This window comes from Lacerta agilis, chromosome 1 (genome assembly GCF_009819535.1).
Source record: "Lacerta agilis isolate rLacAgi1 chromosome 1, rLacAgi1.pri, whole genome shotgun sequence".
NCBI classification, from domain to species: domain Eukaryota; kingdom Metazoa; phylum Chordata; class Lepidosauria; order Squamata; family Lacertidae; genus Lacerta; species Lacerta agilis.
In genome coordinates, this window is record NC_046312.1 from 13849681 (window position 1) to 13921577 (window position 71897).

The window sequence follows — 71897 nt, forward strand, 5'->3', positions numbered from 1 at the left end:
CACAGCTTCAGGATCTGTCCTTCCAGTGAGCACTCAGGGCTGATTTCCTTCAGAATGGATAGGTTTGATCCTCTTGCAGTCCATGGGACTCTCAAGAGTCTCCTCCAGCACCATAATTCAAAAGCATCAATTCTTTGGCGATCAGCCTTCTTTATGGTCCAGCTCTCACTTCCATACATCACTACTGGGAAAACCATAGCTTTAACTATACAGACCTTTGTTGGCAAGGTTATGTCTCTGCTTTTAAAGATGCTGTCTAGTTGTGTCATTGCTTTTCTCCCAAGAAGCAGGCGTCTTCTGATTTCGTGACTGCTGTCACCATCTGCAGTGATCATGGAACCCAAGAAAGTGAAATGTCTCACTGCCTCCATTTCTTCCCCTTCTATTTGACAGGAGGTGATGGGACCAGTGGCCATGATCTTAGTTTTTTTTGATGTTGAGCTTCAGACCATATTTTGCGCTCTCCTCTTTCACCCTCATTAAAAGGTTCTTTAATTCCTCCTCACTTTCTGCCATCAAGGTTGTATCATCAGCATATCTGAGGTTGTTGATATTTCTTCCGGCAATCTTAATTCCGGTTTGGGATTCATCCAGTCCAGCCTTTCGCATGATGAATTCTGCATATAAGTTAAATAAGCAGGGCGACAATATACAGCCTTGTCATACTCCTTTCCCAATTTTGAACCAATCAGTTGTTCCATATCCAGTTCTAACTTTAGCTTCTTGTCCCACATAGAGATTTCTCAGGAGGCAAATGAGGTGATCCGGAATCTGTAGTCACTGGATATTATTGATGGTCTCTCATACACATAAATGTCCCTAAGGAGAAATTCTGTGTCTGATGAGTTTAGGGGCGTAGTCTGCATGCGTGCTGCATGCCCTCTAACATTTCTTTGATGAAAATAGAGGTGCCCTAAGGAAAAGCGGGACATTCTGGGATCAAACCAGGCTTTTTGTAAATCTGGGACTGTCCCCAGAAAATAAGGACACTTGGAGGGTCTGGTACTGCATGTGTGCATACGCATGGGGGGAAATGTTGGCATGCGATCCTTGGAGGGGTGGCTGCCTGCCAACGTAGCCCTCATAACCTCCCCCCCCCCCCCCGTATACAGAAAGTTGTGTCACTGTGATTCAATAATCTAGAACCAAGTGCTGCTGTGCAAGCATGCCCATTTTTGCCTAGGGGAACACACAACGCCTAGGATTAATGGCGTTGGCTGTCTCGGCAGGGCCCCCGGCAAACACCCGCACAAAGAATTGCTTTCAGTGCTGGAAATGTCACCTTCCATCTGACAATAAGCTTCTTGGCTGCAGTGGAGCCGACTGGCGCTTGAGTAACTTGGGTGTGTAGATATATCTGCTAACAAAGGAAAGGATTTATGCTTTTTCTCCTCCCCCTAGGGAGGGCCTGATAATGATCTGGGACGCAGATGCCGGTTGGTTTCATCCGGAAGGGAGCAAAGGCCCATCACAGGAAAATCATGGGTAGACATTTCTCAGCCCCCCTTGTCCCTTAAATAAGGAAAATTCCAAAATGCGTATTATGGCAATAATGCTTTTATTAGACCGAACGAAACGTCACCAAATAGTGTGCAAGGTTTCCAGTACAAAACAAGGAAGTCCTTACAATAGGAGGCACACGGTATTTATGGTAGTCTACTTTGAACTTTGTTGCTCGAAGACAATTTTCTTTGGTTATTGTGTTAGGTGGTTGTAGCAACCGAGGCCACATACTGCTTTTTAGTTTTTTTTGGGGGGGGGGAAGGCAAGTTAAGGGTGACTGCAGGGAGGTGAATGAAATTATGAGCACGAAGAAGGACTCTTCCTTTCTTATAATCCTAGAACCTGGCATCACTCAATGAAGGTGAATATTGGAGGATATAGGACAGACAAAAGAAAGCACTTCTTCATGACAGGCAACTCCCATTTTAGGCGCAACCAATATGCGCACGATTGCGCACACGAGCACAGTGCCGGACACTGAAGTGACTCATAGAGACATCACTGAAGCATCACTAAAAGGGCAGGACAGGGTGTTTGCAGGCTTTTTCAACGGGTTTCCGATTTCATGTAATTTCATGCAAGTGCGCAGTGACCCGGAATGCAAGCCCTGCACAAATGGGGGGTTGCCTGTACCATCATTGCTAAGTGATGCCCCTTGAGCTGGTGGGGCAGAAGGCAGGGAGCCCAACTGCAGTTGGAACAAGATCCTATGACAGGTAGAACCAACCGAATTCAAGTTTTGTCCCCATTCTCAAATTGGTAGAGTTCTACAAGGGCAACACTGAGACAAAAGTGGAGGAAGTTGACAGGCAATGCCGCCCCTTTGATGAGTGTGTGTGGTGTGTGTGTGTGTGTGTGTGTGTGTGTGTAGACAGAGCTAACTGGGCAAACTGAGGTCGGTGGAGCAGAGCCCCATTTGCCCCCCTTTGGGCAGGCCTCCGCTGCATAGTTAAATGATAGTACAGTCATACCTCGTGCTGCGTACGCTCCGTGTTGCGTACATTCGAGTTACGCACCTCCGTGACTCGGAAGTCCTCCACGGAGCGTGCATGGCGCATGGGTGCGCAGAAGCGTTCTGTACACTTTGCGCATGCTCAGGAGTGCAAAAACCCGCAAACTTCCGGGTTTTTTCCTTTTTCTTTTGTTCGTTCGCATTACGTACGCCCGGGTTACGTGGTGCGACCCGGAACAGATCGCGTACGTAACACAGGGTACCACTGCACTTGCTTCCACAAGATGACCACCAGCTTACACCGTTTCAAGAGGTGGTTGTGGGATATGTCAGTCAAATCCAACCTTCTAAGAGAGGACTAACTGACTCTATGTGACAGTCAGTTTGGTCTGCTGGTCGGTTAGGTGGCTGCTGATAGAAGTGTTAAGTAGTAAATGCTCTGATGGAGTCTTTTTAGGACTCACTAATATCTAATATTATAAGGGACCCAGGTGGCGCTGTGGGTTAAACCACAGAACCTAGGGCTAGCTGATCAGAAGGTCGGCGGTTCGAATCCCTGCCACGGGGTGAGCTCCCGTTGCTCGGTCCCAGCTCCTGCCCACCTAGCAGTTCGAAAGCACATCAAAGTGTAAGTAGATAAATAGGGACCGCTCCGGCGGGAAGGTAAACGGCGTTTCCGTGCGCTGCTCTGGTTTGCCAGAAGCGGCTTTGTCATGCTGGCCACATGACCTGGAAGCTATCTGTGGACAAACGCCGGCTCCCTAGAGCGAGATGAGCGCCGCAACCCCAGAGTCGGACACGACTGGACCTGATGGTCAGGGGTCCCTTTACCTTAATATCTAATATATAGTTTATATCTTTTGTAATCTAAGTATGTACTCAATGAATCTGACAGTAAACTAGTTCATTTTGTTATCATTCAGATTCATGTGTATTTTTCTTTTAAGAGGGATAAAAGGGATTAACAACCAAGGTGGCAGGAAGGTAGAAGACATGATTATTAAAAAGGACTCAAACGAGTCAGCAATCCGCTTGCTGCTGTGTAAATTTAAATGAGGAAACGTTTAACCCTGCTATATTACTGTATATATAAACGTTCCCACAGTGGTGAGACAACTCCATTTGGGATAAAGCTGCCAATGGCTTATATTTTTGTTGTTGTTCAGTCGTTCAGTCGTGTCCGACTCTTCGTGACCCCATGGACCAGAGCACGCCAGGCACGCTTATCCTTCACTGCTTCTCGTAGTTTGGCCAAACTCGTGTTAGTAGCTTCGAGAACACTGTCCAACCATCTCATCCTCTGTCGTCCCCTTCTCCTTGTGCCCTCCATCTTTCCCAACATCAGGGTCTTTTCTAGGGATTCTTCTCTTCTCATGAGGTGGCCAAAGTATTGGAACCTCAGCATCAGGATCTGTCCTTCCAGTGAGCACTCCGGGCTGATTTCTTTGAGAATGGATAGGTTTGATCTTCTTGCAGTCCATGGAACTCTCAAGAGTCTCCTCCAGCACCATAATTCAAAGAGGGATAAAAGGGATTACCGGTAACAACCAAGGCGGCAGGAAGGTAGAAGACATATGGCTTATATTGAGGATGGCTAAATGCTACTTCCAAGACTGCAGGCAGCCTGACTCTGAGAGAATGTCAGGGGTTGGAAGTGTGCCATTGCCAGCTGCAAGTTCTACTTCAGGGCTTCCCACAGGCATTTATTTGTTTGGTCATTGTAGAAATCAGGATGCTGTGCTAAATAAGGCCTTTAGCCTGGTCCTCTTCCCATCCTCTCACTGTTCTGTGATCTTAATCACCCTTCGGGCATTTGTACATGCCTGGAGCGTTTTGTGGAAACATTTCAAGCTGCACCCCCCCCCCACAGATACAACCACTTGCTTCTGCCCAACCCGATGGGGAATGTGGTGTCGAATGTATTGGCAACGGTTGGTTAGTCACTGTGACATCTCTGAGGAGGAGAGGCGGTGGACTCTTGCCCCTGTGATAACACCACTCCGTAAGTGTCTTCCACTCGCTAGGAAGTAGGCGTCTTGTTAGGCTTTTGAGTGCCCTTTAAGCCTGGGATTCGCGCTGGAAACAAATCCAATCGAAAACTAAGTGGGCAATGAACACAAGTGGAACAAGTAACCCCCTCCCCTCATTTTTAAAATTTATTTCTTTGTATAGAAATGCGAGATATAGAACAAACAAAGGCACAGCATAAAAAGTCATCTCGTAGCGGGAAAGCCTAACAAAGTGCAAGCATGAATAAATAAATATAGACTTAAGTGTAACTATATCAGATACTGCTCTTTCGTAGTACGGTTGAACATTTTCTTGAGTCTTATTACATCACTAAGCTGCTCCGCTTATCAATAAACAAGCCACCCAGCTGTCGCTTTTCTGAGAAATATAATGTTTGTTAGCTGTCCTAGCTACTGTATATTCTGGCGCATAAGACTACTTTTTAATCCAAGAAAATCTTCTCAAAAGTCGGGGGGTCGTCTTATACGCCGGGCGGAGAATCTGCGGTCGAGTATATCTCAAACTCTATATTTTAACAGGAAAAGTTGGGGGTCGTCTTATACGCCCAGTCGTCTTATACACCGGAAAATACGGTAGTTAGAAAGCCAGAAATCTATCTATCTGTAGAAGCTGAACACTCCTTGGCCATATCACTCAAGAGCATGGATGCTGATATGCATAAAATAAAAACACCAGCCCTGGTATTTTGGGGTGCGCGCAGGGGGTAGTTATGTTAATTTTAATGTAGGTTTTACAGAAGGGCCATATAATACTGCACTACCTTGCAGGGCTGTTGTAATGGTTACTGATCATTATGCAGTTCGACTGTTCTAAAGCACTTTCAAAATGTTAAGTAGAATTATGCTCTCCGGCTGCCGTTTAGAAAACATGTACCCTCCCAACTGAGGACACTATGTTACCTGAAACCCTGCTGAAAATAGTTATGCAGCAAAGTCCATTTCACTTTCAACTTTCCTAAGTCACCTGCCCCTGTGCTGGAGACAAAATTTGAATGTTAAATACTGAATGCTAATTTTAATCTTGTGACATAGTTCACTCTGTAACTTCCCCTGCTATCTTTGAACATTCAAAACACACGTACACCGAAATGCTGCTGTTTATATAACTATCGAAGCCCGGCCTGCATTCTGAGGGTGGTGGGGGTAAGGGAAACCTAAATTTAGAGCTGAGAGAAACCAAGTGCTGATTCAAAAAGGTCACAGAATCCTGTTTGGGCTACACAGCTTTGGTTGGGGAATCCCGCCAGATGCACGAGAGAAAGTATTCCTGGCAGAAAGGTGTTGGGCCTTCAGAGAATTTAGAATCACAATGGAAAAGGGAAGGAGGAGGGGGGGGGGAGACAACAAGGGAGTGATGAAAGATGGTTGGCAAAGATGAGAGAGTCACTTAGCAATGAGCAGGAGGCGGAGGGTTCCTTCATAACATACGGTTTGCGGAGTCCTGTGTAAATGTCCTAGAGTTGGAAGAGATCAGAAGGGCCATCCAGTCCAACCCCCTGCCAAGCAGGAAACATCATCAAAGCATTCCTGACAGATGGCTGTCAAGCCTCCACTTAAAGACCTCCAAAGAAGGAGACTCCACCACACTCCTTGGCAGCAAATTCCACTGTCAAACAGCTCTTACTGTCAGGAAGTTCTTCCTAATGTTTAGGTGAAATCTTCTTTCTTGTAGTTTGAATCCATTGCGTCGTGTCCGCTTCTCTGGAGCAGCAGAAAACAACCTTTCTCCCTCCTCTATATGACATCCTTTTATATATTTGAACATGGCTATGCTCTGGTCCATGGGGTCATGAAGAGTCAGACACGACTGAACGACTGAACAACAACAACAACAATCATATCACCCCTCAACCTTCTCTTCTCCAGGCTAAACATACCCAGCTCCCTAAGCCGTTCCTCATAAGGCATCGTTTCCAGGCCTTTGACCATTTTGGTTGCCCTCCTCTGGACACGTTCCAGCTTGTCAGTATCCTTCTTGAACTGTGGTGCCCAGAACTAGACACCATACTCCAGGTGAGGTCTGACCAGAGCGGAATACAGTGGTACTATTACTTCCCTTGATCTAGATGCTATACTCCTATTGATGCAGCCCAGAATTGCATTGGCTTTTTTAGCTGCTGCATCACACTGTTGACTCATGTCAAGTTTGTGGTCTACCAAGACTCCTAGATCCTTTTCACATGTACTGCTCTCAAGCCAGGTGTCACCCATCCTGTATTTGTGCCTTTCAATTCCCCCCCCCAAGTGTAGTACTTTACATTTCTCCCTGTTAAAATTCATCTTGTTTGCTTTGGCCCAGTTCTCTAATCAGTTAAGGTCATTTTGAAGTGTGATCCTGTCCTCTGGGGTATTAGCCACCCCTCCCAATTTGGTGTCATCTGCAAACTTGATCAGGATGCCCTCAAGCCCATCATCCAAGTCATTGATAAAGATGTTGAATAAGACTGGGCCCAAGACAGAACCCTGTGGCACCCCAATTAAATTAAATTAAATTAAAACACACCTGGCCATGGTCCTGAAACAGCAGACCACCTAAAGGAGTTGAAGCGCCAGTCATATTGGACCAGGTCTGGATCTGTATATAACACTGGAGGAAGGACTCAGTGTCGGGTGAAGTGGCCTTTCACAAAGAAGCCCCTGTCATTAGAATTCTACTCAATATTGATCCAGAGCAGAACTCTAATGTATAGTTAGCAAAGTAACAACTTAAACAAGTTGCAGGATTCCCGCCCCCCCCCCATAGACAAGAGGCAATTGTATTTCATCCAGCAGAGCTTTACTGCTACTGAAGGCAAATGAGCATAATGGTCACAAATCAAATACATTCAGGATTGGCACTGTCCAAAAGAAGTCCAGCTGCTGCAGACTTAACTTAAATTTACAATAACTTATAATAAGACTAAACCTTAACACTACATACAGAACACCATGCCAGACAGAAAACAGATAGAAACAGAAAATGTGAAACTCAGGCTCCTTCTGGCCTATTATCACAGACAGCATGACAGAAGATCTAACAGAACCAGTTTAAGCCAGCTGTACTCAGCTTTTCTGAAGGAATAACCCAAACATCATGAACCTTCTGCTTGTTTCATAGAATCATAGAATCCTAGAGTTGGAAGAGACCACAAGGGTCATCAAGTCCAACCCCCTGCCAAGCAGGAAACACCATCAAAGCATTCCTGACAGATGGCTGTCAAGCCTCCACTTAAAGACCTCCAAAGAAGGAGACTCCACCACACTCCTTGGCAGCAAATTCCACTGTCCAACAGCTCTTACTGTCAGGAAGTTCTTCCTAATGTTTAGGTGGAAACTTCTTTCTTGTAGTTTGAATCCATTGCCCCGTGTCCGCTTCTCTGGAGCAGCAGTGTTTCTTTCACACAGAGAAGCTTCCAGAACCCTCTTGAATTAAGTAGAATAGGAAAGATCTCTACACATCAGATCAATACTTTCTGTACTAAGAAATGCAAACTGACAGGCCCTGGGTTAAATCCTGGCATCTCTAGGTAGGGTTGGGAGTGTTCCTGCTCTGAATCCCTGGAGAGCCTCTACTAGTGATTGCAGATATTCATTACTGAGCTAGATGGGCCAGGATAAGGCAGCTTCCTCTCGCCCTACGTCAACAGGAAGGCCACTCTGGAGACAGAGTCCACTGCAGTGCTGGGCCAAAGACATTAACATGATGGTGGCATTGACATGATGGAGAGCAGGGTGGAGAAATCAGAGCAACAGAAAGCTAGAGGCCAGCTAGCAGAAGCCCTTGAAACAAGACAAGGGAGTCACTTGTGGAGCCCTTGAAGCCTACCTCATGGGCAGACTCAGAAAGTTGGGAGGCTTTAACGGAAGATTGGACAAATTCATAGAGGATAAGGCTCCCAATGGCTGCTAGCCCTGATGGCTCTGTCATCCTTCCACGGTCAGAGGTAGTAATGCTTCTAAAAACCAGTTGCTGGAAGCCACAGGAGGGGGGAGTGCTTGCCAGTTTCCCAAGGACATCTGTTTGACCACAGGATGCTGGACTAGATGGACCATATAAATATTATTTCTTTAGCCAACACCATCACAAAAAAAACATGCAATATCTTCTTAGGTTCTGACACTTGACATGGAGTTTAATACTTATCACAAATGAAGTTTATTACACAAAATGCCATTTCCCCCAAGCATAGGCAATAAGGAGCACCACCATATTTATGCAAGGTATTTCACGGAGTTAAACTCATTCTTAAAGCCGACATTTACAGCACTGGAAATCCTTCGAATATAATTTACAACCGGAGTCCAGTTGTTTTGTATTTTTGTTCCCTCACAGCCCGCCAAGAAGGAGAATTCCATTCCATCCCCTTTGTCAATGGGCTGGCTTCCCCTGTAGCTGCCAGGGTTAATCTAATTTTCCTGAGGAGTCAGTAATACCCATTTCCTGTCCAGTCCTCCTGAGTTTGTGTCAGCTGCTCAGAGTGTTCAGAGAGAAGAAGGGTTACAGGTGCAAATATACAACCCTCATCCTTGCTCCCTCCAACAGCGAACTTAACTGGTGAGGGCTGAGAGGACCACAACCTAGGCGGTGCCAATGATAAACAAGTTGGGATCAGCATATTCCACAGTTTACAGAATTAAGACACATATTGGGAAGGAAAACCTAACAAACCAAAGCAAAAGTGGATGGGGAAAGAACCTATGCAACGTTTGGCTTGCTGCAACAGCTGGTTTCCTTTTTTCGTTCCTGTTCGGAGTTTTTTGAATCCCTTCCATCTCGCTGAGTCCAGCAGAAGGGAAACAATTGTAATGGCTGCAGGGCTAGCGTAGTTTGTCTCCCATTTTGGAAGCATTTTGAAGGAAGAGGATGGCTTTGAATTCAGCAAGCCCACATCCTCTCCCAGGGGGTCCCCTCCCCACCCCACCTTCCTTTCACCCTCTGAGGGAATCTTTGAGATTGGCTCTCCCTCTCCCAAGGGTGGGCCTTTCAGAGTGTGACTACAGTCAGAGTTCAACAAAGGAGAGGGATTTCTAAAAGCAGCTTGCTGAGTGGAGTGCAACTGCTACACAAGTTTGCACGGCAATGACCTCCCTGTTGCGTTGCTCTTCCCTCTCTTCCGGTCAGCGACAGTGATTCATCTTCTGGGAAGGCAGTGCTGGGTTATAACCATGTTAAAAGTGGATAATTATTAAAGAAATAATCAAACAAAGAAGACTTGCCTGGTGCCCACTCAATGATCTTTTCGGCCTTCATTTTAAGACATACTTTATTCCCTCGAGCATCTTAATGATTTCTATGTAAAGCAGTGATGAGTGGGACAGAAACTGCCTTGGTCACGCTGCTCGATGATCTCTTGCAAAGGTGAGAGCTGTTTCCTAGTTCTGCTGGATCTCTCAGCGGCTTTTGACACCATCGACCATAACATCCTTCTGGACCGTCTACAGGGGTTGGGAGCTGGGGGCACTGTTATACAGTGATTCCACTCCTTCCTCCTGGGCCGTGTCCGGAAAGTGGTGGTGGGGGATGAGTGTTCAGACCCCTGGGCTCTCACTTGTGGGGTGCCTCAGGGTTCTGTCCTCTCCCCCATGCTTTTTAATATCTATATGAAGCCGCTGGGAGAGATCATCAGGGGGTTTGGGCTGGGTGTTCATCAGTATGCGGATGACACCCAGCTCTACCTCTTTTAAATCAGAACCAGTGAAGGCGGTGAATGTCCTGTGTGAGTGCCTGGAGGCGGTTGGAGGATGGATGGTGGCTAACAGATTGAGGTTGAATCCTGACAAGACAGAAGTACTGTTTTTTGGGGACAGGGGGCGGGCGGGTGTGGGGGACTCCCTGGTCCTGAATGGGGTAACTGTGCCCCTGAAGGACCAGGTGTGCAGCCTGGGAGTCATTTTGGGCTCACAGCTGTCCATGGAGGCGCAGGTTAATTCTGTGTCCAGGGCGGCTGTCTACCAGCTTCATCTGGTACGCAGGCTGAGACCCTACCTGCCCACAGACTGTCTTGCCAGAGTGGTACATGCTCTAGTTATCTCCCGCTTGGACTACTGCAATGCGCTCTACATGGAGCTACCTTTGAAGGTGACCCAGAAACTGCAGTTAATCCAGAATGCGGCAGCTAGACTGGTGACTGGGAGTGGCTGCCGGGACCACATAACACCGGTCCTGAAAGATCTACATTGGCTCCCAGTACGTTTCCGAGCACAATTCAAAGTGTTAGTGCTGACCTTTAAAGCCCCAAACGGCCTCGGTCCTGTATACCTGAAGGAGCGTCTCCACCCCCATCGTTCAGCCCGGACACTGAGGTCCACTTCCGAGGGCCTTCTGCTGGTTCCCTCACTGCGAGAAGTGAGGTTACAGGGAACCAGACAGAGGGCCTTCTCGGCAGTGGCGCCCACGCTGTGGAACACCCTTCCATCAGATGTCAAGGAAATAAGCAGCTACCCTATTTTTAAAAGACATCTGAAGGCAGCCCTGTTTAGGGAAGTTTTTTAATATTTAATGCTGTATTGTTTTAACATTCGTTTGGGAGCCGCCCAGAGTGGCTGGTGAAAGTCAGCCAGATGGGTGGGGTACAAATAATAAATTATTATTATTTTTATTATGAACCACCAATCTGGGCTTCTCTCAGTTTCTCATTCTTCCAATCATTAATTTAGTTCTTCAATTTGCAATATTTTTAAAGGCCTCGTGACGATTCTCCTAATATACACATTTTGTTTGCAGTTTTGCCTAATATAAATGTCCTTTGCAAAGCAATTTTTCGTAATATAATGCATTGTTAGATGTTGCTTTCACTTGTATATGCATTTTTGTAGGTTATTGTCACTAATATATGCATCTTAAAGCACACTTTACCTCAGTAATAGGCATTTTTGTACTCATTACCTGACTGGAGAGCTCTTATTGCAAAAGTCCGAGAAGTGCAAATTTTGGAAGACAGTTATGAATTGGTTCTCATTGTTTTAGAAGGCGTAAAATAGACTCACTCTATTTTTGGTGACTATTTTTTAACTGCAAGCTTTTTAAACTGTTTTAAACTGTATTTATTGGTTTTTAATTGGCTCACAATCCAATTTTATCCACATGTACACTGAAGCATATCCCATTGTTTCCAAAGGAGCTCTTTCACAGTCAGGTCACTTTATGTTTAGGATTTATTATATCTCTTGTTGTTTTGTTTTAATCTGCATTGCACTTTTTAATTTGCTTTGTAAATTGCCCTCGGACATATACACTATGATATGCACAGTATGGTTTTTCCTTTTTTTAAAAAAAAAAAACCATTAAAATTAAAATGTCGACCCTTGCTTGTGTAGAGTTTGGAGTCAGTTTCCCAATGATTAATCACCGGAGATATGAATTAAAGTAATGTCAAAAGCAGGAAAACACTTTCATCACGAAGGAGCCCTGCTCACGGCAGGGTATGTAAACAAAAGCATTGACTTCTCAGAAGTGTCTACACATTTTTTTTTAATGGAATCTGTTTCCTTAATGAAAGTTCCAGGAATTTTACCAAAGCCAGCCAGGAAATTCTGTAAATGTACCTGACTCCTGGTCTTGCTCCCATGCTGATTATGGTTTGGATTATTGGCGTTTTGGGATGTCAGAGAATTCTGGTTGACGCAGAAATAAGTGTGGATATTGCTGCTGTTTGCATATTCGGTCATTGCCAGCACTGGATCAGCTTCAGTAAAAGGCCAGCGGCAACTATCACAGCTACAAATATCTATCATTAATTAACTTAACTTGCATCCACGTTGAGTTTCCCGGATGCAAGCTCCAGTGAACCCAGTTAAACGTACTTCTGGGCAAGCATGCATAGGATTACATCTGTAATAGTAACCTCTAGAAAGAAACATAGTGGGTGGGGTTCCATGATCACTGCAGATGGTGACAGCAGTCACGAAATTAGAAGACACCTGCTTCTTGGGAGAAAAGCAATGACAAACCTAGACAGCATCTTTAAAAGCAGAGACATCACCTTGCCAACAAAGGTCTGTATAGTTAAAGCTATGGTTTTCCCAGTAGTGATGTATGGAAGTGAGAGCTGGACCATCAAGAAGGCTGATTGCCGAAGAATTTATGCTTTTGAATTATGGTGCTGGAGGAGACTCTTGAGAGTCCCATGGACTGCAAGTAGATCAAACCTATCCATTCTGAAGGAAATCAGCCCTGAGTGCTCACTGGAAGGACAGATCCTGAAGCTGTGGCTCCAGTACTTTGGCCACCTCATGAGAAGAGAAGACTCCCTGGAAAAGACCCTGATGCTGGGAAAGATTGAGGGTACAAGGAGAAGGGGATGACAGAGGATGAGATGGTTGGACAGTGTTCTCGAAGCGACTAGCATGAGTTTGGCCAAACTGTGGGAGGCAGTGGAAGAAAGGAGTGCCTGGCGTGCTCTGGTCCATGGGGTCACAAAGAGTCGGACACGACCGAACGACTGAACAACAACAACAACAACAACAACAACAACTGGTGGGGAATCTAATAAAAAGAAAAGAGAAGGGGTTGTTTGCTTATCTAACAACGACCAAACTTGCAGAGCAATAAACAGAGCTCCTTCCAGAAACAGAGCAGGTGAGGGAGTGTGTGACCCCCAAAACAGAGGTGCCTTCTTTACTCAGTGATCAAGAATTACACCATAGGGATACATAAATAAAAAATAAAAAAATTGTCCAGTAGCACCTTAGAGACCAACTAAGTTTGTTCTGGATATAAGCTTTTGTGTGCATGCACACTTCTTCAGATACGAAAGCTTATACCCAGAGCAAACTTAGTTGGTCTCTAAGGTGCTACTGGACCATTTTTAATATTTATTTATTTCAACTGCGTCAGACCAACTTGGCTACCTACCTGAATCTAGAACCATAGGGATGTTGTGCTCTGCTTTCTAAAGGGAGAAAGTTCTCCCTAGACACAGCAGGACATACTTTTAATTAATAGTAGAAGTAATAATAAATAATAATAATAATTAATAATAATCTTACATAGTCTGAGGCTGCAAGCTTAAACCCATTTACCTGGGTGAAGGCCCCATTAATTCAATAGTAGTTACTTTTGGGTAAGATTGTAGTGTTTGCTACATTGCAGGGACGTTGTGCTGACCAATAATAGTAATGGTAGTAGTAGTAGTAGTAATAATAATAATAATAATTTTTTATTTATACCCCACCCATCTGGCTGGGTTTCCCCAGCCACTTTGGGCAGTCCCCAACAGAATATTATTATTATTATTATTATTATTATTATTATTAAGCAAGCAATAAAACATCAAACATTAAAAACTTCCCTAAACAGCGTTGCCTTCAGATGTCTTCTAAAAGTCAGATAGTTGCTTATTTCCTTGACATCTGATGGGAGGGTGTTCCACAGGGCAGGCACCACTACCGAGAAGGCCCTCTGCCTGCTTCCCTGTAACCTCACTTCTCGCAGTGAGGGAGCTGCCAGAAGGCCCCCGGAGCTGGACCTCAGTGTCTGGGCTGAACGATGGGGGTGGGATTTACTTTTGAATAAGCATACATAAACAAAGGCTGCAATCCTAAACCCACTTAGGCCACATTCACATTCATTTAAAACATTGTGATACTGCTCCAAACAGTCATGGTTTCCCTCCCCAAAGAATTCTGGAAGCTGTAGTTTGTTACAGATGGGGGGGGGAGTTCTTAGAAGACCTCTACCCCCTCCCCCCCAGAAGTGGTTTAACAATCAATCCCCGGGAAACCCTGGAAATTGTAGTTCTGGGACGTGACTAAGGGTCTCGTAACAATAATTAGACAACAGTTATTCACTGTGTCTAACGGTGGGACTGTATCTGCAAAGTCTTACCTAGGAGTAATCCCCACTGAATTCAATGGGACATCTTTGAGTAGACACAGTTAGGATTCAGGCAGATGGCGGCTTTGCCCCACCTCTATGGAGTGCACATTTTGCGTGGTCACACGCAGCCCCCTTTGATCCCAGAGCAGCACCTGGTATTTTGGACTGGCACCACCTTCCCTGGCTGGATACCTGAGGTCTCCGCCCACCCAGTCAGCCGCCCAATCCTGCCTGGGAAGGTGTCGCCAGGGGAATCGGCCAGGTAAGGGGAGGGACTACCTATCCCACACAATAGAGGGTGTAGCTTACCTGGGAAACAGCAGTTGGCTCCAGAGCTTCTCCCACCCTCCACTCCCTCAACTAACGCTTACTTTACAGGTTAATCTTTTTTCCACAGGCACACAGGCGCTGCTATGCCAAGGCCGCTGTTGAAGGGCCGGAAAGGAATTTCCCTGCATTGGCAGGTTTTGCCTTTCCCGTAGCAATTTGTTACAACTTTGGCGGTTGCAGGCCTTGGGCGGAATCCTTTAGTCATCTTCCTAAATGGGGGGTGGGGGTGGGGTGGTGACCCCACACCCCCATTGTAGCGTTGATACCAGGGTTCCCATTAAAGGGTCTTGGGGGGAGGCATTGGCCATATGCCCAGAGGTTGCCATTGCCCTCCCCCTCCAGCGGCGGGAAACAGGGGGGTGGGCTATCTGCTTGAACATATGTTCTCCAGAGCTAGCCCAACCCCCTCACATGCTGGATAACCCTGAAGATACCCAGATCCCCAGCTGGGGGCTGGGAAAGATAAACGCCCAATGCCTGAGCCAAGGTCTCCCTACATCTGAATCTTAATAAAGTGGCAGCCAATTTTAATCCCATAGCACGTTGTCTTGTGTCATTATTCCGCTCAGGGGCTGCCTGGGGTTTGGGGGACTCCGCCTGACCACGCAAAAGGGGGAAAAAACTATGGGATTATTTATGTAAAAACCCGCTGTTGGGGCAAAAAAAAAAATGGATAAAATTGTGTGTTGCCAATGCAAGAACAGCTGGGTATGTTTAGCCTGGAGAAGAGAAGGTTAAGGGGTGATATGATAGCCATGTTCAAATATATCAAAGGATGTCATATAGAGGAGGGTGAAAGGTTGTTTTCTGCTGCTCCAGAGAAGCGGACACAGGGCAATGGATTCAAACTACAAGAAAGAAGATTCCACCTAAACAGGAAAAACTTCCTGACAGTGAGAGCTGTTGGACAGTGGAATTTGCTGCCAAGGAGTGTGGTGGAGTCTCCTTCTTTGGAGGTCTTTAAGCAGAGGCTTGACAGCCATCTGTCAGGAATGCTTTGATGGTGTTTCCTGCTTGGAAGGGGGTTGGACTGGATGGCCCTTGTGGTCTCTTCCAACTCTGTGATTCTATGATTCTATGAAATGGGAGAATGGCTACTCTTGAAGAATACCCATCGGGTCGGAAGCAGGCAATATTCCCCCTCATTTCCAGGACTTCTGTAGTTGCGTGGGTCTGGTGGAGATGAACATTCTCATGCACACAGTTAAGATAACCGACCTAGCTGAGGGCCAGAAACATCTGCAGCCCTTTGTAGCTGTGTGTGAGTAATTCTGGAGAATGGCAACATGTTGCATAGTTTTGGCTCTGAATCATCAGGCAGCTGCTCTGCTAGTTTACAGATTAGTGTGAAAGCAGGTGCCTAATTGAGCGAAAAGCATGCGGTTTGGATTAAGCGTTAAGGGCAAGCAAAGCAGCTCAGCGTTTATTGTTCGCTTGCAAAGTTCCTGTATTTGTGACTGGGTGGGATGGATGCAGAGGGCTTCCATGTAGCTGGGATGGTGGCCCCGTCTGTGCTATACACCTAAAGCAGTATCATGCCTTCCCGCAGAGAATCCTGGGAACTGTAGTTTGTTAAGGGTGCAGAGAGTTGTAAGGAGACTCCTATTCTCCTTAGAGCTACAGTTGGTAGAGTGGTTTAACAGTGGATCATTTACTGACACCTGACCTCCCCATAGGGCCTTTATGGGCCACAGAATTGCTTTAGCTTTCTGCTTAACGACTGCTTTCTGCTTAACGATTAACAGCACGCATTGAGGTTGGGCTGAGCTATAGAGAGAAAGAAAAGCATGTTGTAATACCAGGTTTTCTGCAGCTCATAAATTTCCTAAAGTCAAATGGTGAGGCTTGTTAGTGAATTCTTGCATAATAATAAACAGAAAGACTCAGCTCCTAGGCCACAGATCTGGAAAACTTCTGCAGTCTTTATGATGTAAGCCATTTCTCATAAACTCTGCTGGATTTTGTATGCATTACTAAGCACCAATGTGTGTTGCAGGCAATGTATTGAATGAAGTAAGAGGGCACATGGACACTCATCCAGTTATCTGAGTCTCATTTGTTTTCAGGGGGAGAAATGGACAGGGAACACCATTTTATACACGTCTGTTCAGAGAAAAGCTTCTTTGAGTTCAATTTTGACTCCCTTCCCCCTCTATGGTTCCTTACATCTATTTTTGTCCTTTCCTGCATGCTCCAAATTGCCTTTACTTATTCTTTTATTTGTCTATTCTCATATATATATCATACATATTTTTAAAACTGCAGGTTTTTTACAATAATCCTGCCAACATCTTGATCTGTTTAGACTTGGTTTGTAAATACTCAATACAGTGGTACCTCGGTTTAAGAACAGCCCTGTTTATGAACTATTCGGTTTACGAACTCTGCAAAACCGGAAGTAGTGTTCCGGTTAGTGAACTTTACCTCGGTCTATGAATGGAAGCCAAATGGTGGAAGGGCACCGCCGGCGGGAGGCCTCATTAGGAAAAGCACGCCTCAGGTTTAAGAACGGTTTCGGTTTAAGAACAGCCTTCCGGAACAGATTAAGTTCGTAAACCGAGGTACCACTGTAAACCACTTCCATTCCTTTCTAAAAAGTTTGTTGTCTTGATTTCTTATTCTTATGGGAAGTTTCGCCATTTCTGCATACTTCATTAGTTTCTGTATCCAATCTTCATCCTTCCACTTTGGGGCAAATAACATTTTGTTAGAAAACCAGCAAATTGGTTTAATTTTTTTTTTAAAAAAATTGAGCCTCAGAGGAGACTACAAATTTGAGTGACAGAGTATGTGGCGATGAGAGGGACTCCTTCATCCCCCCCTCCCCCAGTTCATTTTCTGTATGTAAATAATTTTTCATTTGCAAGACAGGAAACAGGTGCTCATATGACTTCTGCAAAATGCTTGCGAGTTAAAACAGAAGTGAGTATTTCCTACTGATGAGAAACAAGGCACGCCCTAAGAACACGGCTTGGCCCAGGTCGAGATCCTGACATTATGAGAATTAATTGTGAGGCACCTCTGAGCCTCATAGGTAACTAAAATATTGACAATTTCAGAGAGAGGAAATCAAGAATTTAAGAATTCTTGAATTTTCAGAGCAAGCAGCTCTTTCTCCCTGCCCAGCTCTGCTTCCTTCTCTAGGAACAAGGCACCTGTAGATATCAATTGATTTCCATTCTTTGCAGGTTAGCTCATGCTTGTGCCAAAGTGGAAATTACAACACAGTGGGGTTTTTTTGTCAGTTGCTTCACAGAGCAACACAGCAATTCTGAGTTGTCAGTTTAGCAGAGGCCTAGAAATGATTGCACCATTTGCAGTTGCTCTCTTAAGGGCTCGCTGGAAATACCCCTTGTCTAATGTTCAGTCCTGAATCCACATTCTGCTGAGCAACGTAGGCAATTAATCACTTGTTAAGGACGGTGTTATGTACTGAGTTGAATAGGATCCAAACTGCAGCAGTCTGGTTGGTCCTAGAACAATAGGATTGAGATTGCAGCAGTCTGACTGGTCCCAGAACAATAGGATTGAGATTGCAGCAGTCTGATAGGTCCCAGAACAATAGGATTGAGATTGCAGCAGTCTGATTGGTCCGCAGGAGCCACCCAATCCAGCTCCAGGTGGAAGTTAATCCGCACTCCGATTGGCATACAGGAGTATCCCGGAATTAGCCAATCACGTGGGGCCCATTGTGTAAATAGTGTATATAAAGCAACCGTTTTGGGGGAACTGCATTCCTCACTACTATGAGCTGAATAAAGAGCATGAAATTCACACTTGACTCCGAGTATATTTCAGACGGCTATTAAAATCCCTGGCGGTTATTGTTTATAAAGCTTGTTGCTGCAAAGGATAGTGATCGTTTAACAATATGATCATTTATATACCTCATTTCAAAGTTAATGTATATTAACTCGGTAGTCTTTACAGCAATCCAGGACCCCAATACTTACAAGGAACACCTTTCCCCACATGAACTGTCCAGGCCCTTCTCTGCATGCACCTCTGAGGGAAGTCTGGAGGGTGTCAACGAGAAAACAGGCCTTTTTTATGGAAGCTCCTTGTCTGTGGAACGCTGTCCCCAGGGGAGCCCACCTGGTGCCAACCTTATCATCATTTCAGCACCAGGCAACGACTTCCTTGTTTTCTGGGCATTTTGGAAGAATCAGTGGTGTGATATTGTACTGTTCAATCTGTTTTTAATAATAAAACGTCATGTCATTTTTAGGGTTGCCAGGTGTCCACTGTTTGAGTGGACAGTCCACTTTTTCACATTATGTTCACTATTTTTTTCCACAAGATAGGGGACATTTTTTTTATTCAAAAGCTTTATGATGAAATGGTATTTAATACGTGTTAAAATGTTTGTAAGAAAATAATAATTTAATTTAATTTTACCCCCCCCCCCCCGCTTGTCCGCTATTTTTTTGGAAGCAGACCTGGCAACCCTAGTCATTTTTATTGGGTGTTTCTTCATTATTTGGTTGTAAATTTTAAATTTGTTTGTAAACCCAACCTAATCAATGACTGTAAGCATAATAATAATAATAATAATAATAATAATAATAATAATAATAATAATTTATACCCCACCCATCTGGCCAGGCCTCCCCAGCCACTCTGGGCAGCTCCCAACACAATATTAAAAACACAATAAAACATTAAACATTAAAGCTTCCCTAAACAGGGCTGCCTTCAGGTGTCTTCTAATAGTCAGATAGTTGTTTATTTCCTTGATATCTAATGTGAGGGCATTAGAAAAGACCCTGATGTTGGGAAAGATGGAGGGCACAAGGAGAAGGGGACGACAGAGGATGAGGTGGTTGGACAGTGTTCTCGAAGCGACTGGCATGAGTTTGGCCAAACTGTGAGAGGCAGTGAAGGATAGGCGTGCCTGGCGTGCTCTGGTCCATGGGGTCACGAAGAGTCGGACACGACTGAACGACTGAACAACAAAAAATTGGCCTTAAGGTGTCAGCAATGTGCTCTTCAAATTCTTTTTTTTAGCAACCCTTGCCACCTGCTTGCACTTTTTGTAGTTGCCGAAGTTTATTTCCCTTTTCGTTCTCTTCATTTGGCAGGAAGCCTTCTTGCCTCTAATAGTTTCTTTGCTTGTTAATCACATTGGCATCCTCTTGGCTCTCACGGCACCTTTCCTTCTTTCCAGTTGAACTTCTGTTATTGTGTTTTGGACTTTGCCTTTCAACTTCCTTTTTTTTTACCAATACCCTCATTTGGGGGAAGTTCCCTCTTTTGAAATCAAATGTGATCATGCGGGATTTTCTTAGCACTTGGCCGTTTAGTCTGGTTTAGTTCAATACCACTCCGGTCACCAGGAAGCCCCACAAACAAGATCTGAGTTCAATGGTGATCTCACGTGAACAACCATGTGCCTATGAAATGCTGGAGAGCCACTTCCGCTCAATGTAGACAATGCTAGATGGACAAATGGTCTCACTCAGTATAAGGCAACTTCCTACGTTCCTAAGCGAAAAGGAGGAATAATTCTGCCTGGTATCTTGCTTCTCTAGCAACTGTCTTGAATGCAAAAAAACATACAAGTGCTGCTGTTTTGCAATGGTTAGTTTGCAACATTAGCAATGGTTAGGGGGGGAAAGGCATACCCCCCTCCATTTTGGAGATTTAGTTATTAAATAAAAAGTACTTTATTCCCCTTCCGCTCCAATTCCTCCTTATGAAATAACACCTGAAATATTGGAGAGGATGACATTCTTTAATCAGATTGTGATCAAAACCGCCAAAACAAACATTAACAACAATGGAGGGGAAATTGGACTTAAGAGCATGAGCAAGGATGGGGGCCTGTTCTCCTTGCTCTAATGTAAATGTATCACTCTGCTAAACTTTTATTACATCCATCGGAAGGACAAGGCCACTTGCCTCTGAGAACACACTGTCCATTAGAAACCATTTGCATTTATGTTCTTAGTGCACTCAATCAAGTTCCAAAAGAATTATCCCCCAAGTGCAAATTAGAGGACCTTTAAAAGAGATTGTTTAAAAAATCTGAACATTTTCTTGCACAGCTCCAGAAAACTAAAAGACTTGTTTGTTGTTTGCCTTGCGATAAATTTAATTAAGTCACACTCAGAGTTAATCAACGGCCTTTACTAACTTAAGTCCATTGGTTTCAGTGGGTCTACTCTTGTGCATGGCTTTGTCAGATAGCTACAATCCATTATGGTTTAAGAGTGTGGGGTTACTGCAAAAAAGCTCAGTGGTGTGGTGGGAAATTATAAAATGCAGCTGCTTTTCATGGCAACCCTTCTAAAACTCTAAAACACAAATAAAATGTTGACCAGTGCAGACATCAATACCAAGCAAACTTTCCCCCCTCACCACAAGCCCTTTTCTTTAACATCCAGTCTGCAAAAGACTCCCGTTGCTCACTTATTTTGTCACTTTTTGGCTGGCAAGATTTCCAAAATGAAATCTGTTATGTACTGAGTTGAATAGGATCCAAAATGCAGCAGTCTGATTGGTCTGCAGGAGTCACCCAATCCAGCTCCAGGTGGAAGTGAATCCGCAACCCGATTGGCATACAGGAGTATCCCGGAATTAGCCAATCACGTGGGGCCCATTGTGTAAATAGTGTATATAAAGCAAACGTTTTGGGGGAACTGAATTCCTCACTACTATGAGCTGAATAAAGAGCATGAAATCACACTTGACTCAGAGTATATTTCACCTTAGCCATTCATGCTCACGTCACCTACTTCATCCTCTCCCTTGTTCATTTGACGGGTTTCTCTCCGAGGAAAAAAAAGCTTGTTTATTCAGCACCCAGAAGATTGGCACATAGCTTCCCTGGAGGTGACATCATTGTGTCTCTGCTGTGAAATAAATGGCAGTGCTTCATCCTGGCCTGTACCTGCTTCACATCATCACGGGGGAAAACCCATGAATTTGGCTTTCCCAGGGATCAGTCAAACTGGAAGCTCTTCAGTCAAAATGGGTTATTTTATTGAGCAGCCTTTCTCAACCTGGTGCCCTCCAAACATTGTTGAACTCCTATCAGCCTATTTTTGTATCTGATTTTTGTTGAAAGCCGCCCAGAGTGTCTGGGGAAATCCAGCCAGATGGGTGGGGTACAAATAATAAAAATAATAAATATTATTATTATTATTATTATTAGCCCCAGCCAGCATGACCAGAGATGATGGGAATTGAATTCCGGCAACTATTAGAGCATCATAGCCCACCCCCCAATTCCTTGTGTGGCTTGATTCACTCTTCACGGGGTAACCAGTTATAACAGATGACAGGGCTCCTGTTATCTTCAATAACTGTGCTGAGGGAGACATTTGGCTAGTTTCACTTTCCCATGTGAAGGGTGAGGAAAGCCTAGCTACTTCCCTATCAATATACATTTCCAGCATTGCATGAATTTTCTGTATTTATTATGAAAGACCAAAGGAACTCCCTTAACTTGTTTTTCTCACCCTGCTGGTATGTTTTGTTCTGGGTTTTTGTTTCTTTTAATGTCTGTGGTCCCGTGGCTTGAAAAGTAGAATTCGTATTGGACTGGTTTTAATATTATCAAATTAATGAGTATTTTTTTAAAAAAGGATCTATTAAAAGGTTTTATAGATTGAAGTTCTGACTTGGAAAAGATTCCTCTCTAAGGAACAGAAAAACTGGTTTCAAAAACGTATAAATTGTTATTAGAATGGGAGATGAAAGATGAAATGGTTAAATCAGTGATGGATAAAGGTAAAGGTAAAGGGACCACTGACCATTAGGTCCAGTCGTGTCCGACTCTGGGGTTGCGGCGCTCATCTCACTCTATAGGCCGAGGGAGCCGGCGTACAGCTTCCGGGTCATGTGGCCAGCATGACAAAGCCGCTTCTGGCGAACCAGAGCAGCGCACGGAAACGCCTTTTACCTTCCCGCTGGAGTGGTACCTATTTATCTACTTGCACTCTGACATGCTTACGCGAACTGCTAGGTGGGCAGGAGCTGGGACCGAGCAACGGGAGCTCACCCCGTGGCAGGGATTCAAACCGCCGACCTTCTGATCAGCAAGCCCTAGACTCTGTGGTTTAACCCACAGCGCCACCTGGGTCCCTCAGTGATGGATACAATGGGCTAAAAGATCTTGGACATAATATAGAAATGAACTCTTAGGGAAAGCTGTGGAAAGCTGATATGAAATTTACTGGAGAACTGCATTGCACAATTCGTAGAAGTGCGAATTTCGAAGCATGGCTGTGTTTCGGTTTTTGCATTGTTTCAGAAAGCACAAATGAGGTATTTAAATAGGACCTGAATCACCAAACCAGTGATGTTTGGTGATTCCCCTCTGCCCTTTCTGACTTACTTAGTGGCAGCCCCAGTAGCTTCCATTTTAAACAGAAACCAGCCTCCAAGGCATTGTGGGATATTAAAATGGAAGCTCCTTGAGGCAGACATGTTTTCTAAGGCAAAGGCTCAGCAGTGGGGCTGGGCTGGGGCAGAAGATGTGAATGCTGATGTTATTAGACCTGCTGTACATCCACTCTGAGGTGAGAGGTGAGATTCGTATCACTTGACTGAACTATCCAAAAAAAACTGACTGAACTTCCTCTTCTGAAAAGTATGGTATCAGGAGGAAAATCAAGTGATGAGAAGGTCTGTTGTGGTGTTTGACATGTGACAGCTGGTCGCCAACAGAACTTCTTTGTTTTCTTTTGGAGAACGTTAGTGTCATATTAATTCTATTCACGTGTTGGGTGCGGCCATGATTTCTTGGGAGTGGGGCTATGCTTTTAGTCAAGTTCCCCATATCATGTCTCCTCCTTTAATTAATTAATCTCAGGGTGGTTCACAGCATTAAAAAAATACAAGATAAAAGCACAAACTACAGAATAAAAACAAGAACAAGACCAAAACAAACCAATAACCCCTCCTCCCTCAAACACATTAAAAAAGATATAGGAAGATAGTTTTCACCAGACTCTGAAAGGTGTGTAATGAAGATGCCAGGCAAACTTCCCTGGGGAGAGTATTCCATGGATCAAATGTGATAGAGGTGAGGTCACCCATCTTTCAGTCACCTGACATGATTGATGGGCATATTTGAAGGCACTCGCGCTTTTCTAAAAACCCTTCTAAAATTAAGAATTATCTGTTGGGCGATGGGAATATGCTTTCCTCTAGCAAAGGAGTAATAGGAAGCTCATTTTAATCTCCCAATTGTGCCTTTGAAACCACACCCACCTGCCCCACACCTGACTCACACAGGGCATCAGGTGTAGGGTAGGCACCTGTGGTTTGCAGGGAATGATCCGGTGTAGTAAACTGGGACCCCTGCGGGGAAGAAGTTGACTTGTGGGCTGGAGGTTTCCCACACCAGAAAGAGGACAGGCAAACACACCTATAAATACAGTACAGTAAGGAGAGAAGACCTTCTCATTATTAAATTGGAGAGAGACTATAGCTCAGAGGTAGTCTTCTTCTTCTTTGGAGATCACTCATAGCTGAGTAAGATTGTCTTCCATGAACATGGTCTTAACAGTGAGTCTGTTACTGTGGAGGCCAATTCTGGATCCACACGTCCTTCCACAGTGGGGACATAGGTTTCTGGGCAGGAGTTGATCATGGTGAGGGCTTGCCAAATGTCCTTTCCTCTTAGCACGTTTCTCCCTTTCATCCTGAGTTTGAGCATCTTCAAAGTCCATGACACCTTTGGTAAAGGCTGTTCTCCAATTGGCGCACTCACAGGCCAGTGTTTTCCAATTGTCAGTGTTTCTACTACATTTTTTTAGATTTGCCTTGAGCGATTTTTTAAACCTCTTTTGCTGACCACCAGCATTACGCTTTCCATTTCTAAGTAGTGTCCATTTTTAGCAAGTATATAATCTTCTGAGATTCATCCTAGGCATCTCCTGCTAAAAGGATCACTAAGGAGCAAGATGTGGAGAGCTACAGATAGATTGACAAATGGCCTGACTCTGTTCAAGTGTTTGTATGTTCATAAATACATGGAAACAAGCATAGCTCAACATTTCATTTCTGCAGATTTTAAAAAAAGCACGTGGTGGTTCTTGGGACTTCTATTTCAGCAAAGAGCACCCTGCATCCTGACTCTTCTGATGGCTGCTTCATCTGGTCAGCTATCGCTCGCCTCTTATTTCGACTCAATCCCCGGAGAGCAAGAACAGCAACAATGTGCTCCTTTCTGCAAAATGCAATGAAGGTGAATTCTCCAATAACCAAATGGGGGAAATATACATGTAAAACAAAAGCAAAACGAGGTAATAAAAAGATCAGCTCCCAACATTCTTTGGCAAACATTGACACTCAAATGATAGTAGAGGCCTGGAGTTTGTAAAATGCTGTTGTCATCCAATAAACTGTAATCCAGTCAATTGTAGGTAAAAGACCATAGGGCTTCAATTACAAAGTCATTTCCCCACGTCTGGGGTGGTGGGGTTTGAGGGGAGGGAATTCTGTAGAAAGTGGCTAAGTTGAGGAGTTTCCACTTTCACACCCCCACAATGCACTTAGAGAAATGTTATATGGAGGGAGGCATTGTGGGAAATCAAAATGGCAGCTTCTAGCTGCCCAGTGCTGATTCAGAGTGCTATTGCCTGTCTTTGCCACCTGGCCCACTGACATAGGGGGGTCTTGTGGGGGGCATTTAGCCAAGGTGGAGAGTGACTCTGAATGTCCTAACCTACCTAGGATTGCCATATCTTATAAGTAAAGGTAAAGGGACCCCTGACCATTAGGTCCAGTCGCAGACGACTCTGGGGTTGTGGTGCTCATCTCGCTTTACTGGCCGAGGGAGCCAGCGTACAGCTTCTGGGTCATGTGGCCAGCATGACTAAGCCACTTCTGGCGAACCAGAGCAGCTCACAGAAACGCCGTTTACCTTCCCACCGGAGCGGTACCTATTTATCTACTTGCACTCTGACGTGCTTTTGAACTGCTAGGTTGGCAGGAGCTGGGACCGAGCAACAGGAGCTCACCCCATCGCAGGGATTCGAACCTCCAACCTTCTGATTGGCAAGCCCTAGGCTCTGTGGTTTAACCCACAGCGCCACCCACATCTTAGAAAGCAGCTATATCTGTGTGATATTATATTATCAGTTAGTGGTTGTGCTGCCTGTTTTAGGAATCTAATTGCTCCCATTATGTTCGGCTTGTATATTTGCAAAGAAGCAGATATTATGAAGACACCGTATGCCAGCCTTCACCAACCTGGTGCTCTCCAAGTGTTTTGGATAGCAACTCCCACCACTCCCAGCCAACATGGCCATTTTGGATTACAAGAACCACCAGCTGTGCTGACTAGGGCTGATTTTAGCTTTAGCTCCTGGCAAAGAAAGGAATGGGGGAGCATCTATAAGACCCAAGGATGGGCGAGTCTGCCAGTTTAGAGGTCTCTCTGTTTCTCATAATTCCAATTTGAGAGAACCCAAAATCGGCAGGTTCGCCCATCCCCAATTGCAATACAACTGAAAAAGCGGGAGTCACTTTGCACCCTACTTTGCACCCACAAGCAGCACAGGAAACCTCCACCTAGAGAACGAGAGAGATTGTAATAATCAGACCCGCGAGTTACAGCTATTCAGAATGGGCTGGCATACCTGATGTCTGGATAATCCTGGTATAAACTTTTAACGTGGTCGTTGATTTGGGGTTTTTCTTCCTCGCCAATTATTTTAGCAATGTATTCTATGGCAGGAGTGAGCCAGTCAAAAGTTGAACCCTGGAAATGTGTTAGAATACCTGGTTATTCTCCCCCACCAAATCACCCAGATTAAGATGGAAGCATTCAGGTTTCGAAAATGCAGTGTATCTCTGATTACATTTTGTCACCCAAAGGTTCGATCACACTCCTAGCTGGTCTCCTACTACTCATGTATTTAAATACTTTTGTTGTTGTTGGTCTTTATCTTTTTAGCAGCGTACTCTTCAATTTGGGTTTTTCCAGCATCTTTTATAGTCTCCTTGCATTTATTTTGCCAAAGTTTGTGTCCCTTTTTGTTCTCCACATTTCAGCAAGACTTACATTTTCTAAAGGAGGGTTTCCCAAACTTTGGTCTCCACCTGTTTTTGGACTACAACTCCCATCATCCCTAGCTATTTGTTCTAAAGGAAGATATCTTTCCTCGTAAGACTCGTAGACTCGTAATCTGGGGAACCAGGTTCGTGTCTCCGCTCCTCCACATGCAGCTGCTGGGTGACCTTGGGCTAGTCACACTTCTTTGAAGTCTCTCAGCCCCACTCAAATCACAGAGGGTTTGTTGTGGGGGAGGAAGGGAAAGGAGAATGTTAGCCGCTTTGAGACTCCTTCGGGTAGTGAAAAGCGGGATATCAAATCCAAACTCCTCCTCTTCTTCTTCTTCTTCTTCTTCTTCTTCTTCTTCTTCTTCTTCTTCTTCTTCTTCTAATAACCTTTTTTTGACTCCTACCACGCAGACATCTTCTTGGCCTTGATGGTACTTTTCTTGATCTGCAAGAGCTTCTAATATTGTGGTTCCAAACAATTCCAGATGTTTTGGACCGTAAATCCCAACAGTCCTGTATTCCAAAACACCTGGTTGGAAAGGGCTTATGTAGTCAATACTAATGGAACTCCACTTAAGACAGCTTCTTATGTTCTGCCTTTAACCCTACCACCCTTAAAATGAATTTTGGTTAACACATTTAAGGAAAGAAACAACTTTAAAAGTTACAAATCTTGAAGTTTTGTTGGCTGACTTGCATTTAAATAACCTCAGGAACTTTCACATCAGTCCACTGCTACAATATAGATCAGGGGTCAGCAAACTTTTTCAGTAGGGAGCTGGTCCACTGTCCCTCAGACCTTGTGGGGGACTGGGCTATATTTTGAGAAAAAAATATGAACGAACTCCTATGCCCCACAAATAACCCAGAGATGCATTTTAAATAAAAGGACACATTCTACTCATGTAAAAGCATGCTGATTCCCGGACCGTCTGCAGGCCGGATTGAGAAGGCGATTGGGCCGGATCTGGCCCCCGGGCCTTAGTTTGCCTACCCATGAAATTCCTTACCATATGCTGCATCGTATTGTTTATAGCTGTAGCATCTTGAGTCATTATTTTGCTGACCTCGTCCCGTTTCATTTTCCACATTCTGCGTCTTGGCTTGAGTGTTTGCGTGATGTACTCTTTGACCACATCCTTGTGAATCTCATTGAGAAAATCCTGCATACATCAAGAACAACAAGAAAGTGGGTTGGCCAGAGCACAAGGGCACAGCCAGGTGATTACTGCCATGCCAATCCACAAGGACTGTGGAAAATTCAGTTGCAGGTACGTAGCCTTGTTGGTCTGCCACAGTCGAAACAAAATAAAAAAATTCCTTCCAGTAGCACCTTAGAGACCAACTAAGTTTGTTCTTGGTATGAGCTTTCGTGTGCATGCACACTTCTTCAGATACCAAACTTAGTTGGTCTCTAAGGTGCTACTGGAAGGAATTTTTTTATTTTATTTTGTTTCGACTGTGAAAGATTCAAAGCACCCAAATGGATCACAAGAAACCCGTTGGATGAGTTTTTCAGTGCACTGCCACGTGTAAGATCAAGTTTTATTCGTGTCACTGCAAAGTATTGCAGTGGTTAACTTTAGGCTTATTAATTCTGTCCGTTGCACCCCACTAAGAATATCCCTAATCAATTTACAACCAAAGCAAAACAAAAATATTAAACAATACAAAGCAAAACAACAATACTAAAATCACAAAATAATAATAATAATATTTTTCCTTAACATCCCTATTGAAAGTTTTAAAAGTACATAATTAGATGTGCACTAAACATGGTGAGAGGCAAATAAAAGAGAGAAAAAGAAGAAGAGAAACATCACCATCATTATCTACTCTCTCTCCACCCTCAGGTCCTAGGTTTGCAACAATTAAATTCAAGGTTAAAAACAGTTTGAAACAACTTACTATCACTGAAATAAGCTGGGTCCTAAAATATATATATTTGTTGTTGCTGTTGTTGCTTATTAAATTTTTGAAATATGTTGCTATCCTATGGACATAAGAAATAGAGTTTGTCAGGCTTCAGCCCAGTCCTCAGAGTCTCTATAAATGAACTCTAACTGGATGCCCCTCCAAATGCATTGGACTACAACTCCCATCATCCTTGATCACTGGCTATGCTGACTGGGGCTGATGGGAGTTGTAGTCCAGAAACATCTGGAGGGGCGCAGGATGTGCACCCCTGGACTACAACATCCATGAGGCCCAGCCAGTATGAGAGCTGACAATAGTTCAAAACATCTCTATATACGCTATGCCATGTGTACATTGTGTGAAAGACAGGTTAGGAATGCTTTTGTTTTAATTTCTTAGTTGTGCTTTTATCTTGTATTTTATTCTGTGAACTGCCCTGAGATCTTTTGATGAATATAAATTTAATAAACAAACTTTTTTAAAAAAAATCATTACTGAATTATTAATTATTACTCTTACTGTTACCTTGCAGACGGGTTCCTTCAGATGCTTTAGATGTTCCGAAGACTCCTCAATAACAGACAATATTTTCATGATAAACGAATCGAAAGTTCCGCCACTTACGACCCACGCTTGGCTTAGAATTTTATTGAATAATGGCTGGTAACACACACACACACACACACAGAGAGAGAGAGAGAGAGAGAGAGAGAGAGAGAAACACACGTCAGTCATGATATTACTAAAGCATCTCTTTTGATTCTAAGGTGTGGCCTACTCAAATCCTTATGCCCAGGGCCTACCCAGGGGTTTGGGGTATACTCAGAAGAGTTTTGGGACATCCCCCCCTTTGAGTGGCGCATACTCCTCTCACCCCAGGTCCCCTCACAAACTGCATGGGAAGGCCTCCTTCATTTCAAAAGCATTTTGCCATTTGCCACGAGGGGAGTGCAGTTTGAGAAACGTGAAATGAATATGGCAATCCTCGGCCTGCCTAACCCAGAAGAAACTCTTGCATAGGTGGGGAACCTATGGCCCTCCAGATGTTGTTGGACACCAACTTCCATCAGCGCCATTTGGTATGGCCAAATTCCTCCAGTGGCAGACATTGGGCTCTCAAATTTCAGTGGAGCCCTGCGCAATGCTAAAATTCAGCGCCCCCGCCACTCAGGCTCTGTTCTACAGCATTGCTGTGCTGCCCCCTGCAGCATGGTGCCCAAGGTGGCCACACCAATCATGCCACCCTAAAAGCACCCCTGGTTCCTTACAGCTGGCGTTAAAGGATTGGAGCCTAAGGTTGTTCTGTGGCTCCTTGGGTTCTCATTCTTTAAAATCTTGATCATGGTCCTTTTGTCTTTTTCCAGAGCTTTTAAATCAGCTTTAAGTTCTTTGCACATGCTTCCACGAATATTTCAGACAAGGCCTCCTGTTTCTGTGTCGATGTTTTGCTGATATACAAGTGCATTTACGAATAACCTGGTTAAAACACCATTGATCTACCTGCTAACACTTCTTTCATAGGTGGACATCGTTCTGTCCAGCAATGCAGCTAGAAAACGAATCTACTGGGAAACATTTTAATCCTTGCCAGGAATTATGCATGCAAAGTTTGGGAAATAAATACAGCCCCTCACAATGGAAGTCTGGGCATGGAGACTTTAACATACAATATTGAGGACCATGTTCACACACTATAAAAGCTCAGGATGCCCAAGAAATGTGGGAACATCACTTGCGGGACAGGTTCTTGCAACTCTCTATTGCAGGGGTGGGGAACCAGTGACCTTCCACAAGCTGTTTGATTCCCATCATCCCATACTCCGACCATTGGTCTTGCTGGCTGGTGCTGATGGGAGCTGGAGCGTAGCATCCTCTGGAGGACCACAACTGCCCCATCCCTGCTGAAATATACTTGGAGTCCAGTGTGAATTTCATGCTCTTTATTCAGCTCATAGTATTGAGGAAGGCAGTTCCCCCAAAACGTTTGCTTTATATACACTATTTACACAATGGGCCCCACGTGATTGGCTAATTCCGGGATACTCCTGTATGCCAATCGGAGTGCGGATTCACTTCCACCTGGAGCTGGATTGGGTGGCTCCTGCGGACCAATCAGACTGCTGCAATCTCAATCCTATTGTTCTGGGACCAATCAGACTGCTGCAATCTCAATCCTATTGTTCTGGGACCAGTCAGACTGCTGCAGTTTGGATCCTATTCAACTCAGTACATAACACCTGCCCTGCTAGAATAGAACTGAACCTGAAGATAACGCAGTATGTATTGGCTATTAAGTTTTACAGTAGGAAGATATTTTATTTTCTATGTCAATGTAAAAATCTATCATTCCTACTTTAAAAAGAGATCGTTGACAGCCAAGTAAACAGTTTCCCAGGTTTTTGATACCTGGAACTTCCCCCCACCCTCGAATCAAAGTGCAGGACCACGTTACTCTTAAGACGCAAATGATGCATATGTTAAAATCAGCTCCCAGGAAAAAACGTGAGTCGATATCCAGGGGAAGGGCTCCAGCTCAGTGGTGAAGCTGAATAACTAGGATTTATGAATCCCTTGAACGCTGTGCATGAACACATGTAACAGAAGCACAACAATTTTAAAGGAAAGGCACATTTGGGGAGGAATTGTTTGGAGCCAACGGCGGGGGGGGGGGTTGCTTCACCCTTTCCCTACCGTTGCCCTCAGAATTCTCTCGCTTGAAACTGCGCTGGGGGGAGGACAGTTTCAAGTGGAGATGTGGTGGGGGAAGGGTTAAGCACATTCCTCCTCGCTACCTTTCTCCTCTGCATGGTTATCCCCCAAAGGTGTTTCCAATAAACCCCTGTGTGTGTCCATATGTAGTTAGGTCCCGGGTCTGGTCCCTCCCTATGCCTTGGCTGAGTGGCAACGCAGTGCTTCTGTGATGGCCTGGGAGTCAGACTCTGATGCTGAACCTGAGGGATCCCAGCCTGCACAGGATTCCCCGCCTCCAGAACCAGCTGAGCCGGGGCCAGGGCTTGAGCCTGAAGGATCCCCACCTGTGCTGGATCCCCAGGTGCAGGCATCAGCAGAGTCTGCTCTGGCTCCTGATGGGAGGGAGGACCCATTGCCTGCAGGTGCTCCACTCCCAGCCTCTTCAGAGGAAGCTGAGGCATCCCCTGGGTCCAGTAACCCACCAGCCTCTCCTGAGCTACAGAGGCTCAGGGCAGAGAGGCGAAGGGAGTTAAGTGTCTGCAGGAGGAGTGCTCGCCTCCAGGCCCGGAGGAGAGGCGAGTCTCCAGAGGATCGGGGCGGCCCTAAGCATAGGGCCAGATAAAAGCCAGCCAGACCCAGCCCAAGTTGCGTGAGCAACATAGTTGCAAGCGTGTGCTCAACCTGCAACCTTGTGCCTGAACCTGCCTTGGACCTTGACCTGCTCCCTGCCTCGCTCCCCGCCGGACTGACCTCCTTTGGACCCCTAGACCCAGTACTGGACTTGGACCTCGCTTCATGGACAAACCCTTGGGGCCAGCACAGTTTGCTCACGCCACACCCGCACTCCCCCTTCGCTGGGGTGCGTTCGGGAGGAACTAATAGCCATGGCTGACCAGGCGGCTGCGCTGGTGGCATTGGCCCAGGAGAACCAGGCCTTGACCCACACCGTGCAGCAGCTAAGCAATGTGGTTACGGCGCTTCAGCAGCGTTTGGATGCCTTACCGGCTCCTGGGGCCGCCGCCCCAGCTCCTGGCAAGTACCCCGTGGCCCTGCCAGAGAAATTTGATGGGTCCCCAGCCAGCTTTCCCATGTTTCTCGCCCAGGCCAAGCTGTATATTCAGGGGCGAGCTCGGGATTTCCCCGACGACCGCACCAAGGTGCACTTCCTGATCAGCTTGCTGAAGGACCAGGCGGCCAAGTGGGCGTTGCCGCTGCTCCGGCAAGACTCCCCCTTGCTGACAGACTATACGGGGTTTTGCAATCTTCTGGAAACCACGTTTGCCAACCCTCAGAAGGGGAGTCAAGCCAATCGGGCAATTCGGCGGTTGAAACAGGGCAAGTCCACAGTGGCCACCTACGCCACAGAATTTCGGCTGCTGGCGCAGGACCTGACCTGGAACGACTCTGCACTGCGGGACCAGTATCTCGAGGGACTTTCAGACGAGGTACTGGATCAGCTGGCCACGTTGGATCGCCCTGCCACACTGGATGCCCTCATCCAACGGAGTCTGCAGATAGATGATCGGTTGGAGGACCGTCGCCAGGCCCGGGGCCGCCGGCACTCCGGGCTCCCAGCGCCGGTGCTTCCCTGCAGTTCCGTGGCCAGAGCTGAGTCATTGGAGGAGCCGATGCAGCTCGGGGCAGCGCGGCCTCGCCTCTCCCCCTCGGAAAAGACTCGGCGTCGGGAGGGGAACCTGTGTCTCTACTGCGGTGGGAGTGGACACTACGCCCGAACCTGCCCTGAGAAACGCCAGCCGCAGGTGAAACGGCCAACCCCAGTAGCCGATGGCCCAGGCTACCTGGGGCCCCAAGCATCGCATGATGGGCCCTCACCAGTGGAATTGCAACACCTCATGATACCGGTGCGTCTATACCCCCCCGGTGGGCCCTGGATTCTCACCCACGCTCTGGTGGATTCGGGGGCAACCCGCTCCTATATGGACTCTGCCTTCGCCACTCAGCATCAGGTGCCGCTTCAGAACAAGCCGGAACCAGTACAGGTGGAGGCAATTGACGGACGGCTCCTACGCTCGGGCGCGGTTACTCGGGAGACCCAGCCCTTGGTCCTGTGCTACCAGCAGCACCGGGAGGTGCGAACCCTGGACATTGCCACCATGCCCCGGTTTCCCCTGGTGCTTGGGATGGACTGGCTGGAGTCGCACAATGTTCAGATCGACTGGGTCAATCGGACTGTACGCTTCCCAGACCCGGGTTCCCATGCTCAGTCCGAGTTAGTAGCAGCTGCCCCCATGGGGCAGGCTGTGTCAACGCTCCCTGCCGTGTACCAGGACTATTTAGACGTGTTCGAGGAACAGGGAGCAGACCAGCTGCCACCTCATCGGTCCTTCGACTGCGGCATAGACCTCCAGCCTGGGGCGCCCCTGCCTGTAAGCCGCCTATATTCTCTTTCGGAGCCAGAGCGTGAAGCCTTGCAGGACTTCCTTCGCAAGAACCTGGAACGCGGGTTCATTAGGCCCTCTACCTCACCCACTGCCGCTCCTGTACTCTTCGTTAAGAAGAAGTGTGGGGAGCTTCGCCTCTGCCATGACTACCGGGCCCTGAATAAGATCACCATCCCAGACCGGTACCCCTTGCCCCTTATTGCAGAATTGCTGGAGCGGGTGCAGGGGGCGCAGATGTTCACCAAACTGGACCTCCGAGGGGCCTACAACTTGATTCGGATCCGTGCCGGGGACGAGTGGAAGACGGCATTCGGGACCCGGTATGGGCAGTTTGAATACCTGGTTATGCCGTTCGGATTATGCAACGCACCCGCCGTGTTTCAACGGTACATCAACCACGTGTTCCAGGACTTGCTAGACAAATACGTGGTGGTGTACCTAGATGATATTCTGATTTATTCCCGTGACCCAGCCCGTCACGAGAGTCATGTTCGGTCCGTGTTGCAGCGCTTGCGGGAGCACCGCCTGTATGCCAAGCTCAGCAAGTGCGAGTTCCACCAGCGGTCAGTGGACTTCCTTGGACACCGACTCTCCCCTGACGGGGTGCAGATGGACCCTGGGAAGGTGGCTGCGGTTCGAGAGTGGGCAGCGCCCCGGAACCGCAAGGACTTACAGCGGTTCCTAGGGTTCGCCAACTATTACCGGACCTTCATTGCAGATTATGCTCATCGCACCACCCCATTAACCCGACTGCTGCGCCCCAAGACACCCTTCTCCTGGGATGAGGAGGCTGAAGTGGCATTTCAGGGGTTGAAAGCCTGTTTCCAGAGGGCGCCGATTTTACAGCATCCTGATCCCTCTCGTCCCTTCGTGGTGGAGACTGATGCCTCCAGTACGGCTCTCGGTGCCATCCTGTCTCAGCAACACGGACCCGATGCGCCGCTGTTACCCTGCGCCTACTACTCCCGGCAGCTCCTTCCGGCGGAGCGTAACTATACCGTGTGGGAGCGGGAACTACTGGCCATCAAGGTGGCCTTTGAGGTCTGGCGCCATCATCTTGAGGGGGCACGACACCCGGTGGAGGTGAGAACGGACCACCGGAATCTGGAGTACCTCCAGACCACCCGCAAGTTGAACCAAAGGCAGATCCGGTGGGCGCTGTTTTTCTCCCGGTTCCAGTTCCGGATCCGCTACATCCCTAGCTCCCAAAACCGGAAAGCGGATGCCCTGTCCCGGAAACCCGAGGACGTCGCAGACACTGTACAGCAGGCAGTACCGACGACTATCTTACCACCAGCCACATTCCTGGCCACTCAGGAGGCCAAGCCACTGCAGGCTCGGGTGCGAGAACAGCAACGGGTCGACGCTTGGGCTCAGGAACGGCTCCGGGAACTGTCTGACGGGTCATGCCCTCGATATCCAGGGCTGGCCCTGCACCAGGGCCTACTGCTGCACCAGGGTCGTCTATACATCCCACCAGGACCATTGCGGGCTGAGGTTCTCCAGATGTCCCACGATGCCCCAGCAGCAGGGCACTTTGGGCGGTACCGGACCACTCATCTGGTAAGCCGGGAGTTCTGGTGGCCCCGCCTGAAGGCTGATGTGGCACGCTATGTTGCTGGTTGCGATGTCTGCCGGCGGGCCAAGGGTCCTACTGGGCGACCCCCCCGGTCTGCTCCAGCCATTACCAGTCCCACCACGTCCCTGGCACACGGTCTCACTGGACTTTGTGGTAGACTTGCCCCCATCTCGTCACTGTACCTGCCTCCTGGTTTTCACGGACCATTTCACTAAGATGGTGCACTGTGCCCCCTGCCCGTCCACACCCACAGCTAAGGAGACGGCTCAACTGTACATGCAGCACATCTTCCGCCTGCATGGCCTTCCCGAGCGTGTGGTTTCTGACCGCGGCGTCCAGTTCACATCCCACTTCTGGCGAGCCCTGCACCAGACCCTTGGGACGGAGGTCTGTCTATCTTCGGCCCACCACCCGCAGACCGATGGCCAGACGGAACGGGCAAATGCGGTGCTGGAGCAGTACCTCCGGTGTTACTGCAGCTTCCAGCAGGATGACTGGGTCGATCACTTGCCACTGGCGGAGTTCGCCTACAACAATGCAGTGAACGCCTCCACCCAGCAGACCCCGTTCCAGGCCTCCTACGGCTACCATCCACGTTTGTTCCCGGACGTGCTGCCAGCTTCCGCGGTCCCCGCAGTGACAGACTGGCTTCAGGAGCTTCAGTCCCAGCAACAATTATTGATGGAGCAACTGCGCCAGGCCAAGGACGCATACAAGGCCCAGGCTGACCGACATCGTCAGGAGGGGCCAGAACTCCATGTTGGCGATCGGGTGTGGCTCTCTACCCGTCACCTGCATCCTTCTCGGCCCTCACGAAAGCTGGATGCACGGTTTGCCGGCCCATTCACCATCACTGCGCAGGTGTCACCGGTGGCATTTCGCCTCCAGTTACCTCCATCACTCAAGGTTCACCCAGTATTCCACCGGTCCCTACTTAGTCCAGTCGCCCCGCCCGACGAGTTCCACCCAGACAATCCACGACCGCAGCCAGTTTTGGTTGAGGGGGAGCCTGAGTACGAGGTGGAGCGCATTCTCGACTCACGATACCGCAGGGGGAAGCTCCAATACCTCATCGACTGGAAGGGGTATGGGCCTGAGGATCGTTCATGGGAACCAGTGGAAAACGTCCACGCACCTGCCTGCCTCCGTGATTTCCATGCAGCTTACCCCAGCAAGCCTGGTCCGGCCCCTCAGTTGAGGGGGAGGCCTGGGAGGGGGGATGGTGTGATGGCCTGGGAGTCAGACTCTGATGCTGAACCTGAGGGATCCCAGCCTGCACAGGATTCCCCGCCTCCAGAACCAGCTGAGCCGGGGCCAGGGCTTGAGCCTGAAGGATCCCCACCTGTGCTGGATCCCCAGGTGCAGGCATCAGCAGAGTCTGCTCTGGCTCCTGATGGGAGGGAGGACCCATTGCCTGCAGGTGCTCCACTCCCAGCCTCTTCAGAGGAAGCTGAGGCATCCCCTGGGTCCAGTAACCCACCAGCCTCTCCTGAGCTACAGAGGCTCAGGGCAGAGAGGCGAAGGGAGTTAAGTGTCTGCAGGAGGAGTGCTCGCCTCCAGGCCCGGAGGAGAGGCGAGTCTCCAGAGGATCGGGGCGGCCCTAAGCATAGGGCCAGATAAAAGCCAGCCAGACCCAGCCCAAGTTGCGTGAGCAACATAGTTGCAAGCGTGTGCTCAACCTGCAACCTTGTGCCTGAACCTGCCTTGGACCTTGACCTGCTCCCTGCCTCGCTCCCCGCCGGACTGACCTCCTTTGGACCCCTAGACCCAGTACTGGACTTGGACCTCGCTTCATGGACAAACCCTTGGGGCCAGCACAGCTTCAGATCTAGGGTGTGATGCAAGATCATAGAGACAGTTCAGGCGTGCGGGAGGAGAAAGGCTCAAAACAGGAAGCGCTGCAGATCGCTTTGGTAATTGTCAAGGGTGGACTGTGTGCATTTACCGTATATGCGGCACCTAATTAAGGGATTATGGGCAGTTGGAATGCCTCCATGAGTTCTGGGCTTCTTCAGATCCCTAAACTGTATTCCCCTAGATAAATATAAGCCCTTTCCACCAGCTGGCAACTGTATTAAAGAGGCAGGAGCCAATTAAAATGTAAATCAGAGGGAAAGTAAAGTGGGATAGAGGAGCAGGTCAACGAGCTGTGCTAAATCACTTTGAACAGCTTTTCTTGGTGCTTGGCCCAGGAGCCTCTGCTTTTAAAAAGCAGCACAAGTCTATTTCTGTTGCTGATGCATACTGAACGACCGAGCATCATCTGGTCCATGTTTTAGAAATGCTCTGGGATAGAAAAAGCATGCCTCGCATTATTTTATTTTTTTGGATCCACATTTGCCAGGAAAGTAAACACAACATCTGGGTGCAAAATCCTCCGGCTTTGTTGTCTGTCTCTGATGCTATGGTAACGTCCACAGCATACTGTATGTTTAAAGCCTCTATCCTGGAAATGTGAAAAATCCCTGGAGCAGTAGGGCTCTGTTTACATCCACAAATCTTAATAGTCAGGGCTTCACCCAAAGAATCCTGGGAACTGGAGTTTCTTAAGGGTGCTGGGAGTTGTTAGGAGACCCTCTGCCAGGGCTACATTTAGAACTCATGGACATTCCCCACCTTGCCTGCAGTGGCTGAGGAACTGGGGAAATGCCCATAAGATATAGGAAACTGCCTTACAGCAAGGCAGACTCAATGTTGTCTACACTAACTCACTCCACTGTTGCAAACAGGCAATATTCTCATCCTTGCCTGGAGAGAACGGGGATTCGGCTTTGAACGTTTTGAATGGAAAGAGGAGACTGAGAGAAGATATGATAGCCATCTTCAAATATCTCAAGGGCTGTCACAAGGAAGATGGAGCGAGCTTGTTTTCTCCTGTTCTGGAGGGTAGGACTCAAACCAAAGGCTTCAAGTTACAAGAAAGGAGCTTCCGGCTAAACATTAGGAAGAACTTTCTGACAGCAAGCAACAGTGGAACAGTCTCCCTCGGAAGGTGCTGGACTCTCCTTCCTTGGAGGATTTTAAGCAGAGGTTGGATGGCCATCTGTCGTGGATGCTATAGCTGAGATTCTTGCATTGCCCGGGGTTGGACTAGATGATCCCTGGGGTCTCTTCCAACTCCACAGTTCTGTGATTCTATGAAAGCAGGTGATCAGCCACTGACCAGTAGTAATTATTGGCTGCCACTGCCTGTTAGCTATGCTGGCACACCAGCCCCTGTGCAGACGGCAAGAGCAGCATGCAAGTGGGGATGATGTTTGCCCTCGACAATAATTCTGCCTTGCAAGGGTCTTTACAGTTGTAAAAAAAAAACACCGCTGTTGTTTGCAACCTTGGCATTGCTCGAAAGTGAAACCAGCAATAGCGGGAAATTAACTTTAAGTCATCCGAGTTCTTAGAATTACTCCCATTCCTGCCACATGAAAGAAGATGTGGTTTGGGTTGTTCCTCTAAGGACGTGTTCAAGGCTGTCAGTTAAACTGCTCGAAAGATATCCTCCCCATCTGCTTTTCGGAGAAGCCTGACCTGATTCAAAGAGCCATGATTCATAATAAAATAAAAAATTCATCAGTTCATAACGGCAATTCAGTTAGGCCGCTTTTCTCATTTCAGAATCCTGGGATCAGCTGTCTCCTCACCACAGAGCCATGATTCATAGAACCCTTAACAAACTGCCGTTCCCAGGATTCTCTGGGGGAAGCCCATGTGCTTAAAATGTGTGGTGGGTATGCTTTGAATGCACGGTGTGTTGATCTGCCCATGCACACACCCTGGATCAGTGATTGCATCTCACAGAGGAAATCAGCAAGAACCGCTGTGGCTTGGACCTCTCAGCAGCTGGGTTCTAGCGCAGTCTTCTTGAATTGCAAATGCCCCTCCAAATGCATTGGACTACAACTCCCATCATCCCATCATCACCTTCTTACCTGTGTTTCCAGCTTTAATTTATTTAAAAAGCATTTCCTGTATCTCAGCATCAGACCAGCCAGGGTCTTCTCCAGTTCTTCGCAGTTGATGTAAAAAGTCGCTTGCAAGTTCATCCTGAATTGATAAGGCCAAGAAGTCAATGTTCATTAAGGTGTAATCTACAGAGCTAATACTCCATTGGAATCCTTTATCTCTTAAAGAGCAACCCCCTTTCTCTGCTTACAACAGTCACAAAGCATTACTAGCTATTTAATGTAGAGTAAACAGTCTAGGCGTGAGGAGGAATTAAAGAACCTTTTAATGAGGGTGAAAGAAGAGAGCGCAAAATATGGTCTAAAGCTCAACATCAAAAAAACTAAGATCATGGCCACTGGTCCCATCACCTCCTGGCAAATAGAAGGGGAAGAAATGGAGGCAGGGAGAGATTTCACTTTCTTGGGCTCCATGATAACTGCAGATGGTGACAGCAGTCACGAAATTAGAAGACGCCTGCTTCTTGGGAGAAAAGCAATGAAAAACCTAGACAGCATCTTAAAAAGCAAAGACATCACCTTGCCGACAAAGGTCCGTATAGTTAAAGCTATGGTCTTCCCAGTAGTAATGTACGGAAGTGAGAGCTGGACCATAAAGAAGGCTGATCGCCGAAGAATTGATGCTTTTGAATTATGGTGTTGGAGGAGACTCTTGAGAGTCCCATGGACTGCAAGAAGATCAAACCTATCCATTCTCAAAGAAATCAGCCCTGAGTGCTCACTAGAAGGACAGATCCTGAAGTTGAGGCTCCAGTACTTTGGCCACCTCATGAGAAGAGAAGACTCCCTAGAAAAGACCCTGATGTTGGGAAAGATGGAGGGCACAAGGAGAAGGGGATGACAGAGGATGAGATGGTTGGACAGTGTTCTTGAAGCTACTAACATGAGTTTGGCCAAACTGCAAGAGGTAGTGAAGGATAGGCATGCCTGGCGTGCTCTGGTCCATGGGGTCACGAAGAGTCGGACACAACTGAACGACTGAACAACAACAACAACAAAAAAACAGTCTAGGAACCCACAGCTAAATAATTTCTGACGAAGACCAAAGAAGGCCAAATAGAACGATGCTGAAATTTAGGGTCTTCTTTCGGCCGCTTATTTTCCCGCTGGTTATCCTGATGAAACGCCTCACTCTTTTAACAACTTCAAAATAAACGACATTTCCCGAAGATCCAAATTGATTTTTTTTGCCAACCTCTGTCTTAATTAGAAGCCTTAATTTGCCATCATTAGGAACAGAAGCGAAGGTGAAATTAAAATCCTGAAATTAAATTGCATGCTAGATGGCAACTTGCCAGCTTGATCGCTTGCCTACCAGTAATAATGAACTCAAAGTAATGATAAAGAGAAGAATCAAAAGAGGAGTTGTGCACCAATTAAAGGTTTTGGCTTTTAACTGATTAACCTGATTTCTACCCCACCTTTCTTCCAAGATGGATTCCTCCCTCTCTCCAGGTCAGGAACTGGGGTGGGTAGAGACACCCATTGAGGAGTTCCACAAAGCCTGTGTTTCTATATTTCTTGCAAATGTGAAATGCAGACACTCCAAGTTTCCCTATTTTCCAGGGATGTCCCTGATTTAGAGAAGCCATCCTGGTTTCTGATTTGACCCTGGAATGTCCCACTTTTCCTTAGGATGTCCCTCTTTTCATTGGAGAAATGTTGGAGGGTATGGAATGATATTTGCACATACATGTAAATAAACTGTATATGATAAAGACACCAAAGTCTCCACTGTACCTCACTCCAAAGGAAACCCAAACTAGGGATGGGGGGGGGGTGAAATTCATTTGCTTCGCATTTTAACACAAACCTACCTAATTCACACTTTCCAATGCAATACACAAACAGGAACACAGTTATCCTTTAAAATCTGCACTTCTCTGAATTTTGTGATGCCATGCAGCAGCAGCAGCAGCAACAAAAGTATGCACAAACATATATATATTGGAGGAAATTGCTTGCAGTAATGTGTATACTAGTTGATAATGTGTATAGTAGGAGAGGGGACCCAGGTGGCCCTGTGGGTTAAACCACAGAGTCTAGGGCTTGCTGATCAGAAGGTCGGCGGTTCGAATCCCTGCCACGGGGTGAGTTCCCGTTGCTCGGTCCCTGCTCCTGCCCACCTAGCAGTTTGAAAGCACGTCAAAGTGCAAGTAGATAAATAGGGACCGCTCCAGCGGGAAGGTAAATGGTGTTTCCGTGCGCTGCTCTGGTTCGCCAGAAGTGGCTTTCTCATACTGGCCACATGACCTGGAAGCTGTCTGTGGACAAATGCCGGCTCCCTTGGCCTATAGAGCGAGATGAGCGCCGCAACCCCAGAGTCGGACACAACTGGACCTAATGGTCAGGGGCCCCTTTACCTTTACCTTTCTACTAGGAGAAATGTACACTAAAATGCAGATGAATTTTCATGAGCAGCTTCTTTTTAAAATTGCAAACAGGTGCAGAAATGTGGTAAATTGAACTTACGATGGGAAAAACAAGAAACTACCGTAAGTACAATCAACACTGACATATTTGCCCATCCTTAGTCATTACAATTGGTTTTTTTTAACCATGTTTGGGGGGGAAAAATAATGCATCCTACACACTGCTGGCTGTACTAATCCTTCAAAACAAACAAACAAAAATGTATATTTACGTTTACACAATAGTTTTTTGTTTTTCTTTTAATTGCCTGCTTGGCTTTCTTCTGTGGATAAAGAAAATATACGATAGTAACAAGCTGAATTTATTTCCAGCCCCTTTGCTAATTACTGGAGGTGCCCTGCCACCTAGAGGCAGAATAATTCTAGTGCATAAAATAAATTCTAAAAACATACTATAGGTGAAATGGGCTCCTGACTTTTTAAAAATGCTTTTAGTTATATTAAGAGTTTAAATAGATTTTGAGTGGCTGTAAGAGGATACCGTGTTTTTGTCTCTCTTGTCTTTCCTATTGCATGTTAATTTTTATTGCATTGATTTCCATGGTGACTATGGGCAAATGCAGACCCTCCAAGTGTCCCCATTTTTAGGGGACAGTCCTGGATTTACGGAAGCCACCCCAGTTTCTGATTTGATCCCAGGATATCAGGGTAAAGTTAGAAAAAGAGTTATAATGTTCCCAGAGGCAAAGGTTAAGTTATGACTCCAACTCGGGGGAGGGGAGGTACAAACCAGTCCTCACGAGGAGGTTAGAAAAAGAGCGGGAAAAGCCTTTTGAGAGTTGCTGGTCAGGGGAGAAGCAGAGCTCAGAAGGTATCTGAACTGAATGACTCTGTGGAGTGATAGTTGAAGTTAAGAACCATTTATTAATACTGTTTGTGAATTCTTAATAAAAATTATAAAAGACCAAGAGACGTTTGTGTGGTAATGTGAAGAGGAATCGACCAGCCCTGACACAGAATGTCCCACTTTTCCTTAGGAAGTCCTTATTTTCATTGGAGAAATGCTGGAGGCTATGGAGTTATCCGACCCCCCCGAGCCAAAAAGATATGTAACTATTCAACCTTTAGAAGACATCTGAAGGCAGCCCTGTCTTGGGAAGTTTTAAAATGTTTGGGGTTTTATTATGTTTTTATATACTGTATGTTGGTAGCCACCCAGAGTGGCTAGGGCAACCCAGTCATGTGGGTGGTGGTAACAACAACAACAACAACAACAACAACAACAACAACAGACACCCCTATTTTCACTGGAGAAATATTGGAGGGTATGAAAGTGGAGTGGGTGGGTGGGTGTCCACTTCCCCATCTCCATAACCAGAATGGAAATGGCGGTTATTGGCCTCTTAATGGGCAGGTTCATCTTTTTGGGGGTACACTAGTAATTTTTGTGCAGGGCTGCTTTCTAAAAAGAAATTATAAGGCATAGAATCTGCATAGGGAACTTGTGTCACACCTTAATTTACCTTTGTTGGATAGGTTCCTCTGATACTGGTACTTCCATCCAGCACAATGTGCGGAGACTGAGAAATTGTCTTTTCCCTGCTAAACGATCCCTGGATGTTCCATTGTCCAAAAGGACACAATTTGCCTTCTGTGCTAAATCCTAAGATCTGGTCCAACATCTCCTCTTCAAACACAGGATTGGGGGGGGGGGCAGGTTTACCTCAAGTCCTGGAAGCTGTTAAGGTAGGCCATCATGAACATCAGAAAATGGGGGTGGTCTTTCGCTTGGTCCAGAAATGCATTTCCAAAGCTGTAATAAAAATTTGCTTATTAAAAATGGCCACTAACCAGCGATAAACATAGAACAAGCATAAACAACACAGATTTCAGCATCTTTCCCTGCAAGAGCAATCCTGCATTTGAGGATTAGCAGAAATCCTGTCTGTCTAGTTCAGTGTTTCCCAAACTTGGGTCTCCAGCTGTTTTTGGACTACAATTCCCATCATCTCTGACCACTGGTCTTGCTGGCTAGGGATGGTGGGAGTTGTAGTCCAAAAACAGCTGGAGACCCAAGTTTGGGAAACACTGGTCTAGTCCAAGAGCCATAGGGTTAAGGAATAACCTATTGGCTGCAGGGTTCACAGCAGGTTCCTTGGCTTCCGTTACAACAAACTCCACTGTCTAATGTGGTTTTTTTTAAAGTCAGAGGAGCTGGGAAAAACTTTGGGAGAACGATTTGAAGTTCACAGCACGTGAACAGCATCTTTGAAGGAGAACTTCTTGAAAATGATTTACAGATGGTATTTAACTCCGAGTAAACTTGGGTGGCGCTGTGGGTTAAACCACAGAGCCTAGGGCTTGCCCATCGAAAGGGCGGCGGTTTGAATCCCCGTGACAGGGTGAGCTCCTGTTGCTCGGTCCCTGCTCTTGCCAACCTAGCAGTTCGAAAGCACGCAGTGCAAGTAGATAAATAGGTACTGCTCCAGCGGGAAGGTAAACAGCATTTCCGTGTGCTGCTCTGGTTCGCCAGAAGTGGCTTAGTCATGCTGGCCACATGACCCAGAAGCTGTACGCCAGCTCCCTCGGCCAATAAACCGAGATGAGTGCCACAACCCCAGAGTCGTCCGCGACTGGACCTAATGGTCAGGGGTCCCTTTACCTTTACCTTTAGACTTGCTAAAATGTGTAAGTCTGCATCAGATAAGTGCTGGAGATGTAATGAGGTTGAAGGTACGTTTTATTATATGTGGTGGACTTGTAAAAGGGGATTGGGAAATGATATATGATGATTTGGAAAAAAAAAATGTTTAAAAGTACCTTTCCAAAAAAACCAGAGTCCTTTTTGTTGGAAATAATTCCCAGGTGTCAAAATGCCTATTTATGTATGCTACTACTGTGGCCTGTGTTTTGTTAGCCCAAAAATGGAAAACAAGTGAGGTCCCAACCAAAGAAGAAAGCTTGCAGATTTAACATATAGAATAAGAGAACAAGAAGAACACACGTTTAAAGAAGACTGGGAAATGGTTACTGAATATGGATGAAAATTGTGTTCATTTAAAAATGCTGGTAGCATTAAGATAAATCCAACAGTGTAAATAAGTTTTGATGGTTGTTACAATGGATTACTGAATGGTTTAGTTTATGTAAAATATGCAGGGGTGTGTGGTATGCAAAATGAACCACGGAAAGAGAAGGGAAGCCATTGGTTTAAGGTTGTTTAAATGAATACTTTGAAATGTAATTTAAAATTTTTAATAAAAATTATATACAAAAATAAAATAAAAGTCAGAGGAGTTGTTGAATGATAGATCTATCAATTGTGTATAGCCAGGTCAGCTAAAATGGGTCCCTCATGCTTAGAGAAGCAATATGCTGTACATACTTGAGTATAAGCCTAGTTTTTCAGCACATTTTTTGTTCTGAAAAAGCTGCCCTCGGCTTATACTCAAGTGAGGCAGGCGGTGGGGGCAGCAAGAAAGAAACCCTTTCTCTCCACTCGTGCCACCATCGCCCGTCAACCATTCCTTAAGAAGTGTACTCTCCCCAGGCAGCTTGTTCCATTCCTGAACTGCTCACATAAATGCAAACTTTAGACCCCAGAAGACAGAAAGCCTATCAGTTAAGGAAGTATTAAAACACCACAGGTGCTCTTTCCCTGGCTCCTGCTTAAACAGGACAGGATCCCAGCCTTCTCTGTATAACACAAGGGAAGATTGCGCTGTGGGTTAAACCACAGAGCCCTAGGGCTTGCTGATCAGAAGAATGGCAGTTCGAATCCCTGCGACGGGGTGAGCTCCACAGCGGCAAAGGAGGAAGAGGAAGGAGCAGCCCAAAGGGCTGCTTTTGGGCTGCTTGTTCCTCCTCTTCCTCCTCCACAGCAGCAAAGGTGAACCGGCTTATATACGAGTCAATAAGCTTTCCCGGGTTTTTGTAGGAAGATTAGGTGCCTTGGCTTATATTCGGGTCGGCTTATACTCGAGTATATACAGTACATTTGACTACTAGTTGGTGCTGGGGATATGCATCATGAAAGGTTATTGTGATGTGCCTTGATGGCCAAACAGGCCCGGATTTCTTTTCCAGCTCTTCCGTCTGAAGTTCTTTTTGCTGGTGATGTCAGAGTCAGAATTCGGATTCATTTGAAGAGGAGGCGTTTGCCTCTGCACTTGAGCCAAAGCCTCTGACCTACGTCCTCAGAACAGCTGGTGCTTCCCCATCATGCCTATTTGCCAGAACCGTTAAGCATAAAACGTGATCCAGTTTAGAGACTGGTATTTTGAATCAAGCGGACATTACCGTGGTAGGAATTCTGTCACTTCTTTCACGATACCTTTGAGAACGGCGCCTTCTACTTTCTCGCAAATGCAGCCAGCTACCTTTCTGTGTTGTTTGGCGAGCTGGACCAAAGGGGACAAGGGATGTAATAAAAAGCAGAGAGGCAATGATTTTGTTTGATGAGTACAATGGGCACCTCAATGATTTTCCCAAGTGCGGCTGACACAGAACATTTTGCAAAGAGGAAACAAGAATGACCTGAGTGAGGCAAGGGAAATCTATTTGCCAGAATTTTAACCGACTGGGGTATTAAAACACCTCATCGTTGTTTTTCATAGGCAAATGGTCAGGGAAAGGGTTAAAAAGTGTGTGGGGGTGTAGCTTTTGAGAAGTGCAATTCTTGAACGAAGGTTATGTGGGAATGATTAGGAAAGTGGACGAGGATATATTGTCAGATATATCCTATCTCAGCTTGTGTTAGCAAGCTCCAAACTTAGCAGAGTTTCATTCCCTTTTAAAACACACAGCAGATGCGCTTGCACAGGCTTGCTAAAGCCTAATATATATATATATATATATATATATATATATATATATATATATATATATATGTTCCTGGTATAATTCCCCTATATCCCTCTTAAAAGACTGCACACGACACAATGTATCTTAAATGAATAAAAGAGTTTACTCACATACTTCCTGAGTTACACAGCGTTTCTCAGAAGGCAGGCTGGCTCAGTAAAAAGTATTTACATGTGGTTGCTACTTCCATAGGGAAAAGTAGCTCCCTTTGTTCTCTTGGCTGAGAGCCAGGAGAACACGCTTGTTGCTCTTTGGATAGACGAGGAGAAAATGGTGACTGGTCTAGGGATCTTGTTCCCAGGTGAGACCACACCTACTTCTGGTTACAGAGGAAGTTAACTCAGTCCAGGTAGCAGGAAGTTATGCCTGGAGGACTGAGTTACCTTCATGTCCACTCTAGCAATGTTGAGTTTGACTGCTCTCTGTTTACATCCCACAGGTTATGCTTCAGTCCTCACTTTTATTTCAGAAAGTGTGAATTAAGCAGGGTTGCCTTTAAATGCAAACTGAATCACATTTCTACCCCATCCTACTAGCAGGCCTGTTTTATTGTGATTTCTGAGGGATGGCCACGCCTTAACTAACATCATAAGCATAGCGGTCAACTTTTCCCTTTTCTTGTGAGGAATCCTATTCGGAATAAGGGAATTTCCCTTAAAAAAGGGGAAAAGTTGACAGCTATGATCATAAGACGTGCCTTGCTGCTGAATCAGGCCCACTGCATCCAGCTTCCTATTTCTGTAAGGTGGTCCAAGCCGATGCTCAGGGAAGGCAGCAAGCCGGACACAAAAGCAATTGCTGCGCCCCCTTACAAAATCCCCAACACCTTTGCTAATCCATATCCTTCTTGATTCTTGAAAACATATAATAATCCCATGAAACGTTAGTAATGAAAGCAGAACAAAATGCCCTGCCTCCAAAGCACCTCACCCTAAATTTTATTTTCTCCCAATATGGGTTTATTATTTCTTTTGCATTTTATTTAATTGAAATGACTCAGCCCATTGCAAATTGCTAAAATATGAGTTCCTCCTGGCTTCATTGATCTCTCAATCCTTAAAACTAGCAGGGGCTTTTGTTACTTTTTCTCTCTTTAAATGCGGGAGGTTGTCATTCTGCTGTGGTCACACACCCCACCCCCAATCTCCCTCTCCTTCTTTCTCTTTTTTTGAAGCTGCTGCAGGCCTAGTAGCAAGTGGCTTCTCCCCACCAAATGTTTTTTTTTTTGTGTGTGTGTGTGTGGTAACAACCCTGTTCTCTGCACTCCCTCCTTCCTTCTAAAAAGACTCTAAAAATCAGTTGCCTATTATGTCTGCGACACAATTGACAGCAGGTTTAATTTGTAGCTAGGAAGCGAGGGGTGGCAGTGTTAAAAATTGTAATAAAACTACATTTTGCTAATACATCCTCCGAGGACGTGACTAACATAAATTAGCACAGTAGGTGACACCTACATACCAGAAGGTAATATTTCAATTTCCCTGGAATCAAAGAACATGCATGTGCTATGCACAATCTCAGCAAATACCGTTTGAATATCGTAGGACAGCAATGAATCGTATTGGTCTTTTCGCTCATCTGGCTGTCCTTTCCACTTTTCCTTGGTCTCGAGCATCAAAATATTCTCCAAGCAGTTCTTGATTTCCTGCTAAACATTTAGATAAAGGGGAACAGCACAGCTCAGCATAATCATATATGCAGATACTTCCTTTTATGCACATGCATCCCAGTTCCCTGTAGCTCTCCAGCAAAATAGTTTTCAAAATGGGTCCAAAAGATGCTTTGGAAGCCAGTCAAGTTCTGCTGCTTGAGGGAAAATTCAGCAAGGGCAGACAAACTGCCTTGCAAAACAGATTCCCCCACCGCTAAAGGTGGGTAGGTGGGAGGGAATTCAATTCAGTGCGCATTTAAAGGCAAACCTTTCAAATCTTCCCTTTTGGAAACGCTATGTTGAACCGCAAAACACAGCCATCCTTCAGGATTTGCCGAATTTAGCAATGCAGTTCTCCAGGCAAGTAATATGTATAAAATGCATATTATTAGGGCAAAGTGAAAATAACGTACAAAAGTTGCATTATATTAGGAGAAATTGCTTCCAAGAATGTGCACATTAGTCAAAACTGCACACTATTATGGGCATGGCCAATAAATGAACCCGTCATGGGGCTTTGATGAAAAGAGCTCACACTCACTTCTCAATGCTGCTTACATCCCTATTTTTTTCATCAGAGAAATGTTGCAGATTATGCCTTACTGCATAAGGCACTTTCAGAAAGTGAAACGAAATAAAAAAATTAAAAAATTCCTTCCAGCAACACCTTAAAGACCAACCAAGTTTGTTCTTGGTATGAGCTTTCGTGTGCATGCACACTTCTTCAGATACTACAGAAAGTGAGTACTGGATAGATTTGCCTTTAAATGATAACTGAATCGAATTCCCCCCACCCACATCCCTATATGTAAACCAGGAAGTGGACAAGGAATCTCTAATCAACGAATAATGCATTGCTCCTGTGGAAGTTTAAGGGGCCTTTGGATCCCATTCATAAATGCATTTTCTAAGGCAATCACTTCATTCCAAAGGAAGCAGGGGCACTGAACGCTACAGTCTGGAATAAAAGCAGCACGTGTTCGGTTTCAAAGGATTCAATTAGGGATGCGAACTTCCCCGCCCTCTCCTTTGATTTATACAAGGAAATTGAGGTGTTACCTGGACAGAGTTAACATAGTTGCTCTTCAGTTTGTCTAAGTCTTCTGAAGGTAACAAATCCGGCAGAGCCTCAGTTTTTATTTCTGGTTTAAGGTCTGGGCACCCTAAGAGATTTTCACTACGAAAACAAAAACAGCATTCCATGATGATTCTACATCCGGGACCTTCGTCCAGAAGCCTGTAGACAGAATCTGGCTTACCTAACTGGTCTTGGCAAAGTCTTTCCCTCCCATAAAGGAAAGGAGGGCAGTAGCTGGGGTGGTCCCTAATCTAATGCATTTTGGTGTGTTATTTTTACTAACATGCACATTTTTAAAATCTATGGCTTTTAAAATGTTTTTGTGGGAGAAGGGTTATTGGTTTGTTTTTGTTTTATTGTGCATTCTGTATTCTCATTTGTCGGAATACGCTGCACGGATCCGCTATAGGATCCACATGTATTTAATTGTTTAATGAAGTTTTCGGGAACTACTTTTGGTATTACTACGCGCAAAAGCGAAAGCGAAAGTAAGAATGAATAGTTTGGTTCACCAATGAGATTAATCCGCCTTTATTTCATAGTTCCGGTCATGTTCAAAGTTATTAATGAGCGTTAAACTTGCTTCCCGCCTTTTTGGAGGGCAGCAACAGTGATTTTATTGGTTGAGGCATTGATCATGATGTCACGTTTGTTCCTAAATAAAAGGCTGAGGCTCCCCCGCTTAGGCACGTTTTTCCTACGTTCTTCTTTAGTTCTTTCAGTTGAAGTCAGGTTTAGTTTAAGGGTATTGGGAGCGGGCTGGATGGTTGATGGGTTTTTCCTTTAGTTAGAGTTAGATCGCGGAAGATCATTCGGTTTAGCTTTAGTTAGGTTTCTTTAGGTTTAGCCTAGGGCTAGGCTTGCGGAAGATATTTCGGTTTTAGTTTTATTTAGTTAGCCTCGCGGAAGATTGGGCGCGCAGGGACTTTGAGCTTAGGAGAACTTAGCTTAGGGGACGAGCCTACGCGGGTTCTGCCGAAGCCACTAAAGATATAACCGGTGTCTGTCTTTCTTTGGGGTAAAAGAGGGAGTAAAAGGTTTAGAGTAAAAAATTTAATTTCCTTAAGTTGATCTATCTATTCAGAGTCAGGGCATATCCTATTTCTCGAGGCAACATTCTTCTTTAAAAGGCAATTAAGAACTCATGCACCTTCGGAGTCATCACCCGGCTTACTCAACCTTCAGATTGTGAGACCTGGCCGGCGCCCGTGCTCAGAAGCACGCGGAACGCTGGCCGCTTTCCCCGCTACTGGTACCTCGTGCATGAGCAGTCCAAGTTTGTGTACGAGGAGCTCCAGCACCCGAACCCCGACATCATTTTGTATTTTTCTGTTGTGAACTATCCTGGGATCTTTGGATGAAGGGCAGTATACAAATATAATAATAATAATAATAATAATAATAATAATAATAATAATATTGGGTGCTTTTTGTGTGTGCACTTTTTTGTAGCATACTGTGTTTTGTATTTTTATTTTATTTTAAGAACAGCTTTACAAAATGTAGAGACGTGCAAAGCAGATTACCAGCATCAGACTTAGAGCCAGGAACCAGGTTCATTTCATTAGCCAGTGACTCTGTAGCCTCCAATGGTCTCCTAGTAATTACTGGATTCCAGGGTAACAAAAATATGAAGGGGGGGCTGGAGGAATCCACACAATCATGTGGGAGGGGTCAGCAGTACAATCCTGCTCCCTCTTGATCACATGGAAATCACATGGACACGGGTGGCGCTGTGGTCTAAACCACTGAGCTTCTTGGACTTGCCAATTGGAAGCTCAGCGGTTCGAATCCCCATGGCGGGGTGAGCTCCCATTGCTCTGCCCCAGCCCCTGCCAACCTAGCAGTTCAAAAGCACACCAGTGCAAATAGATAAATAGGTACCACTGTGGCAGGAAGGTAAATGACATTTTCGTGCGCTCTGGCTTCCATCAAAGTGTTCCATTGTGCCAGAAGCGGTTTAATCATGCTGGCCACATGTCCCGGAAAGCTGTCTGTGGACAAACGCTGGCTCCCTTGGCCTGAAAGCAAGATGAGCGCCACAACCCCATAGTTGCTTTTGACTGGACTTAACCATCCAGGGGTCCTTTACCTTTGCCTAATCATCATGTGATTAATGGGAAACTTACCTGTGGTATACATTAGTGACCCAGTTGAGTACTGCATAGAATTGATTGTATCCCAGGCTCTCATCTTCCAGGATGCTTTGTAAATGCAAAGAGAGGGCTTCGTGGAAAGCCTTCAGGTATGCATCGCTCACACTGTAGTCTGGTGGATAGCATTTGTGTACCCAGTGTTTGATTGTCAACAAATCTTTTCTTATGACTTCTTTGAGATATCCTAAGTGTATAGACAGCCAAGAGGTGTTGTCCTCCTTCAGTGGCACAGGAACTTTTGAGACCCTGATTTCCACACTTTGCTTGACAGCGTCTCCCCAAAGCTGCCTCCAGTTCCTGGCTAACCCAAGGTGGGACACAGCCTCGGATGGGGCGGCGATGCTTGTAGCCCCAGCATGGGCTTTTTCTTCCTCTGCGATCAGAGTCACAAGAGTGTTTAAAGCCTTTGCATTTACCCTGGGAAGCTCCAGGGTTTCCTCCACAATGTGCTGGATGGCCTTAGAAACAGAGTCGTAGAGCAAGTCAACATCCTTGGCCTTCACAATGCATTCCTTAGGGTTGTCTTCATATTTCTTGGCAACTATTTCAGCTAGAAGCTCCCTTTCCAAACCCTTGATGTTTTCGAAGGCTTCTAGAAGTTGCCTGTTTTTAATAAGTTCATTTATCTGCATAACTAAAGAGAGAAATGGAGTGTGAGAACAAGCCACATCTACTGCATGTTTTCCTCTTCAGAAATAATTTGGAATAGTTCCTCTGGGGCAGTAGGGGGAACCTGTGACCTCTTACTTGTTGCTGAACTCCAGCCTCCCAAATCCCTGACCATTAGCCGCACTGGTGGGAGCTGGAGTCTATAAACATCTGGAGGGCAGCAGAGGTGTCCCACCCATACTCTGTTGGAATAAAACTAAACCTTAACAAGATGCTCTGGCTATTGTTTAAGTCTCACGGCTGGAGGAGGATCTTTCATGCAGAACAAGAATAAACACCACACCAGAAGGAAAAGAGATATAAACAGAAAGTGAAACCCAGGCGCCTTCTGGCCTTGACTGAAGAGATAACAGTTTAAACCAGCTGTACTCAGCTTCTCTGAAGGAATAAGAGAGCCAGTGTGGGTGTAGTGGTTAAGAGTGGTTAGACTCGTTATCTGGGGGAACCGGGTTCGTGTCTCCGCTCCTCCACATGCAGCTGCTGGGTGACCTTGGGCTTGTCACACTTCCTGAAGTCTCTCAGCCCCACTCACCTCACAGAGTGTTTGTTGTGGGGGAGGAAGGGAAAGGAGAATGTTAGCCGCTTTGAGACTCCTTCGGGTAGTGAAAAGCGGGATATCAAATCCAAACTCTTCTTCTCTGAAGGAATAACCCATGGGTCAGCAAACGTTTTCAGGAGGGGCCACTCCACTGTCCCTCAGACCTTGGGGGGCGGACCCACCCCCCTCCCAAAAGCACACACACCCTGCCGATACCACTCACACCAACGATGCCTCGTCTTTGGCAGTGTCGCACGTCCTCTGTCTCGGTGGGGTGCAGAGCCTAAGCCGCTGGCCTGGGCGGAGGAGGCAGCCTCTGCGCCGCTGCTGCTTCCTTCCCACTCAGGCCACTTCCTCCTGATCGGCCGCCTCAGCAGGAATGATAGTGGCGGCGCACCAGAGGCATCCGCGGCTTCTGATTGGCTGCAGGAGCTTCCTGCAGCCAATCGGAAGCCGTTGCCGCGTCATGGAAGTCAGACTCCGCGCCGTGCCTGTTTAGTGCGGGGACCTGACCAAGTGGGCGGCAGGGCTGTATCCGGCCCGCGGGCCCTTAGTTTTGACAGCCTCTGGAACAACCCAAAACATCATGAACCTTCTGCTTGTTTCTTTCACACAGAGAAGCTTCCAGAACCCTCTTGAACTAAGTAGAATAGGAAAGATCTCTACACATCAGATCAATAATTTCTGCATAAGAAATGCAAACTGACAGTCACAGCAAGATGGAAAAGCTCACAATGAGGATGAAAGGGAGGCGCTGTACTATTTAGTCCCCAGCCAGAGTCATTATCAGAGTTCAAGAAACATTTCAGAGAGACAGAAACTCTTGAGGGGAGTATGAAGGAGGGCTGGAGTGGGTATGTGACCTGAGGAGAGTCCCATGGGCAGATGGAGCAGACCAGTGGGCTGGATTTGTCCCCAGGCCTGGGGTTTTTCACACCTATACTGAAGTTCAGAAAAGATGGCTAAGAAAGGACATGACAGAGATTGATAAACTGTGCAGTGTAATGAGAGACTGCTCCCATCATGGCCCAGTTAAATTCCTGCTCTGCACTTTGTGGTTGTGTAGTTCACATGCACAGAAATGATTTGCGTCGTGCCTCTGTGTGTGATGTGAGCGAAGGCAGCTGGCTAGTAACAACTTGTACCAAAATACCGCTGACAGACAGAGAGTTGGGCCCTGGCAGGCGCTGAAGATTAGATTTCGAAAAAAGTGGCTGACCCCAATTAATTTCCCATTTTCCTTTCAAGGCAAGTTGAAACAAGCACTGAGCACATTACGGCGGATTAAAAAGAGATTCACGCAAAACTGAAAGCAAGCAAAGTGTCCAAGAGGCACTTATAAGCAAGAAAGCAAGTCCCCTAATTGTAGTTCCCACAAATTATAATAGCGAGGGACACCTGGGTTCAGTTTCCTGCTCATCCAGAAAGCTCACTGTGAACTCTCAGAGCAGTAGTCTTTCAGATCTAATCACCCTCCCTAGGTTGATATTGAACAAAAGGTAAAGAGGGCTGAATGGTACAGTGCCCTGAGATCTGTGAAACAACACAGCCAGTGGTCAGGATGGCACCACCCCCCAAAAGTCCCTGCTTCTGATAAACACCCATTGAGTCTTGTTCAGTAGGGGGTACCTGATAAATGTCACTGACCGAATTTACAAGGAATGCGCCAGCACTCAACTCAGTTTCAATATTTGATTTGGTATAGTAAATATGCCCTGTATTGTGATATGCTAAAGAACTGTACACCTGTTTTCAAGCCTGGGCATCCAGAACGACCCAGAAAAACAACATCAAGCAACAGCACCTTCAATTTCTTACCAGACAGTGGTTCGTTCTGAACATTGTCTTCTTCTTCTTCTTCTTCTTCAGGCTCCTTACTCTCCTTCGGAAGGCTAGTCTTTACTTTCTTTAAGAATGAAAGACGCTTGCTGGACCTGGAGGGCTCCACTTCTTCAGCCGATTGCTCTTTGACAGGTTTGATGCACTTCCCATCAAGCTCAAGCTCCTAAATGGTTTTGAATTTCTTTGGCTCGTCTTCTCCTTGATGACTCAGTGTGGATAACCTTTGGGAAGACAACGATTGATTGATTGATTGATTGATTGATTGATTGATTTCCCACCCTTCACCCTAAGGTCCCAAGGCAGATTACAACATAAAAAAACGACAACAAATTGTCACCCTTCTTTTTCTGTGTAGTTTCACTGAAGGTTCTGGCCAGCTCCATTTCTTCTCTCCCCCTCCTCTTCCTCCTTCTTCCCTTATTTTCTGTTTTAGTTTCATCCAGTTTAGATTCAACCGATTTCTCTTTGAGAGATTTTGATCTACCTTTCCTCACTCTTATTTTCAAGGCCCCAATTGATGTTTTGGGGCTCCTTTTCTTGGGGAAGGCAATTGCCATCTTCACTCCCCTCCGACATTTTGCCAGTAGACTTTGGCCTCTGATGGCATTTTCCCATCCGCCTCCCTTATTTCTGTCTTATCTCCACCCACGTTGACTCCAGTAGATTTCTCTTCGGCAGATTCGATGCCTCTCCACCGTCCGTGCATTTGCAGGAGACCTTGGTTCTGACGCCAGCTCCATTTCCCCATCAGTCTCCCTTGTTTCTGTTCTATACCCATCCGTGTTAGTGTCACTTAATTTCTCTTTGAGACTTTTCGATCTTCCTTTCCTGGTGCTCAGCGTTTCTCTGATACCCCTGATGAAGTTTCTGGGCTCGTTTTCTCCTTGTTTTTGCAAGGGGGACAGTCTTCGGGAGGACAGTGTACACCTTCACTCCCCACACTTTTGGCTGGAGACTCCGGCTGTTGATGGCATCTCCAGTTTCCCATTCCTCCCGCTTATTTCTGTTTTATCTCCATCCATTTTAGCCTCAGCCAGTTTCTCTTTGACCAATTTGATGCATTTCCCCTGAAGCTCAGCGCTTCTCTGATACCCCTGATGAAGTTTCTGGGCTCGTTTTCTCCTTGCTGACTCAAGGGCAGAGAATTTTTGGGAAGGCAACCGCCGATTTCACTCTCTGTGCATTTTCTGGAGACGCTGGCAACTCCATTTCTTCACTTGTCTCCCTTGCTTCTCTTTTATTTATTACTGTGGGAGGTGGGGGGCAGGGCAGGGAAACAAAGTAGGAAAGTTAATCAGTATGTTACAGAAGTGGAAGGCAGGAAACATCTATTGCTGCCATGTGCAGTAGAAATCCACTATCAGTAAGGCCAGCTTTACATATGTAATGGTGACCTTAAAAATTGTAGGAACCAGTTTGGATGGTGGTGTGTAGCTGACTGCTAGAGTGAAAAACAGCTCCAGATTAGATGCAAAGAGGCCTCTGCAAGTACAGGGAAAAAGTTTGGGCTGGGCGGCTGTAACGGATCTGCCCTAAGGCTGGGTATGGTCAGAAACCCCAGTGTGTTAGGAGTTAAAATTCAATCTGTGTGAATGGCAGCTCGCTCGCAGGAGGCGGGACATTTCGCCCTTTAAAAGGAGGGAGCGGCAGTTGGTCAGGGAGGGGAGAGAAGGAGTGAGTGAGTGGTGACTGAGGGAGAGAGGGTGAGAGGCCAGGATAGTGGTGGGTAGGTTAGGCTAGGTTTAAGATTGAGTATGTTATACTGAATAGAAAATCTTTTATGCTGTTATGAAACTTCGATTAAACTATTGATTTACTGAAACCGTTATGCTCTAAATAAATAAAGACTAGCTTTTGTTGCTATAAGTCAGTCGTCGTCGATTATTGGGTCCAGCGGGATATAACTGCTCATGAGGAGGGGAAACCCAGGGAAAAGACAAAACTGTCCTGCAGGGTGTTAGTTTGTGTCTTGGGGTTTCACTCAGGAGGGGCTAGCGGGCTGAAACATTGTGTATGCCACTGAGTTGCTAAAAGGGTTTAGCTAACTGCTACAGAGAGGGATCTGGAGAGAGAGACTCTGGACTGTAGGCAAAAAGGTGTTGAACCCCTGAAGCCCAGGGCAAGGAATATAAACGGTCGCAGCAGCTGGACCGGGACTCTCCTGTTACTAGATATTCCCATATTATAAATACTAGGGAATTAACTTCATTGACGGACCTCCGAGGGAAAGGTGGGGTGGATGGTAGTCTGACTAAAAACTGGTAAACCTGACTAAAAATAAAACAATCACTTAGTAACAGGGGAGGGGAGTTGTGAAAGGGAGGTTCATTGCAGCGGCTGTTTCCAAGGACTGAGGCTGGATGAGAGATAGTGGGACAATGAGGGGCAGAAGATGGCTGGGGAGAAGCTGAAACATCTCACATGACACCCCCCCTAAAGCATATACAGTCATACTTTCAGCCAATTGCACACCCACCCTGCCCCTTTCATTCCAGAAGAGATTTAAGCACCCATACGCAGGGTTGAATTAACCATTAAGCAAAATAAACACATGCATCAAGAAAAGGGGGGGTATAAAAATATTCCATTGCCGGGATTTTTAACATTAATGGTCAATCTGCGGTATTGTGGGGAAGGTGCAGGGGAGTCCCATACGCCCAGAGAACTTGTCGTTGTGCCCTGGGAGACATAGAGTCCACTGAACATATTCTCCTGAACTGCCCGTTCTATACAGATTTCAGGCAAAATCTTATAGCCCCACTCTAATCTCAATTGCTAACAACAAGGCCAGTGGAAGTGATGATATTCCAGCTGAACTATTTAAAATTTTAAAAGATGATGCTGTTAAGGTGCTACACTCAATATGCCAACAAGTTTGGAAAACTCAGCAGTGGCCAGAGGATTGGAGAAGATCAGTCTACATCCCAATCCCAAAGAAGGGGAGTGCCAAAGTGAAAGATACTCGGAGTCCAGTGTGATTTTCATGCTCTTTATTCAGCTCATAGTAGTGAGGAATGTAGTTCCCCCAAAACGTTTGCTTTATATACACTATTTACACAATGGGCCCCACGTGATTGGCTAATTCCGGGATACTCCTGTATGCCAATCAGAGTGCGGATTCACTTCCACCTGGAGCTGGATTGGGTGGCTCCTGCAGACCAATCAGACTGCTGCAATCTCAATCCTATTGTTCTGGGACCAGTCAGACTGCTGCAATCTCAATCCTATTGTTCTGAGACCAGTCAGACTGCTGCAATCTCAATCCTATTGTTCTAGGACCAATCAGACTGCTGCAGTTTGGATCCTATTCAACTCAGTACATAACACCCCTCCCCTCTAAGTTCCAGTCCTGCCTGGGAGGTTGCATCCATAGTCCTCAAGGTACGCTGGCCGCCTACGTGTGCGTTGCGGCCTGGGCTGTTCCCTGGTCAGGGGTTCTGGTTCAGGCTCGTGTTCCAAGGCTGCTGGTTGTGATGGGGCTGTTTGGTCTGGCGCAACCAGCTCGCTCTGTCGTGCCTCTGGTTCCGGTGCCCTTTTGGCCTCACGGGTCCTCTCAGTATTTACTGATTCTGCCTCCCCTGCCGGCCCCTCCGGCTCTACGGGTCTCAATGCCCCCCTGTTCCCTTGGGACTCCTCTGACCTGTCCTCCTCCTGGTTTTCTCCTGGGAATCGTCGCCGTAGCTGGTCGCAGTGGCGGCGCCAGCATTGCCCCCCCTCTGTTAGCACCTCGTATGACACGGGGGCCCGTCACCCTGGTGACTGTGGCGGGTACCCATGCTGGGCCTGCCCCAAAATTCTTTGCGTACACTGGATCCTGGGCCACAAAGGTCCGGGGGTTCCTGCCTTCCCCCACCACTACCTCATCCTGAGCTCTGTCAGGGTGGAGGCGGTCCAGTCTGATTGCGAGGCGCCGGCCCATTAGTAGTTCAGCGGGGCTCCGGCCAGTCGTTGAGCTGGGGGTGCTGTGCTGTGCTAGAAGGAATGTGGCAAGGCGGTACTCCCAGTCCCCTTGCGTCATGCGGCGTAGGGTGTCCTTGGTGGTCCGCACCATGCGCTCTGCTTGGCCATTGGTGGCAGGGTGGAATGGTGCTGAGCGGATGTGGCGGATGGCATTCTGCGCTGTGAAGGTCTGGAATTCTTCTGACGTAAATGCGGTTCCGTTGTCTGAGACAAGAGTGTCAGGGAGTCCATGGGTTGCAAACAGCCTGCGTAGTACCCGGATGGCTGCGGACGTAGAAGTGGATGGTACCAGTGCGACTTCCAGCCATTTGGTGTAGGAGTCCACCACTATGAAGAATGTTTTCCCCTGGAAGGGGCCCGCAAAGTCCATGTGCAGGCGTGACCATGGTGCTCGGGCGGACTCCCAGGACTGCACTGGGGACCTTGGGGGATCTGGGCGGGATTCTTGGCAGGCCTGGCAGTGTTTGACCCAGGTCTCTATCTCTCCGTCAATCCCTGGCCACCATACATAACTCCTGGCGAGGGCCTTCATTCTCACTACCCCTGGGTGTGTCTCGTGAAGGGCTGCAAGGACCCTTTTGCGAAGGGGCTCAGGAACGACGACCCTGCTTCCCCATAACAGGCACCCCTTGTGGGCCGACAGTTCATGTTTACGGGTTGTGTAGCCAGCGAATTCTGGCCCGGGGCTGCTGCTGGGCCATCCCCTCCACACCCAGTCCAGGACCCGGGAGATGACCCTATCTTTCTTGGAATGGTGTGCAACTTCTTGTGCCTGAATAGGGCGGTCGGGAAGCAGCTCCAGGCTCATAACCTCTTGTGCGGGTGCTGGGTCGGGGCCTGTTTCTGGTAGTGGTAGCCTGCTGAGGGCGTCTGCGTGGCCCATCGCTTTCCCAGGGCGGTGAATCAGTGCATACTGGTAGCCGGCAAGGAAAATTGACCACCTGAGGACGCGAGGAGACAGCACTTGGGGGGTCTGCTTTTCGGGGGCGAACAAACCAAGCAACGGCTTGTGATCAGTCACCACGGTAAAGGGCCGCCCGTACAAGAAATCGTGGAATTTTTTTACTCCCTTCACGATTGCCAGACCTTCCTTGTCGATTTGCGAGTAGTTCCGCTCAGCTGTGGTGAGTGTCTGGGAAAAGTATGCCACTGGCACCTCTCTTCCATCTGGGAGTTGGTGTCCAAGGACAGCACCGATGCCGTAGGGTGAGGCGTCACATGCTAACACCACCGGCAGCCTCTCGTCGAAGTGTGCCAAGACCGAGTTTGAGACGAGCAAGTCCTTGACTGCCTGGAATGCGGCCTCCTGGCGCTGGCCCCACACCCAAGGGGCCCGCTTGTCCAGGAGTCTGTGTAGGGGCTCTGCTACTGCTGCCTTATGGGGAAGGAAGGCATGGTAAAAGTTCAATAGCCCCAAGAAGGCCTGAAGTTCAGTCTTGCCCTTGGGCGCTGGGGCATCACAAATGGCCCGTACCTTGTCCCCAGTCGGGTGGACCCCTTCTGCATCCACCATAAATCCCAGAAAGTCCACCTGAGGCACTCCCAGTAGACACTTTTCCCGCTTCACCTTGAGACCCGCTGTCTGGAAACGGTGCAGAACGGTGCGAAGGCGATCCTCAAACTCCTCTGCCGTGGGCCCGGCAATCAAACACATCATCGAAGAAGGGGGGTGACGCCAGGAATCCCTTTAAGGAGAGAGTCCATTAGATTCTGGAATATGCCTGGTGCCACGCTGACACCGAATTGCAGCCGCTTTACCTTGAACGCTCCCCTGTGTGTCACAATTGTCTGTGCCTCTGCTGTGGCTTCATCTACTGGCAGCTGTTGATAGGCTTGGGCCAAGTCCAGCTTGCCAAAAAATTTGGACCCAGCCAGGGTGGCGAGGACATGGCTGACCACTGGCACTGGGTATGCGTGGGCCGTGAGGGCCTTGTTTATGGTACATTTGTAGTCTGCGCAGATGCGGACCGAACCATTAGGCTTGACGGGTGTGACGATCGGGGTTTCCCAGGTGGCATTAGGCACAGGCTCCAGCACTCCTTGCTCCACGAGCCGGTCCAATTCCTCGTCTATACGGGGTTTCAGGGCGAACGGGACCCGGCGGGCCTTGAGCCGGACAGGTCGTACTGCGGGGTCCAGCTGTAGGGCAATGGGGGGGCCCGTATACTGTCCCAATTTCCCATCGAAAACTGCCGGAAACTCCTTGCATATGGCGTCCACATCCACTTGTAAGCTAGTGCGGTTCACCCCAGTGACGGCTAGCCCCAGTGGTCCAAACCATGCCAATCCCAGTAAGCTAACGTAGGAGCCCTTGACCACGAGCAAGTCCAGTTGCCGCGTCCGCCCTCGATATTGCACCCTGAAGGTCCCCACCCCCATTGTGGGGACCTTACGTTTCTGGAAGTCCCGGAGGGTGAATGGGGCTGGCCTGAGTTTGGGACCCCCACTAGGGCACAGTTTCCTTAAAGTCCGTGCCGAGATTATGGATAGGGTTGAACCTGTGTCCAGCTCCATGCGGCACGGGGCCCCCTCTATCTGTACCTCTACATAAATTTTCTCTATGTTGGGGTGGGGCAACTGGTATACCTGGTAGTCCGTGGTCTCCGTCGAGTTGCCTTGGTGCGTTGGGCCCCGGGACCTGGGGCTCTTGGGGTGGTCATCTGATGCCTGGCGTCGGATGGGCCGAGCCCGACACACCCGGGCGATGTGGCCTGATTTTCTGCACTGCCTGCACTCGGCATTGCGGAAACGGCAGGTCCTCCTCTCGTGATTCTCCCCGCAGCTTGCGCAGTTCCCTCCTTCTGGTCGAGGCAGCTGTGGTGTGTGCACGGCTTGAGTGCGCCGCTGTACTCTGTGCACCTCCTCCCTGTCTGATCCTGAATCGTCGATGAGGTCCTCGTGGTGGACCCTTGGTTGGGACGGCACGCTCGGCCGTGCCTCTTGCATCGACCTCTCGGCGGCTTCTGTTGCCAGGGCCTCCTCCAGAGCGACCTGGAATGTTAGGTCCTTCTTGGCATAGAGGCGTCGTTGCAGCTTCTCATCCCTCAGGCCACCGACGAGGCGGTCACGCAGCATGTTCTCCAACTCTGAGAAGTTGCAGAACCGAGCGGCTTGGCGGAGGGAGGTCACAAACCCCGTTATGGTTTCCCCAGGGGCTTGCCGCTTTGCATAGAAGGCATTTCGACGAGCCACCACCGAGGGCTGTGGCGAGAAGTGCCCCTTCAGCCGTTCCACTATTGTTTTGTAAGGAACGGTAGCGACATCATCAGGCGCAAGGAGAGCCCGGGCGATTTCAAATGTCTCCTCTCCGCAGACGCTGAAGAATATCGCCCTCTTCTTGGCATCGTTGGTGACCCCTTTAGCTTCTAGAAGAAAGGTGAAACGGGTGGCGTATCCTTCCCAGTCTCCTGATGCTGGGTTGAATGGCGAGAAGCTGCTGTCCGTTGCCATCTTGAGTTCCTTGGGACCCGGAGCTGAAGCCTGGATACACGGTGCGAGGCAGCTGTGCGGCAGGTGGCGTTGCTGCGGTGCTGTGTGTGGCAGTCAGCTCAGCGGGATCCCACCTTCGTCGCCAGTGAAAGATACTCGGAGTCCAGTGTGATTTTCATGCTCTTTATTCAGCTCATAGTAGTGAGGAATGTAGTTCCCCCAAAACGTTTGCTTTATATACACTATTTACACAATGGGCCCCACGTGATTGGCTAATTCCGGGATACTCCTGTATGCCAATCAGAGTGCGGATTCACTTCCACCTGGAGCTGGATTGGGTGGCTCCTGCAGACCAATCAGACTGCTGCAATCTCAATCCTATTGTTCTGGGACCAGTCAGACTGCTGCAATCTCAATCCTATTGTTCTGAGACCAGTCAGACTGCTGCAATCTCAATCCTATTGTTCTAGGACCAATCAGACTGCTGCAGTTTGGATCCTATTCAACTCAGTACATAACACAAAGAATGCTCCAACTACCGCACAATTGCACTCATTTCACACGCTAGCAAGGTTATGCTTAAAATTCTACAAGGTAGGCTTAAACAGTATGTGGACCGAGAACTCCCAGAAATGCAAGCTGGATCAAACTGCGAGAGGCAGTGAAGGATAGGTGTGCCTGGCGTGCTCTGGTCCATGGGGTCACGAAGAGTCGGACACGACTGAAAGACTGAACAACAACAAAAAATCTCAATTTAGCTCTCTATCCAGAGAAAGACGGGTTTTATATCTGAATAAAGGTTTAGGGAGCAAATACAGTAATCGATTACACTGCGGCCCCTTAACGAAGTAAAAGTGAATTCATCATCAACGTTCAGACCATTTAGTATAACTGCGTTGTGAACAATGCAGAATTCCAAGAGTCTTAAGCCTGCTCTATTCAATAAGCTGTCCTTAGAGGAACGAGGAACAGATAGTGAGGGAGTTAATGTATCCGAACCTTCAAACCCCAGCTTAGATATAATATGCCGGTTATTGGCCCCAATTCGAGCGTTTAAGTCGCCCATGATGATAAATTGGGCAGATGGAAAAGTTTTTGTGAGGGAAAGCATAATGTCTGTCATCCTATTCCAGTTGGCGTTTAGAATAGTCTCGTCCTCTGAGGGGGGAAGATAGACATTTAGCAAAATAAACTGTTGCATATCTGTACTTATTAGGAAGGCTTGAGCTAGAGGAGGGTAATTGTCCAAAAAGGTTATTTCAAATGAAAGGCTGGATCTGATTAAAAATTAGTAGGCCAGCTTTGCGGCAACCTTTGGAGAAATGTCTAGGAGCAGGAATGTTAATTGAGGAAAACCCCGCAATATTTACCTCACTTGCTAAACAAGTTTCTTGGTGGCCAAACTTCTTTTTCCAGCTCTTAAGCGCCGTAAGACTAAAATCGATTGAATTGACATGGGTTTATCTGTATAGCTTCATGTTAGTGTTGGCTATTTTTTATTCTAAAGTTCCTCTAGATGTTTTAGATGTTTTAATTTTGTATGGATAAATGTATTTTTTTCTGACTGATGGTCAAATAAAGAATGATGATGAACATTAATGGTCACAAATTGCTCAGCCGAGCATTCATTTTCTCCATTGAAGTACATTAAAAATCCCAACAGAACAACTATGCAACAAGGCAGGCTGGATGCCTTATCCCTGCTAACTCTAGAAGCAGATGTGTTATGTAATATTAGTTTTGAGGATCGGATCAAGGGCTTTGCAATTAGAAAAAGTAGGGGAATTTCCACCCCAAAAATATAAGTAATGTGGAAGTGTACAAAAATAAGCGTTATTTCCCATCTTACTGTAAATTTTGTTTCATTTCGGGGGGTGGGGTGGGGATAAATGATTTTACGGTTGATATATTGAATTAGATAAATATGGGGACTAGGGTTGCCATATTTTAAAAAGTGAAAATCAGGACACAAGCTTTTTTTTTTTTGGTAAAGTTGTTGAGCTTTTCTTTTTAGGAAAATCACCAAAAAATCTGCACTTCCAATATGGGCTGCCACACACCTGGGTTTTTGATGGACGAATCCAGGCTATGTCTGGGAAATTCTGAATGTATGACAGCCCTAATAGGGGCACCCAAATCTTTTAAGTGCTTAGGGCCCCTAAAGGTCTTATTCTGACCCTGCCCACACACCACCCATAAGCCACATTGTTTGGTCCCAGGCCATAGCTGTCAACTTTTCCCTTTTCTTGTGAGGAATCCTATTCGGAATAAGGGAATATCCCTTAAAAAAAGGGAAAAGTTGACAGCTATGTGGCCCAGGCTAGGACCATGGCATTCTCAGAGCCCTGGACAAAGCCTGCATGTATAAATCCCAGCCTGTCTGTCTGAGATCATTCATAAAACACATTGATAGTCTCAGGACTTCAAGCAATGTCCTTACACCAGGGGTAATGAACACAGTTTCCTTCTGTTGCTGTTGGACATTTTGCAGCAACTAGGGATGGTCGGATCTGTCAGTTTGGGTTTCCTCAAGTTCTCGTTTTTCTAATCTTAAATTACGGCTCTCCACATTTCTTTGGCAATTTGCATCTTTTCAAAAATCGCTATGAAAATTAAGCAGTGAATTTATCCTAAGAAACCTAATTATTGTGTGTGATTTTGCCCAATGCACATGTTTTTGCAAACCAGTTTCCCCCTAATATAGTGCAGTTTTGTATGATTTTTCACGAATACGTTTTACCCTAATATATGCATTTTTTGACACATTACTCTTAAGATTTAGTGTCAGGAGTATAACGTATTCCTGGACACCGCAGAGTTAGACGCAGACTTTTCTGGAAGCTTCTGGCTGTTGTGAAATTGACTAGACAGCTCAACGCAGGAACTCAGCAGCTCACTGGATAACTATATACAGTATTTATTGATTGAAGCAACTATAACTTCAATCCATAAGTATATACAGTATTTATTGATTGAAGCAACTATAACTTCAATCCATAAGTTACTATTTACAGACTTTACAAAATAAAAGAAACAACACATAAAATCTTTTCCTCTCTGTCTCTCTCTCTCTCTACTGACCACTTTCTCACACCAACACCTGCACCACACACTAATCACACTAACCACAAAGCTCTCACACAGAGCTCAGTTCTTTAGGAACTCAATTGACCAATCACAGGTCGTTGCTAAGGGTCTGAGAGAGAGCAGATCTGGGCTTTCTGCAAACTAGTTAATTGCTTGTAAGATAGACAGCTGCATTTCTGCACGTAGGCAACTCTGAAATCTCTAACAATTACTTGGCTGGAGAACTACATTTCCAAATTTGGAGAACTGCAAATTTTAAAGCCTGGCTGCTTGCGCACCATTTTGAAAAATGCGAATTGGGTAGGTTTGCATTTAAAGAGCCAACTTAATTGAATTTCCAACCCCAACCGCTAACAACAATGAATCAACCCAGCTGTCTCCTTGCAGGCCTGGTTATAACGGCTGTAATGATGAGCTCCCATACTTTGAATTTTGCCACTCCGCCACTGGCCAGATGTGTTCATTGCTACATTCAGGCATGTCCCTGACCTACTAAAAAGATGGCATTCAATCTCCACACTAATAGGGCTCCCTTCCTCTCTGTCAATCTGTTGAGTGAAGCTGAAGGTGGAAAACCTCCAAGGATCTCAAGCAGGTCAAAGCGAGTCCAGGGATTGATTTTTCACTGCGCCGCTTATTCGCCTGATCTCTGGAGTCGATTCAGTACTTGTTTCTGACCTGTAAGGCGAACCCTCATTTGCACACTGCCTCGGTTAAAAGGGGCCCCGCGAGGTGCGACTCGATAGCTTAAGTTTTCTGAAATCAGAAATACGTTGATCGCCATGGTTACTGCTCTGTGGTTTTAAAACGTGCAATCCCTTCTTGTAATGCCGTGTTTGGTAGGCCGGCCAAGTGTAAAGGGGGAAATGGGGCTCCTGTGCTTTTAATAATGTGTTGCGGAAGGAATTTCAGGAGGTAGAGCGGGGAAGAAAAAGTACAGCTAATGATTAATTTTTTTAAAAAAATGAAAGGACAGCATCTAGCTGTTCTACTGACACCCTGCTTTTCCTACTTCTATGGCACCGTAGGATGGCAGCTCCCCAGCCCCCTCCCGCAATAGATCTGTCCTTTCAATGAGTGGTGTGACAGGCAGGAATACCACAGGGTGAGCTTTCCACCCATCGCTGCCACTTGTCGCTGCCTGGGAGGGCTTTGCCACCAAATTTTGCTGGTCAAATAGCTGCTAAAGCCCAGGAGCCACGGCAGGTGAAGGAAGCAGCAATCCAAGTTACAAAATAGAGAGGAAGACACGAGGGGGAAATTACAGCTCTTTCACTCTTTCTTTCAGTTGAAAGAAAGGGATCTGAGCAACTATGGAGGTGGAAGAAACAGCAGAGTGGACCAAGATGGCTCCTGTTATGCATTCTGTGTTTGTCTTGAGACTGGGCTAAGGATTCTGAGCCCCTGTGTTCTGATTCGATACATGATATCCAATCACAGGACATTTCAGGATTTGGGCCTCTGCCATTGGACCTTAAACTCTGAGTCACGATTCGCAGCTTGGAAGTTGAGACAGCCAACCACGTTGCTGCAACCGGCCCAAGAAATCTTGCTGTGTGAAGAAAAGGACAAATCGGTGCCCTCTCCCCACTCCGCATACAGAAGCCAGCTATACAGGCAAATGAAGTTTGCTTCAACACTAGTGACAGGATGGTCTCTTCCACCATGCTTGAGGCAGCAGTTGAGATTAGGGGTCCCGGGAGAGACCATGTTGCGACAGGGGGGTTTGCAAGAGAGGCTGGAAGAGCTCAAGAGGAACAGATCAGGTGTAGCTTGTGGGAATACACTCCGTGGGTTTCCTTGAACCCGCGATTATTTGTGTTAAGTTAATGTTAATATTATGCACTATTTTATGTATCCTTCCGTGCAGAAGTGAAAGCGAAAGCAGGGCTCAGTAGGCGTCTCGCCACTGAGATCCCTCCGCCTAGACTTTTTGGTTCCAGAGGTTTCAATTTGTGAATGATCAGTTAATCTGCTTCCCGCCTTTTTTGGGGGCAGCAACAGCGTTCCTATTGGTAAAAATATCGATCATGACGTTGCACTTGGTTGTCAATAAAAGGCTGCGGCTCCCCGTATTAGGCGGACAGTCAGAGTTAGGGTTCAGATGATTCAGATGTAGATAGTTGGGGTTTCGGGGAACGGGTTGGTTGGGTTGGTTGGGTTGGAAGTGCGTGCAGGAGGTAGAGAGGTTAGCTTGCGGAAGAATTGGCGGTTTAGGCTTAGATAGCTTTAGCCTTAGGTAGCCTAGAACTTGCGGAAGAATTGGCGGTTCAGGGTTGGTTAGCCTAGGTAAATGCTAGTACAGTTTAGGTATAGAGAAAGGTAATAGCCTATGCGGGTCAGCCAAAGCCATCTAAAAGAAACAGTGATTGTCTGTCTTTATTTCGTCTCGATTTTATTTTTCATAGTCTATTGGCGCTTTTGCCTGGCCGTAGTTTTGGCCATCTTTTGTTTGGGTACGTTATTAAAGGGGACAACTTAGGAGGTTGCAAGTGCTCACAGGTACTTTTACGAGGCACTTTTCGTCGGACTACTCACGCACCTTCAGATTTAGCTTGGCGGAGTTTAAGCTCCGGAATTATCGGCTGTCCCGTTCGCAGGCTTGGCCGGCGCCCGTGCAGGAACGCATGTGAGGCGCTGGCCGCAGATCCCCAGCAACTGGAATTCCGTGTGCAGTTGACCTAGTCCTGCACGCGGGAGGCTCCAGCAAAGAATCCCCGCAGTAGCTGTTGCTGCCCACCACCATCTGCCGCCTGAGGCAGTTGTATCACGGTGCCTAACAGCAGGGCTGGCACAGATTACTACATAACACTTACTACATAGCACTATTAACAACTCATTTAAAATAGACCAAATATTTAAGTGTCTTTTGTGCGGATGGCTGCTTGTCCTCTACTGATATGCCTTCTCTCCCCATTTAATCTTGTAAATATCTAGGAGGTGGAGGGAGTTGGTTCATATCCACCTAGAACACACAAACAATGGTGGAGAACCTAACAGGGACCTTCAGTCCTCCAGATGCAGTTCTCTTCATGACTCACCTGGTTTCCTTAAATCTGCAATTTCTCGCACTCCCCTCAGACAAATGGTTGTCAAGACACCTTCTCCGCAGAGGCAGGGCGTGATCTCATCTTCTTTTGGCTTTGCAAAACTTGACTGAAACCTGTACGGAGAGCATAACAGAGAACGAAGAGGTTTTTTTTTTTAAGGCTAAAACCAAAATCCTTTCACCACCGGAGCTGCTTTTTGTGTGTGTATGCTGCAAAAGGAAGTAAAAAAAGAAAAATACTCCGGTTACCCTTTCTTTTCCTTTCTGTTTGCAAAAAGGAGTAGGCAAGCTAAGAACAGTTCCAAAGGTCAGTTTGGGGGAATTCCACCTCTGCTCGATTAATGATTTGCACAGCAGAGTTCGCAGGAAGGCTTGGCACCCAGACAACAAATATGTATATTTAAGATCCACACTGAAAAGTTATCCAAACATGGCAGATTATGCTCGCTTGGCTTATTTCCTTCTGGGCTCCCCCTCCTTTTTCTATCCTCACAACAACCCTGTGAGGTAGGTTAGGCTGAGAGGCAGCACCCAGGGAGCTTCCCGGGCGAGTGGGGATCCAGGGCCTAGTCTGACACTCTAACCGCTAGGACACACTGCCTCTCACACATGACTTCGCGACTTGGCTTTCATAAAGGCTGTTCTCTCCGCCGTTTAAGGAGAGTAGCACATGAGGGCATATCTGTGCTGCAGGTTTAAACTGATTGACCTCTGATAATCCTAGGAAAGGTTATTTACTGAAGTGGCTGAGAAATTATTATTGGAGAGGGTGGAGCAACTAATTGAAATTTCACCTTTGTACACACACACTTCTCTCTACTTTCCACAGAGACAAGAGGGAGCCGGTATCGAGAGTTTGAGGACACATTCGAGCCAGGCAAAAGCTACTCAGACTGTGAAGCTGTGCCAGGGAGAGACATCCCTGGGCATAGCTGTCAACCTTCTCTCTTTTTTTTGGCGGTAAATTCCCCTATCAGTACTATAGTCTATAGTATAGTAGTACTGATAGGGGAATTTCCCACAAAAAAGGAAGGTTGACAGCTGAGGTCTTAAGATTTTCCAGGGGAAAGGAGTCGGATAAAAATAAATGAATATCTCATAACTTTTTGCACAGACAGTCTCTCCTCTTGACTGTTCAGGTGGCAATCCTTGCTTCCAATCTATCAGGCACTACTATTGTATTGCTGGATGCCACATCACACACACACACACACACAAAATCAAGCACCAGGTGCTTTAAACTTGGTGGTAAATCTACATTATTGTATTAGTTTTGTCATGCTTTAGCTGGTATATGGCCGTTCTGAAGACACCTGGGAACTGTAGACCCCACCGTACGCATATTGTTTGAGAAATTCAGGATGCAGATGCTGGCACAATCGAACTGCCTCACCCCTTCGAACTTTTCCATCTCAGCAGGTCAGTCTTAAGAACAACTTGTAGCTAAGAACTTGATCCCGTGCTTGCTTATTTCCTTCTCCCTCCCAGTTCATTTTCCTTTTGTGTCGTGTCTCTTTAGATGGTGAGTGGTTTGGAAGGTGGTCTGGGAGCATTTTTGGGGGGGACTGTAGAGCGGGATCGTAAAATTCTTACAGATAAATAGAGCTGGGCCAGCAGATGCTAAAGGAGATGAGAGACATCCAATTCCATGCGCTACAATCTGCTTTTAACTGCCCTTATGAAGGTGAATATATTTGTGGCTTTCACATTTCTTTGTTACTGCGGCAGGTGAACTTACAGTTTGACCACGTATCGTTTCCCTCCTCTTGTCTCATCTTCTACTCTTCCTTCCCTCTTTCAGCTGCTGCTACTAAGTTCATCTCTCTCATCCAGAAAAGTTATTATTCAGAAATGGCCTTGCAGGGTTTCCATAGAGACTGTGCCTGAATCCAGATCAAATAGTACATTTTTGAAGAGGGTGGGGTTTTTATATTAATAATAATAATAATAATAATAATAATAATAATAAATCTCCTAGATGCAGATTCACTCTCAGCAGTAAGATAGCTTCTCTTTCCAGCTCACATTATCACCACAAGTTTAGCAAGCCAAGCATTCCCTTTCATTATTCCTCCACAAACACCACTGGCTCACCATTATCCTTCTGTGCCACTAGCAGGACTTCCACAGGTAGACACTTTATTCAGATTTGGTGAACAAGTGTTTTTAATAACCTGTCACCCAGTTAAATGCCATTTTTTAAAAGCAGAAACAACAACAAAAAACCCTTCTTCTTTGGCGATCACTCGTAACTGAATAAGATTGTCTTCTAGGAATGTGGTCTTAACCGTGAATCCATAAGTGACACTGGAGGCCAATTCTGGATCTGCACATCCTTCCACAGTGGGGACATAGGTTTCTGTGCAGGAGTTGGTCACGATGAGGGTTTGCCAAAGGTGCCTTCCTCTCAGCTCATTTCTCCCTTTTGTCTTGAGTTCGTGCGTCTTCAAAGCCTATGACACCTTTGCTGGAGGCTATTCTCCCTTTGGAGCGCTTGCAGGCCAGTGTTTCCCAGTTGTCGGTGTTTATACTACCTTTCTCCAGATTTGCCTTGAGAGCATCTTTAAACCTCTTTTGTTGTCCACCGGCATTTCGCCTTCCATTCTTAAGTTGGGAACAGAGTAGTTGCTTTGGAAGACAATAATCAGGCATCTGAACTAAGGTTACCAGATTTTTTTTCAATGAATCCGGGGACACTTTTCAACATCAATCACTGCCTCCCGCAGTTTGGCCAAACTCATGCTAGTCGCTTCGAGAACACTGTCCAACCATCTCATCCTCTGTCGTCCACTTCTCCTTGTGCCCTCCATATTTCCCAACATCAGGGTCTTTTCTAGGGAGTCTTCTCTTCTCATGAGGTGGCCAAAGTACTGGAGCCTCAACTTCAGGATCTGCCTTTCCAGTGAGCACTCCATTGTTTCTGGGGCCAATCAGCCAACCAGAAGCCGCGCCTTGGCTTGTGAATGTTTTGGAAGTCAAACAGACTTCCAGAACGGATTGAGTTCGAGAACCAAGGTACCACTGTACTAGAAACAAACAAAGAAATTTGAGACAAAAAGAAGCAATGCCAGGTCACTTGTTTACTGTGGGTGAGAGGAGGACTTGGCAGCTTGTAAATATTGTTGCATGCCACCCCAATCTTCAAGCAGTGCAGGATCCCAGGGCTTCTGGGTGCTTGCCCAGGGTTCCATTTCCTTGGAATAAGGAAGGGGAGATAAGGATCCGGTCTGCCTGCTGAATTCAGTTCCCTGTTCCTGTCGAGACAGAATCAAGAATTACCTAAATGTACTGCTGATGCTGATGCTGATAACATAAGGCTTGCACCACATAAAGGGGCACTCCTATCTGCGTGCAGGAAGACCCATAGCCTACCATCGTCAATAGTAGCTTTCAGTTCCATAATCTCGGCTCCTCTTCTCAGAGGCAAACCTGGGGTCTCTTGCACCCTTGGCAAGGAACTGTATTGGCACCACCCACCCTCACCAGAAAAAAAACCCATGTCTTTGTGCCGCAGTGTGAGAAAGACAGGAAGCTTCTCCCATGCTTGATCTCGCCACGACAGCAGTGGCACGACACACAAACATATATGCCACACACTCCACAATCTCCCACTTCATGCTACCTTGCCATTTCTCCTACTGCTCAGTTTTGACTTATGTGCTTTTTGACTAATGTGCTATTTACAAAGAAGTGGAATGGTTCTCTTCCCATTTATGACAATGCAGAAAATAATTAAGACCTATTATTGGGGCGATAAAATAGCTGATAAATTAATTTTAACAGATTTTTATTTTAATTAAAAAAAACTAGTTCAGTTGGACTACTCAGATCTCAGTGTGATTTAGATGGAAGGGTGTAAATGGGTTGTTTTAAAATTGTTTTCGTACTGTATTGTTCAAGTTTGTTAAATTGTTTTACTCTGTGTGTATTATGATGAATGTGTTTTACGATGTGATATGGGCCACATGGCCGAAATAAACCTACCTACCTACCTACCTACTGCTCAGATCTGAGCTCTTGTCTGAA

At 46.5% G+C, this 71897-nt stretch overlaps 1 protein-coding gene across 1 annotated transcript; it reads right to left on the reverse strand.

The window, feature by feature from the left end:
- Window positions 1-24375: 24375 nt before the first annotated feature.
- EXOC3L4 (exocyst complex component 3 like 4) lies at window positions 24376-54903 on the reverse strand. Its single transcript, XM_033172940.1, has 12 exons — window positions 54841-54903; window positions 54323-54509; window positions 51271-51931; window positions 49123-49240; window positions 47941-48060; window positions 45849-45949; window positions 43273-43362; window positions 39145-39259; window positions 29072-29206; window positions 27640-27792; window positions 26206-26327; window positions 24376-24791 (listed from the first exon to the last, which is right to left on the reverse strand). Exons 1-12 carry the CDS (start codon window positions 54901-54903, stop codon window positions 24635-24637), a joined length of 2022 nt encoding a protein of 673 aa, XP_033028831.1. The 3' UTR covers window positions 24376-24634.
- Window positions 54904-71897: the final 16994 nt, after the last annotated feature.

Bases quoted from the DNA above. Each gene is read 5' to 3' on its own strand.
- EXOC3L4 (XM_033172940.1), bottom strand. From the start codon at position 54,903: ATGGCAATTGCCTTCCCCAAGAAAAGGAGCCCCAAAACATCAATTGGG. The intron at 43,363-45,848 runs GTAATGTCCGCT...TTTTTATTACAG, and splicing joins GTGACAGAATTCCTACCACG to CTTTGGAAATGCATTTCTGG. The intron at 26,328-27,639 runs GTAAGGAATTTC...ACACATTTCCAG, and splicing joins ACAATACGATGCAGCATATG to GGTTCAACTTTTGACTGGCT.